Below are 71,551 nucleotides of genomic sequence, written 5' to 3' on the forward strand. Positions count from 1 at the left end.
AGCAATTCAAAAATCTTCCTTATTTGAATACATGGGTTGCCTCCCAATAAGCGCTTTCTTTAACGTCTTCCAGCCGGACGATACCTCCATTTAAGCTTGTACAGGGCCCATGGCATGGAGGGGTACATTCTCCACGACATGCTCCTCAAAGTGCTCACACATTGAATCCTTGAACGGAACGGGATAGTAGTCCTTCCTGATTTTGGTGTGTTGCTTCCAACAATCGATGTACCATTCCCTACTACCTTGCATTCGATTAGGTACCTGCACCATAGAAGGTAACAACCTATTAGTTGAAATGGGAATTGAAATTGGGTTAGGTGACGTACCAATGTGCTACAATGAAGTGGCAGCACTATCAACAAATGCACAAGGATTGCTCTCGGTCAGAATTGGAGTTTTGAGAGGTGTGGTCGTGCACTCCTTGTTGTTCACTCCAATTTCCTCCTCGATAATGGTTCGAGGTACTTTCTTTTTTATTAGTGTTGAACGTTTCTGCCCTATATTTTCAATCACATCAATGGCACAACAAAAACGAACATCATTAGTATTCTCAACAGATTCAGGAATATTAAAGCTAATCATATCACCACCAAATGCCATAGTTATTGATCCTTTGGCTACATCAATCTTGGTTTGAGCCGTTTTCATGAATGGTCGTCCAAGGAGGATGGGCAATGTAAGGGAGTGGTCTGACTCGTCCATTTCAAGCATGTAGAAATCCGCCGGAAAGATTAAGTGATTGACCTGCACTAAAACATCTTCCAAAACTTCCTTTGGATAGGCATTAGAACGATCGGCCAATTGTATAATCACACCATCATTTTTCAATTCGCCTAAGTGCATAGATGCATAGATTGAATAAGGCATGATATTTATAGATGCACCTAAGTCTAGCATGGCTGATTCAAAACGAGTATTACCAATTACACAAGGAATGGTAAAACTTCCTGGATCCTTGCATTTAGTGGGCAATTTACGTTGTAAAACAGCTGAGACATTTTCACTTACCTTGACAACCTCCTTGCCCAAAATTCTCTTCCTAGTTGTACAAAGTTCTTTTAAAAACTTGGCATACCTTGGAACTTACTTAATTGCATCCAAAAGTGGTATATTAACTTGAACTTTATGGATACAGCTGGAATTTATGATATTTGTTTTGCCAATGATGAATTTGACATTTTTTATGTTTGGTATCGCCAGTGATTGTGGCTAGAAATTTTGAGGAAGAATCGTGGTAACCGTTGTATATAGCCAATAATGGTAAGTGGTTTTACCAATGATTGTGATTATTATGCTAGCATTTATCTAGCCAATGGTAGATGTAGTTTGATAATCTGGTAGTTATTTAGCCAATGAGGAGTGTAGCTTGATGTTTGATATTTATTTTATCAATGTGTATGGTTAGAATTTCTGATATTTTTTTGCCAATAAATGTGGCTGGGAATTTGAGTATATGGGTGAGAATCATGATACTTGATTCGTTGAATTATTTATTTGGAGCTTGAATAAGATCGTAGACTAAGGTTATGATTTTATTCACTATAAATAGAACGGTGGGATTAGTTCTAAATCCCTTTTCGTTATTCGATGGTTGGAATCTCGAGGAATAGATTTATTTTAATGGGGCTTGAATGTAACACCCTGAATATTTTAGAAATGATGTGGATATTCATTTTATTGTTTATGTGAAGGAAAATAAAAAATAGATTGATTTATGGTTATGAAACTTGAATGGGGAAAATGTGAAATTCCGCTTCCAGATTTTTTTATTATTATTATTTATGTCGTATAATTTTTCGTTAAGTGGGTAATGATGAAAATGCCCCTATGTGGTTAACGTAATTATACGAGGATGTATTTTATCCTCATATATTTTATCGTATTTTTTGATATATTTGAATAGAGGACAACCTTACAAGCGCCTAGGTGCAAACGTCTTAATTTCGAGTTAAAACGAATAAGTTACGAGCATCGAAAGTAATGAGACCCTTTAAACATGTGGACTTACTATTGGTAGTAAGTTTCCAAAACCTAACTGCCTAAATTAGTAGGTTTCCATTTCGGGAAACCTGGTTCAGAGGCCCAAATAACCCAGAAAACCAACCCCATTTGACCCCTGTGACATCCCATTTTCCGAGGTTGATTCCGGCCAACTCCGGTGGAATTTTTCAACGCCACCACCACCATCTTGAAGTTCTCATTCCCCTCTACAAAACCCAACCAAGAGCCATCTTGATTAACCACTGTACGTGGTGATGTGAGGCCACAAAAATTGACGAAAATCAACAGTTCTTCAGCTACCCTTTTAATTTTTCCGGTGAATCAGCAAAGTGATGACCGATGCCACCACTTGAGTTTTGTAGCTCATCATCCCAGGAGTAAATCCCGACCATCTTTGACCTCGTTGGACCATTGTAGGCAACGAATTGACGCCAGGAAGCTTTAAGCACCTTTCGGCTTTATCGGAAAAATTGACCTTCTTTCGTCCACTTTTGGACGTCATGGCAAGTATAAAACTTGTTCCTCTTGTAGAGCTCTATCTTCCTATAAAATTTGGTAATTTTTGGAGTTCATTGAAAAACTGGGTTTCCGTTCGCCGAAAACCTCCACTTGCGACAGTGCGTGCGACGGCATGTGGCCAATGGGTTGATGCTACCATTTTATGCAAATTTTGATATTCTCAACACGTAGTTGGTATCCATGTATTTCAATTATTAAAACTAATGTTGGTTATTTCTATTATTTGAATGATTTAGAAAATGGATTAACATTGAATTGTGAATTACGAATGGCTTGATCCCCTTGTAGGGTACATAAGCAGTCTAACAAGATGGTTAGATGCAGCCATAAAATAACCCAAATTTATTATTATACTTGATTTCTTTAAGGAAAGAAATTTATTATGGTTCATAGCATAGAGATGACTTTGTTTTGGCCTATTACCGAATTTAGCTTCCAAATAAGAATTTTGGGTCGTTATAGGTATATTTATAGAAATAAAAGCTAAAAAATTGTTTGTCCGACGATCATTTCGTCGGGCAAGACTGCAAATAATATAACAAAAAAACACATAAAGTACATGCTCGACGAAATTATTCTTTGGGCAAACTGAGCTCTTTTGAACATGATGTATTGTCAGCACCTTTGCCAACTTCTTTGCCTTCACTGGCCAAAACAATACCAGATTTGGCGGTTGACGCCACCTTTTCAGTATGTAACGTGAAGGCAGGAGCTCTATTTTTTTCATTATGGTCACCAACCACCTCTTTCTAACGCTGTCTCCCAAGAGCTCGATTAAAACAAATGACAAATTCAATCAAAGAGTGATTTCTATGCACATACTGCTTCAAAAATGAATGACAATTCTCCGTCCGTTGACTGCTCGACATTCTGCAGAAAAAAGCCTTCTTACAAAATGTCGGAACCTAATTTTCATGCAAGACATAAATGTCATAGATTTATCAACCAATTCAAGTTGTTCCACCAATGCCTTCCACTTTGCCTCAAATTCTTCTTTACGTTCGATATCTCATCTACACTCATGCAAATCATTGAAAATGCCCTCAACCCAACCCTTGTTTTTGAATTTATTTATAATATCCATATGCAGTACCAAAGAGAGATTGTTGGTAGTTTACTGCCAATCATATTTGCCCTGACTCTATCTTGATCCATAATTATGACTTTCGATGAATCAACCGACATAGCTTTAAGGAATTCTTCAAATAACCACTCAAAGCTCTTGGTCTTTTCATTTATTAGGAAAATGCACAACTCAATATCGTGGTGTGGCTGATAGGGATTTTACTACTCATGTGAATACGATAAAAACTCCTATAATACTTGCAAGAATCACAAGGTTCTTGTAGTATAAACGGATCTCGCAAGGTCGTTCTCCACAGGGAATATTAAATAATTCAAAGCAAACCAAATTCCAATTAATTATTGTTTAGTAGAAATTGAGGTGTTTGATTTTATAGCCTACTTAAATTAAAAATGAAATTAATTAATAAAAATAAGACAATCTGCAATATTAAAAACTAGAAGGAAAAGAAAACAGTTTTGTGATAAATCAAATTAAGAAAATATTAGGGTTCCACCATCACCTAGCAATCCTATGAACTTTTACCAATTACTTATGATCTACACATGGCACTTTGAAGGTTAGATTTTCCTAATTCATATTCTACTTGGAACCTCCAACATAGAACGTATATCTAACATGCAACCCGTCCGGACGTTCGGATCAAATCTGAACATGAAAGACTCATTATGCTTTATGAAAACCCTTTGAAAAGCCATGCAACCCTTAAGACGTGGTATTCATCCGAAGTGAAATTACAATTATTAATCACAAGAAGCCAACGTCAATTTCAGGGAACCTTCCGACCAAAATTGCATCAAATTACTTTTCTAAAGATCCTAATGGTGATCAGGCATTAAGACAATTAGATAGTTTTTATCCCGGTGATTAACAATTCAAAGTATGCATGCAATCAATCATAAGCAATTAAATAAAAATCACATACTCATGCTAAGGCTCAAGGCTTCGCCCTAGCAATAGAAATTAGTTACGCATATTCATAATTGAAATCATATAAAATATTATTAAGAAAAGAATTGAAAACACCTTAGAGTAGAAAATCTCCAAACCCTAGCAATTCTCTCTGTCTCCAAAATTGCATAAAAGAAAATGTACTGAAATATGGTAGACGGCCAAGCAATATATCTGCTAAGCCCCCACACAAACCCTAAAAACAGGTCATTTATTCCCCCTAGGAAACTAAAATTAATAATCAAATAAAATAGGAAACATAACCCTAAATTAAATGGTAAAATTCATCTAAAATCTGAACAGACACGTTTTGGACCCATAAGCTGCTCCAAAACTGGCTCAATATAGCTGGATTTAATGTTTGGAATATTCTGAACACTTCTCCAAAAGGCTACGAACCCATCCGATGTCATCTTGGGCTCCAAAAACGCAATTTAAGCCCAAAAACGTCATTTTCCAGCACTGCGCATCGCTTCTTTATTTTAACGCCAGAAAATAACCGCTTGGTGGAAAAATCCCATATTTTGATAGGATCAAGCTAAGTGACTCATGAACGTTTTCCAACTAGAATTACTCCAAAATTCATCCATTTGATCTTGTTTTGCTCCAGAGGAAGTCAAAAGTCTTATATTGAAAATACAATTCAAAGCATCAAAATTCTTCCAAAATATTAACCAAAATGTACTAAGATTAGGGTAAAATATATAATATAAAATCTACTCATCAAAATACCCCCAAACTTAGCTTTTTGCTTGTTCTCAAGCAAAACAAAACTAGAAAACAAAAATAAAAACTAATAAACCAAACGACTAGCTAAAATTAACTAACAAAAATTTTCACCTTCAAAGTTGCAATCCATGGCAAATTTTAAAAACTAGAACATCTTTTTAAAAGATCCAACCAATCCCACCACATAGTCTAAACCATTTAGAATCAATTACAAAAGAATTCACAAACTTCCTTTGGTGTAAAGTGAACCAACATAGTTAAGGAGACTCGACTAAAACTCTTACCTCTCGTCCTTCTTTATTTCACACATGCTAACTTTATATATAACTATTTTTCTTTTTCTTTTTCTCTTTTTTTTTTTCCAGTAACAGTAGTGGTCATGCAATGTCGGTTCACTTAAGCTTTCGATCCAACCCATGTAGCGAGCTTTAGGTCAATGACTCCCAAACCACTAGGGTTTTAGGGCACTAGGTGTAGAACACCCCTAAGGACTTATTAACCCGAGCTGAAAAGGCTACGAAACCAACTAACCACCCTGCCCCATGCCAAAACTCTACCGTTTGACGCGAGAATCACTACTAATTAGGCAAGACTAGCCCGGTTACCAGGCAAAACCTCGGGTGAGACAATTATTACTTTATAACACAATAATAACTGACTTTACTTAAAACAAAAATTAAAAATAAACTTAGACTAAAAGTAAGTGTTTCAATCTCACTCCCCACAAACCATGTTGGTGTGATGTGCAAAGTTCAAAGTATAATTCATGAATTAGTGTCTAAGCAACGATAAATAGAAATGACTCTAATGTGGGATTAATCTTTACCGTGTCCATTTGTTCCAACGTTTAAAATAATTTATGGATATTAAATTAAAAAGAATAAAATTGCTTAACTGACACAAAAATTAAAATCCTAAAAGTTTACTTTCCCACCCCCAAACGTATATCACACTTTGTCCTCAAGGTGTGGAAAATAAATGGAAACTAAAAAAAAAAAAAGCAAAACTGGAAAAGATAAAACAAAAGCCTAGACTAAATAAATTAAAAGAAAAAGGAAAACAGAGAAGAAACAAAGAAATTAAAATAAACAAATAATAGAACAAACAGAAAAGAAGGAAAAGAAGCACCTGGATTCGAAATAAATGGAAACTAAAAAAAAAACAAAAAGCAAAACTGGAAAAGATAAAACTGTTGGAAGTATGCCCACAAAGCCACTCATTTGATGTAATAGCTTTTTGGAATACTTAATGTATTAAACTTTTATATGTTTAATGAAGGGCAAAGCTTATTGTTAATCACTATTTAATGTATCATGTGTTTAAGCAATAAGGGAATCCTAGGGATGTATTTGATCTAAGAGACAAGTGATCTAAGTGAGTTAGATTATCGAGACCATTCTCTTATGTTCATTCCTAAAACGTTCCTAGCCATAGGATTGCCGATTGAGCATTGACAATCCGCTAAGGCTAGTATGTGTTATGTTGACTCAAGCGTGAGTATGACTAGTCTCAAGTCATTTGGTGTTGGACACTAAGACAAACACATAGGTGCTCGAAAGAGTAATCGAGTACACTGAACAACGATCAAAAGAGAGTTCGAACATACATGTCATGTAAGAACTCGAAAGTTGCAATATGCAAAGTAGTCCTTTGACCTGAGGCATCATGGATGTCTAATGGTTAGGTCCTTGATCTTTGATCATGTCAACGGCATTCCATCGGAGTGTCCACGGCATTGTTGGGGTCAAGCTATCTAGTCGTGTAGGCATATGAATGCACAACAAGGGATCTCTAACCTTCCATGGTGGAAGGAGAATACTCTAAGATATGATTCTAAAGTCTTTGGCCAAAGCAAATGAATATGACTTAGGAAGTTTGTTCCAAATCATATTCAAGGGAATCATATAGAGAAGTATCGCATTGGATAGTAGACATGAAACAAACTATCATTCAAACAATGTGATTAAGAGTATTGTATTAGAGAATGACCGTATTGCATTGTAGTTGTAACTGGATAGGTTCTCCAACCAATTCTACTTAGCTTGGGTAACCATGACATACTGCTAGGTGTCACTCATGGTTTGTGGAAGCCCTAATGATTAGGCAACACTAATCATAAAAGGGAGAATTGAAATGTGGTTTCAATTCACAATCGATCGTTAAGAGTAACAATCGCTCACTACCTCGCTAATTGGAACCTAATGGATCGTACACCGAGTAAGGGTGATAGTGAAGAAATTAAATGAAATGGATATGCAATTAAATGGTTTAATTGAAGAATGGTCAAGATTAATTAATTAGTTAATTAATTTTACGAAAGGTTCGTATTAGGCTTATATGTTGGTTTTGGGTTTCGGGGCCCAAAAGCGTTTTGGTCCAAAAGGCCCATTATGTTTAAGTTGTATGACAACTAAAACAAAATGGGCAAACAGCCCAATAACATTAATATGGCCGGCCATTAGGGTGAATGGGCAAGCTTGGATTAATTACAAGTTTGCCACTCACTTGAAATGAAGTATAAAAGGAACTTTATAGCTTTATTTCTCATTAGGGTTTTTCTTGGTGAAATGAGGTGAAACACTTTCTCTCTATTTCTCTACAGAGGCCGGCCACTTAGGGAGATTAATCTAGCAATCTCTTCTTCCCTAAGTCATCCATTTCATCTTCACACTTAACCCTTGGTGTGGAGACTTAGAGACACCAAACTTTTGGTGTTTTGGAGATCCTTTCCTTACATCCACAAAGTCCAAAGGAGCACAAAAAGGAGAAGGAAATCACAAGCAATATTCAAGGAGCTAGGAGGTGACTTGAAGGCCCTCCACTTGGGTGAATCCCTTGTGTAAACAAGGATGAGCTTCAAGGGTAAAGAAACTCTAAATCTTAACTTCTCTTTAATGTTGTTAAAGAGTTTATTGGTTCACCATATACTAGGCTTTGAAAGTCATGGGTTTTATGAATTGTTTTTTAATGCATGCCTACTTTAAAGTGTTAATAGTTTGCATATGTATTCAATTGTTCTTACTTGTTCTTAACTAGGACAAAATTTTTCCTTCAAAAACAAAAGCCTAGACTAAAAAGGAAAAAACAGAAAAAAACAAATAATAGAACAAACAGAAAAAAAAAAAAGGAAAAAAAGCACCTGGATTCGAACTCAGAACCTGAGGCTGTGTGAAGATGCGCGGACCACCACGGACAATGCAACACTTGTGTCAACTTGCGTAACAGCTGGTATAGAAACAGGTGTAGCAGCTGCATGTGTCATTTAAAAAAAAACCTAGCTATTATTGAACACGCATAGGATTCCCCTTTCACTAGCCTCGATCCCTAAGCCACCCCACGGCTCCCTGTCTCCCATTTTGAAAATGTCCCTATCTTAACAAACATGACAGGCCACATGTCACGCATCCATATGATGCATTCCTTAGGATTCTAAAAGAAAGGCTCAGATGCACCCATTTCTCTCCCTTCTAATTTTTTTTTTTTCGTTTTAAGAAACTCCAGCCCTATCTCACTAAAAACCCAAACGTACATCCATATCAGAAATAAGTCTCCCATTTTCCTCAACCCACTCTCTCTTTTGCTCTCAGACCCCATATCTCTTTAAAATGAAAATTAGCTTTCATTCTTTCTCATTTTTCTCAATCCTTGCAGCCATCTCATCATTTCAAACCTCTCATTGTCTTCTCGGTTTGGCACCCCTCTTCATACAAAAAGCCAAACAATATACATACCCCGTGTCTCTCGACCCCATCCATGGTGGAGCAAAACATACATGTATGATTCCTCTATGAACTAGAAGCTGAACACAGTAAAGGAAAGGAGAAAACAATGAAGATTGTGCAGATCCGGGTATTTCGAAGGTAAAATCTTGTTCGCTGTCAGTGATGAACCCCAATATGTGAAACAGTGGCTGCATTACTGCTGCATGTAATTATAATGGTGTGGTCTTTGTGCAGAAACACTCGGATCCATGACAGATCCGAGAGAAAGAATGCTCAAACTGGAGATCCACTGGACGAAAGGCAGGACACATCACAAAGGCCATGATCTATCGATTTGGAAGGTATAAGCACTCATCCATGTAGAAATCATGATTTTCACAATATCGGGTGTTGTAAGTGATGCACAACGAAGGTAAAACTGAGCTGGGGTTGTATTTGGGTCTTGTTCTGTAAAGATGATGTTTTATGGCTCTGCATGGTCTCATGTTGGTGTGCTTTGTGCAATAAAGGTGGATCACTGATAGATCCGTGGGAAGGAAAGTGGATGGATAAACATCAGCTTCAATGGACAAAAACGGCACAAGCTTCCAAGAGCCCAGATCGGAGCATCTGGGAGGTAAAATTTCATATCCTTGCAATTTCCCACCCCCAAACTTGCATCGCTGAATGAGCTCATATTAATTGCTTTAAATTTTAGCATAGTGTAGATGTGGTTGATGTTAATGCAAACTTGCTGCTGGGTGCATGACTCCAGTATATGATAAGCTGTCTCTATTTTCCCTTGGTTTCCATGCGTGCAACCTGCAATTAACCAATATATGCAAATATTAAAAACGGAGCTAAAATCAACTGTGTAAATAAAGAAAGCAAAATATTTTTGGATTTTTCACGTTTTTATTTTTTTATTTTATAATCTGTATTTTATTTATTTATTTAAACTTAGGTATGTAAATGCATCTAGAAATTTAACTAATAAAAAAAAAAATCAAACGAAAAAAAAAATAAGGAAAGAGTTTAGAAAAATTGGGTTGCCTCCCAACAAGCGCTTTATTTTAAGTCTATAGCTAGACATTGTAGAAGTCTGGTGGCTAGATCACTGGTTCCTTCAGAGTCAAAAACTCGCTTGCACCAAATTTCCCTATGCATGGTTTAAGTTGATGTTTGGTAACCTTAAATGGGAAATCTTTACCCTCAACCGTGATGTCCACATTACCATTCTCAAAAGACGTTAGTAACTAGAAAATGACCTTTCCATCGAGACTCTTGTTTCCCTGGAGATGATTTGAAATAGGAACTTAACAACCACACTTTTTTACCAGGCTGTATTTTTGCACAACTTGGACTGCTTTGCAATTTTTTATTGCCCTTGACATTCAAATGTTTTTGGTCAATCTAGTGGCAAATCACATTTTGAGTCTTTATGGGCAGCTTGCCAATAGATGATCTTGTCACAAAATTGGCATAAGGTAAACCATTTAATACATCAACGCGCATGCATTCTTGCTTGTCACCTGAATGTATGCTTGCTTCAAACAACTTGAAAACAACCGTTTGATCTTCAACCCGAAATGTTAATGTTCCGGCTTCCACATCAATAAGAGTTCGGGTTGTTGCCAGGAATGGGCGGCCCAAAATGATAGGTGTTGTCAAATCCTCATCCATGTCCAACACCATAAAATCAGCCAGTAAATATAAATTGTCAACCTTCACAATAACATCTTCAATGACTCCTCTAGGATAGGTAATTGAACGGTCAGCCAATTGAATAATGTTGGAGGTCGACTTCGGCTCTCCTTCACCTAAACGATTAAAAACAGAATAAGGCATTAAGTTTACACTAGCACCTAAATCAATTAAAGCACTATTAAAATCACAATTTCCAATGGTGCAAGAGATAGTAAAACTCTCTGGATCTTTTTTCTTTAGAGGCAATTTATGCAATAAGACCGCGCTGCACTGTTCTGTCAGAATCACTTTTTCAAAATCAACGAGCTTCTTTTTCTTTGTGCAAACGTCCTTCAAAAACTTGGCAAACGTCCTTCAAAAACTTGGCATAATATGGAATGTTCTTGATTGCATCAATTAACGATAGATTAATCTGAACTTTAGACAAAGTCTTCATAAAATCTGTTAACTGTTGATCTTTAACTTTAGGCTTCAACATTTCAGGATAAGGCATAGGTGACTCATAAACACGCTCTGCAATTTTTGTGGTAGCTTCTGCAGTATTTTTGGATCTGTCTTGGGGCTGCCCAGAATCTTCATAAATTGCAGAATCTTCAAAAGTATAAGATTTAGTTTGGGGCAGTTCTGCTGCCTATGAATTTCTAGCAGAATTTTCAAGTCTGTTGTCATAATTTTTGCTAGACCGTAAAGTCTGTATAGCATTGCATTCTTCTCGTCCTCTTGGATTAGGTACTGTTTGACTAGGAAATGTACCTGGTGCTCTTTCTGAAACTTGCAACGCAATCTGCTCAATTTGTTTTTCCATATTTTTCATTGATGCATACAGATTTTGGATTTCTTGATTGGTAGTATTAGCTAATTTTTCAATTGCTATCTCCCAATAAGCCTTAGGTGCAGCAGGTTGTTGTACCTGTTGTTGAAATTGAGGCCTATAGTGTTGATCTTTGTCCCACTTTAAATTAGGATGATCTCTCCAACCTGGGTTATAGAAATTTGAATACGGGTCATATCTGGGACGCTGAAAATTGTTAAATGAATTAGCCTGCTCCGCTGTAAACTTCGAATAAGCATCTCTATGTGGACAGCTCAAAAAATCATGATTTGTCATGTTGCAAACGTTGCAGGCAGCTTGTAAAGGCTGCTGTACAGCAACCTGTGAACCTAGAATTCTTTGTAATAACATGTCAAATTTTTCATCAAGCATTTTCTCCATTTTTTTCAATTTGTGCTATAATATACGGAGAACCGTTAGACATCTCAAAAACGGATCTAGATTGTGGCTGCTCAACTGCCCATTGTTGTGTATCTGCTGCCATTTTTTCAAATAACAAACAAGCCTCTTGTGCAGTTTTATCTTTGTACAAACCTCCGCATGAAGCATTGACAAGAGTTTTTGTAGTCATATTTAACCCTCTGAAAAATATATGCATTTAATTTGTAGTGTTAATACCCGAATGTGGACATTTTCTAATCAACTCCTTGAACCGCTCTCATGCCTCATGAAACTCTTCATTAGGTTTTTGGGCAAAAGATAAAATCTGAGTTCTCATGTCAAAAGTCTTAGAAGCCGGATAATACTTGTTTAAAAAAATTTCACTGAGTTAGGCCCAAGTACTAATGCTTCCAGATGGGAGTGTGAGGAGTCATCTCCTTGCTTGATCTTTTAGAGTGTAAGGAAACAAACGGAGCTTAATAGATTAGGCTGAAAATCCCCTCACCAAAATATTTTTGCAACCCATTAAAAATTCTGCAATATGCATGTTTGGATCGTCAGTTGATAACCCATGAAATGTAGGTAGAATATTCAACATGTGCTGCTTTATTTCAAATGTAGACCCTTCCTCCACTGCTGGATAAGTAATGCAACTTGGTATATTAGTGGTATGAGCTGTTAAAGAATCACCCAAAGGCTGACCTGCCTCTGGAATAACGAATGCCATTTTTCCTTTACTGTGCAGATTCCCAGAAATTGAAGACTGCAGAAAAGTCCCCTACAGAGAAGGAACCCACCGCAAATTTTTCTCCCTGCGTCTCCTTAAAGTCTGCTCGAGTTCTGGATCAAAAGGAAGCAGTTTCTGTACTATTGAACGGGTGTTGACCATGCACATATTATCTTTGTAATCTGCACTGTATTGTTGTAATCTGTGAAAAATAAAATAAAAACGAAAATTAAATTTTTTTTTCTTTATATATATATAAACAGCAATAACTAATTGAAAATTTGATTAGTAGGAATTATTTTAAATAATCCCCGGCAACGGCATCATTTTCTTGATAGGGATTTTACTACTCATGTGAATATGATAAAACTCCTATAATACTTGCAAGAATCACAAGGTTGTTGTAGTATAAACGGATCTCGCAAGGTCGCTCTCCACATGGATTATTAAATAATTCAAAGCAAACCAAATTCCAATTAATTATTGTTTAGTAGAAATTGAGGTGATTGATTTTATAGCCTACTTAAATTAAAAACGAAATTTTGATTTTATAGCCTACTTAAATTAAAAACGAAATTAATTATTAAAAATAAGACAATCTGCAATATTAAAAACTAGAAGGAAAAGAAAACAGTTTTGGGATAAATCAAATTAAGAAAACACTAGGGTTCCACCATCACCTAGCAATCCTATGAACTTTTACCAATTACTTATGATCTACACATGCCACTTTGAAGGTTAGATTTTCCTAATTCATATTCTACTTGGAACCTCCAACATAGAACGTATATCTAACATGCAACCCGTCCGGACGTTCGGATCAAATCTGAACATGAAAAACTCATTATGCTTTATGAAAACCCTTTGAAAAACCATGCAACCCTTAAGATGTGGTATTCATCCTAAGTGAAATTACAATTATTAATCACAAGAAGCCAACGTCAATTTCAGGGAACCTTCCGACCAAAATTGCATCAAATTACTTTTCTAAAGATGCTAATGGTGATCAGGCATTAAGACAATTAGATTTTTATCCCGGTGATTAACAATTCAAAGTATGCATGCAATCAATCATAAGCAATTAAATAAAAATCACATACTCATGCTAAGGCTCAAGGTTTCGCCCTAGCAATAGAAATTAGTTACGCATATTCATAATTGAAATCATATAAAATATTATTAAGAAAAGGATTGAAAACACCTTAGAGTAGAAAATCTCCAAACCCTAACAATTCTCTCTGTCTCCAAAATTGCATAAAAGAAAGCGTAGTGAAATATGGTAGACGGCCAAGCAATATATCTGCTAAGCCCCCACACAAACCCTAAAAACAGGTCCTTTATTCCCCCTAGGAAATTAAAATTAATAATCCAATAAAATAGGAAATATAACCCTAAATTAAATGGTAAAATTCGTCTAAAATCTGAACAACCACGTTTTGGACCCATAAGCTGTTCCAAAACTGGCCCAATATAGCTGGATTTAATGTTTGGAATATTCTGAACACTTCTCCAGAAGGCCACGAACCCATCCAAGGTCATCTTGGGCTCCAAAAACGCAATTTAAACCCAAAAACGTCATTTTCCAGCACTGCGCATCGCTTCTTTATTTTATCGCCAAAAAATAACCGCTTGGTGGAAAAATCTCAGATTTTGCTACGATCAAGCTAAGTGACTTACGAACGTTCTCCAACTAGAATTACTCCAAAATTCGTCCATTTGATCCTGTTTTGCTCCAGAGAAAGTCAAAAGTCCTACATTGAAAATACAATTCAAAGCATCAAAATTCTTCCAAAATATTAACCAAAATGTACTAAGATTAGGATAAAATATATAATATAAATTCTACTCATCAATGACCATGGTTATTAACTTCTAGCAAAGGAGCAAACATCATCTCATACACATTGGTGTTGAACGTGGTGTCAAAAACAATCACATCACCAAAATGGCCATAACCACGTCGTAACTTAGCATCCGCTCAAAAGAAATTGTTAAGTGTTCTGGCTTCGTCAATCTCTATCTTGAAATAGAATGGCTCGTTTTTCTCTTTTTCATCCTCAAAATTTCCGCATCATGCTTGATTAGATGAGCTCACAATTGATGTTCAATATTATACATATTCTTAAGGGTATAATCAATATTTCCAATCCCTTCACTTTTCACCTCCAATAATCCCATTTGTTTAATTTTGAAAATATTCACCATAGCACATTGTTCAATCATCACCTCCTTTGCCTCCGAAACTCAATGATGAGATCTAAATAAGTGTGAGGCACTTTCTATAAGGTGGTTGTGTCCTTTGTTGAAAACTTTTACAACAAACTTATCACGACCGATTCTCTTATACAACCAATTTTTGCCTTGCAGTCACTTCTAGCATCTCCCCCCTCCTACCTCTCTGATTGGGTTTGAGATTGGCATCCACCATCTTTTTGCCTTGTTTGCAACAAACAAATTCTTTCCTTACCAAACAATTACCATCATTGCACTTTTAGCTACTCTGCTACTAAATCCCAAACCCAGATGCAAGTGCATAATTGTTGGAAAAAATATATCATTCATCCAATGAATAAAACTCCACTTTCAATTTGGGTTTCAACTCATCGTCTACATTTCGTATCACAAATACAACCCTTCTTGCACCAAATTGATCTCCTGCATCTACATCCTCTCCTTCCTTGATAATTTCATCTATTTTTAACTCATCCCCCATCAAATTACAATTCAATAACTACCTGCTACAAATCTTTGAATTTATCACAACTTAGCACAAGTTTTAAGCGTATACATCTAAAATCGAATTTCAAGATTTCAACGAAGTCTAGTGGTAACCCCCAAGCATTATGGATTCAAAAATCCAGAATTATAAATATCTTACACATGTACCCAAAGTTGGTTTCCAAAATAAAGAATGAAATGAAAATGTAAGGGAAACGTACATCCCGCAACACTTCAACCAAATGATTAAACCAACTGCCGCCACGACGAACGCAACGGTGACAACGCTCTAACCACATGGTTTCATAACACAACATCTTGTCAACTCCAGTCCAAACTGATCTTTAGTCCACCTAAAATCGAGCACTCACTCACTTCCCCAGCTTCCTCTCTGCCTCGATCCTCACAAATACAATCCTTAGCTATCCCGCACGCAAAGTGAGCACCATAGAAATGCCCAATAAGAGTATTGTTAAAAAAGGAGGCGAAGAGAAAGCATTAATATACTCTTCAATCAATCAAGAATACACAGATTCGTTGGGACTTTGGGAGAGCGAACAAGCGTGGGAAACCAGAAAAAGCAATCACAATGTTGTCGTCATCACATGCAAGAAAGGACAATTCAGCCTTTCATGGCCCCAATAATCAATGAGACTAATGCCAATGTTAGGGCACAAATAATTCATTAAAAGTCCAACTGCGCGTGGAAGCCCAACCAGCACATATTTGTAGCAAACTGAACTTAGGGTCAATTAAAAGAAATGAAAACTAATAAAAAGAATTTAAAAACTTTGAGTTTTAATGATAAGGACAAAATAAAGGGTAAAGTGAATAGTACCAAGATTGACTTTTTAGTGTAAAAATATGGTTTTTCGTTAAAGTGAACAGTATCGGGTGCTTTTCGTTAAAGTTCCCTTAAAAGAACTATGCAAATCCACAGTCATGCCACGCTAAAATATATAATAATTCATAACTCAAGCAATCGAAAAAAAAATCATGCTAAATTCGTGCCACGCTCACAAGCTGGTGAAACAAGCTTTTCTTCACCCGACATGTTTAAGTGGATCCAAACCTCATGAGATTAAAGTTGTGGGCTTACTCCCAAGCAGCCCAAAACCTTCACAAGCTTGAATTTCACATAGGCTTGGTGGACTTTTGTAGCCGTCCACACCATGAATTACTCAACCAAGTCATAGTTTTTTATGTTATTCATTTATCTATATTTGGTGCCATTATTTCACTAGAATATCTCTTTAAGGCACTTGTTTTCTTTCGAGGTATTTTAGGACCTGGTGCCAAAAACGTACTAAGGAAAATTAAGGTGTCTCAAACCCCAAAAAGTCTTGCCTAATGATGGTAAAATGATGTCACCTCTATGTATATTGCCAAGTACTATCCATTTGCTTTCCCTCTTTAATTATCTTGAACCTTAAGAAGTGCTTATTTCAACCACAATCTAGTCCGTGACTTGACTTATAAATAAAATCTTTGTACAAAGGTTGGGATGAGGATTTTCTCTGGATTTTCTTTGTGAGGATTATGGATATCACTTCATCGTGTCCATTCATCGTACATTGTGTAGTCATTTTTCATCAGGTGCTATTTGTGTTCAATTTTAAATAAAAAAATTCAAAATGATTTCTGACAGCAGAATGACGAATGAACGGACACGATAAAGTGATTCTAGAATCCTTACAAAGAGCATCCGGATAGAATACTAGGTTGTGGCACTTGATTCACTTTTCTGACTGTTTCGCACAATAATAATAATTATTTAAGACAAGTAAATATTTCTTCAAGAAAAACAAAAGCTACTTCAACCCAAACAAACAAAAAATGAAATAAAACAGACACTCGTAAATATTAGAAAAGACAAATACTTGGATAAGGGAGGGTTGATTAGAAAGAAACAAACTTATGCTCACAATTCTGATTAGAAGACTCCTATTTGACTCCTAATTGACGATAGGAAGAGAAAAGAACCAAGAATTAATATGTTAATTGATAATAATTCTTTTGTTAAGTTTATGCTTAAAAACCACGACAAGTGGCCCAATGGACAAGTGCGAACATCAGCTCCCTAAAGAAAAAACGGGAGGTCCTGAGTTCGATACTTTGTAAGCTATGAATCTACTTGATAGTGGCCACTTAGGGGGGAATTTCCAACAAGCCTTCTCCGAGCCTGGAATAGGTGGATAACCGTGGTTCGTCACCAGTTGTCTCCCTTTCAAAACAAGAAAAGAATGTTTGAAGATTAGTTTGGAAGATGGAAATCAATCCTTGTTTATAAATATAACCCAGTCAGTCAGGCTTTCCTTCAATTCGGGAGTGAAAATCTCTACACTCAATTCCAAATTAATCTCTCTCTCTCTCTCTCTCTCTCTCTCTGAAATTGAACGGAAATGGAAATCCCAGATGATTTCTGCTCCTATGTCAGTGCACCTGCTACCCCTGGAAGATATTGCGGCTCTGCCAATAACAACGTCTTCTTCTTTAGTGTCCCAACTAGTCCTAGGAAAAGGACCATATCATCAACTTATGATGACTACCCAACACCACCCATGACACCATATCATGATGCCAATTCCGAACTCGGGGACTTTGAATTCGACACCAGTAACAGTTTCAATCTTGGTTCGGTTGATAATGTGACTAGCCAGCAGGTGAAAGACTTGTTTGATCGCAAGCAGCGCGAAAAAAGGCAGACCATGGCATTTGCTGATGACCTTTTCTGCGAGGGAAAAGTTATGCCGCTTGCACCTCCACTCAAACTTCCACCCCGTCTTGGTCAGAAATATACCAACCAAAGCCCGACCCCATCTACCCCAAGGTCACCTAGTTCTGGGATCAAAATGCGGGTTTTGCATAGGAGGTTGTGGAATGATGATTTTGATCCGTTCATGGTGGCGCTGCAGCATGTCAGGGAGGAGGAAAAGAGAGGGAAAGCTGAGACAGAGGCTCGTGACATATCTGACCTGAATGACCAACAGAATAAAGAAACTGGCCTGCAAACACCAATTCACTCACCTTCTGTGAACTCCCCAAGTCTGCTACAAAGTCCAACCAGGCTGGCTCTGCCCAGAGGACTGGAGTTTGCAAGACAAGTTAGACTCGTCGGAATGGAATTGGATCATTCTGAGAGACGCAGTCGCCCCAAATTGGAGACGGAGACGCCTAAGAATAACATTGCTCAAGAAAGTGGGGGGCCTTGTAAAAAGCAAACCAAGGGGCAGAAAATCAGAAGGCTTTTATTGAGTGCGTTGTTTGGGAAACCAGATGATGAAGACAAAAAGAGGAAAAATCAAACTTCTGAAATATTGAAAAAGCCAACATTTCTAAGGAGACTAAGCCTTAAGTCAGGAAGATCAACCAGCTGCAAAGCTGAGAAGAGGATATCTAACCAACTCACCAAGACAACGCTAGTACAATTCAGGCCAAGGCTTTTGCTCTGTATGGGTTATAGGGCAAGGTATCCACGGTGAACCAGCCAGTGTCGTGGCAAAAAATATTTTCTACTTCAAGCTCCTGCACTCTATGTCTTCAACTCCCAAAAGGAGAAAAAAAGTTGTTATTGTCGTTTATATAGTGAAGTAAACTGTAGAACCATATTAATGAAACTAATTTTTCAACACATTAAACAGAAAAAATAAATAAAAAAAAAAAAAAAACTTACTTGTAAATGAAAAGTCGTTTGGAAGTGCTTTTAAAATGATTGAAAGTGCTTCTAGTGAAAATGTTTTTGAAACCAATCCTTAGTAAAAATCCAAGTGGATCCTGGAAAAGTACTTTTAAGTGCTTCTTGCAAGAAGCATATATCTGGTGCTTCTTCCAAAAAGCACTTAAAAGTGCTTGTGGAATTCAAAATCAATTTCACCAAAAACGCTTCCAGTCATTTTAAAAGCACTTCCGAACAAGCTAAATCTATTGACCAATCTTTAGAAGGAACTAAAGAAATTTTTGAGGTGAATTTCAGTTTGGCTTCTTTAATAATTATTTGATGTATCTTCACAGTCAATATTTACATTATTTCTTTTATACATACTTCTAAACTTTGCATCATCAAAGTAACTTCTATATATAGCTGAAGCTCTTTCATTTTTCAGATTCTTAATAACCTTATTCCAGGCCAAACCCTAAGCATTCGCAGTTAGTACCTCTCCCATCCCAAGCTTACCTGAAAAACACTACGGTCCATCCTTCATTACTATCACAAACGATACCAGCAGCACTGATATGACCTTCACCTCTTCTGCAGTCACCGACATTGAGTTTATTGTATGAGTCAGAGTGGGACTCCTGCACAAAGAAAATTTGAAATATTGAAGGCTTAGTAGTAAGAGAAGAATTAGTTATAACACCCATTCGATAGAATAAGCATAAAGCAGGTATAACATAACGAGGATCAGCAGGCATACTGAAATTAGGATAAAACATACCATGCTTTTTCATTTCCAACATTATCCGCATGCAAAACTGAGATAAACTCTTCATTATATAACAGTTCCAGACTTCAGAATAGATGTAATGTGTAACTGCAGCAAGTCCAATGTAACTATCCAAGGACACATCCAAAATTTCCAGCTAAAGTTAACTTCTGGATTCTTTAGCCTTACAATATCCTAGGTCTTTCCAGTGCATCACCAAATACAAGATTCGGGGCATCACATTTCTCCCCTCCTTGTGCAGAGAGGGCAGTGCCCTTTCATTCATTGTCAAGCAATCATCATCATGACCATGGGCAGTGAATCCGTATAGGCAATGGGGTGGGTTGGACTCGGATACCATCAGTAACGGCCCAAAGCCTCATCCAAAAGCATTACCTGAAGTTAACTTTTGGAGTTAAGAGTCCAGAAGTTGACAGTGCATTACTTATCTACCACATATCTTGGCAGCACATTACTGATGTAAAATTCAGAGTATGACAATTGGAGTTGCACAAAAGCAAATCTTCTTGAGCTCATTATATCTAACCAGGTACGATTTTTCTGGAAAACTTTAATACGTACACAATTGAAAAAAAAATTACTCAGGCTGACACTCCTGATCCTTGAAAATATTTCTCATTTCAAAACACTTCTTCCCATATAATTGTGCACATTAAATAAATTTCTTTGTAGAGAAAAGGTATTCAATTCATTACGTTATATGTTATATGGCCAGATTCATTTTATGTGCTCAAGGTAATTTTCCATTTTAGAATTTGGACTTGGGTATTTGAACTCAATCTAAAGAGTCCCAATGATATAATTACTTCGCGTGTTATTCATTCATCTTTCAGTGCAATTACCTCATAGCAGTTACCTTTTGTCCTTCTCTCTTCATGGAAAAACCAGTTTATGCTTCAATTCCCTTTGGTTTGCATTTCCAATGTACCAGCACAGACACTCCTCCAGAAAACCCCTCGGAAAACTGTAGGGAAAGAAACCACACTGTCCATTTTGCCACAACGGTGAGTACTTCTCGATCTTCAGGATCAAATGACCGTCCACCCTCTAAAAAGAAGCCAATGCAAGGCATGAGCCAACTTACTCTGAGTCAATTTGTTGCAGCATCCACAAGAACTCAAGTTAATGCAGATTGGTCACAAACTATTCGCCTTCAAAAGATTGAGAATAGCCTTCTTTGGTTTATGCAGCCATCTTTTTCTCCGGGTAATTTCTGTCGAATTGCAATTTTTCAGAGATGTCACTTTTCAACTTCTTTGTCAGTCAGATAATTTATTTATTATTATTATTTTTTGTAGATGAATTAAAAACCAAACAAATTCAGATTAAGTACCAATTTTGTTTTTGAAGTGAATTAAATACCGACTCTAATATAGGTGTTAAGGGGAAATACCGATTTTAAGGAAAACTATCAAGCCCAACCCATTCTACTTGGATTAATCCACAATTTGCTTAATACTCATTACTCACTAGTTTTAAAATATGATGAATGAAAGTAATACTCATTAGTTTCAAAACAAAAAATAGAATCCAAGAAGTACACCAAACAACCCCTTAAAAACTTGGAAACCAATTAACTTTATGTGTATGTATATTTTTTTAAATTTTTTAGAAAGCAAGATCCATGGGACTATGTTTAATAACGTTCAATGGCTTCGTTCATTTTGCAGCTTCTGAGGTTTCTCAGTATTGTTCTTATGGTCCCTCATCTCATAACCAGCTCAGAGATCCTATCAATCTCAATACAATTGAGTTTAGAGGCAATAAGGAATTTGCTCGTACACCAGTAAGCGTATCTTATCCTGACTCAAACTTCTCCTTCTTCACTTGGAATGAACCTCATCTTTATATGGAAAGATCAAACTTGTCTGAACTACAAAGCTACAAAGGGAGCAATCCTAGTGTAAATCTCCTAGCTGCTCAGCAAGATAAAAAAGTGGGTTCCAATCCAAGCCTAACTGACAGAATAGGGACAAAAAGGAATTTGAACAAGAGCAAATACACTCTCTACATATGTCCTAAATGCCCCTGTGAATTTGTATTTTCTGAAAACCTGGATGCTCATATGTCGGAGCACCAGAGGATAGAAGATCAAACTAATAGGATGAGAAGCTTGGACACTGCATTTAGGTTGATCGGCTCTGAATGCCCCTTGGTTCATTCACAATTCATCTGGAATCTAGAACATTTAGCTGGGCAGAAACCAGAAGCATCTTCTCCAAATTCAGATACAATGGCTTCGAGTGAGGATCGAGAAAAAGAAGATATGGCTCGTGAGCAAGAAATGCCGCTTAGTAGCAGTGCTGAAATAAAGGGCAGCCCTTCAACTAAGTTGGATATTAAGGCGGTGGCTATTTCTTCTATCATCAAAAGCATCAAGTAGGCATTTGACTTGGTAGTTGGTAGTTGCCCCTGCAAGTATCTAGAGAGATACCTGCCATTTTCGATGTGTTATTTTTGGAATTCTTAAACCATGTTTTAATTTTCCGTGAAGTTTGATGAATGGATTGTTTCTTTCTATTATGTTTTGAACTTTTTATTCTCATCCATCCTGAATTCGATTTCAGTACAAGATTTTCTCGGAGACATTTCATCAAACACATGGCGTGCCACACCAAAATCTGATTGGAACAACTACAACAAGAATACTGCTAAATTGTGATTACAAATTCAGAAGCTCATAACCACGAATCAATTAGTAATGATAATAGTATTAGTAGTATACCTCGGTGAAGATTACGTCCTCCATTGTTGCGTAGAAGAAGCTCCACTCCAAACACCTATTGAGAGCAAAAGTAAAGTTAAAAAGATGAGTACTGAAGAGAAAGAGATGACCATTAAAGGAAGCAACATGTATACCTTTTGATTGTCAAATATGAAATCCAAACACCAGATATCATGAGTTGCGCCAAGCAGTTCGATCAATCACCAAAACATTTCCATGCAGTACAAAATTGAAAATTTCATAAAGAGTTGTTAAAATACTGCAAGTGATACTTCTACATGATGGGGCACATTCGTCGTTTCAAGTGTACCGTGCCTTAACTTGCCAATTTCAGACACCGACCGCGAATCTGACATGAATCAACATGGAAATAATGGGTTTCAGGTCAAAGAATAAGTGGTTGGGTTTGCTGTCCGGTCAATGCCTTAAACATTCGTTAAATAACAGATTAATTCAGGATTAGCCGTGGGTAACCCGTTAAACTAAAAGTCACTATTCATTTTAACTCCAAATTCCGTTACTCCTTGCTCTAATGCATTCCTATCGACGAGCATTACAAGAATATGTTAAAAGAATAATTCATATGTGTCACAAGAATGAAAGTAAATGCAAATTCAACATTTACCCTTCTATGAGGATTTTGATCATTTTACATTTATGAGGACACAATTAAAGGGAAAATTAGGGACATGGGGCACATTCCTCGTTTCAAGTGTACTGTGCCTTAACTTGCCAATTTCAGACACGACCGTGAATCTGACACGAATCAACATGGAAATAATGAGTTTCAGGTCAAAGAATAAGTGGTTGGGTGTGCTGTCCGATTAATGACTCAGTTAAATAATATTTTTGATAGGTTTTGACTTGGGGATAATGTGTTAAATGAATAATTCACTATATTTTATAAAATTCTTATAGATCCCATGTAATATATAAAATAATAATTTTCTAATTTCTTTACACCTTTGAGATCAAATGCCAATGTTGTATGTATGATGTGTTGTGTTACCATGGCTTTTGATTATTTAAATAGAGTTTTTGCTTGGTTAAATGCTCATAAAATGAAATAATGTATTACGTTGAACAATGTACAATCTATTTATAGAATAATAGGTAGATTCATGAAGTGTTCTCTTTTTTTCCTACGGTAGATTCATGAAATTTACTTGGTTAAACAAACATATAGGATTATTAGTTTGTAAAACGAGAAACTAAATACAATATACAATATTTAAGAAATAAGGAATACTTTGGTAAATTAATAATTTATTAAATGACTATTAAATTATTACCCTATATTAATAGATTTTCCTTGGCCCCAAGGCTATTAGTTGCTAGAGGTTTGTTTTGAAAGTAACATCTATGCATGTAGATATAAACTTGTAGTGCTTAATGGAGTTATTATAGTCTTATTGTTGAATAAAACTGAACTTACGAATTCAGATGTTAATATTTAGTAATTTCGTATGAAATTTTTTATTTGATAAGAGATTTACTACTTGTTTGGAAGTGTTTTTAAAATGACCTAAATTGCTTTTGGTGAAAGTGAATTTGGATTCCAAAAGCACTTTAAGTGCTCTTTGCATGAAGCATTTTAAGTTCTTTTCCAGAATTCACTTGCATTTTTACTAAGAATTGGTTCCAAAACCACTTTCATAAAAAACGCTTTCAGATATTTTAAAATCACTTCCAAACGAGCCCTTATTTAGCAAAATAAGAAAAAACAAAACAAACTAGGGAGAAGGTCTAATAAAGCATATATTGTTCTTAATGGGTGTAAATGGGTTGGGTCGAGTCTGGTAACTTGTTAAGATAATTAGGGTGTGACAACAGATCCATTGATGTGAAAATTAACTTGACACACAAATTAAACTCTAGTAAACATGTAATTGTAGTATTAAGCAAGTAGGGATCGTTCTAGACCGGTGATTAACTAGGGTTGCTAATCAACACAAATAAGACTCAAAAACACTAAACTAGACTCTATAGACTCAAAACTGACTCAAAACAACAACAAACAATAAAAAAGAGACTCTATAGACTCAAAACTGACTCAACACTAAATGCTAGATGCAAAATGAGATCCCTTCTATCCTAAGGAGGATGACGATGAGATTTTAGAGCCTAAAATTCCTTATCTAAGTGCGATAGGCGCTTTATTGTACTTAGCTCACTAGACCCGACATCTCCTTCGCTATTAATCTTTTGGCAAGATACAGTAGTGCACCTACACTCAGACACTGGACTGACGTGAAAGACATCTTCTGTTACCTTAACGGGTACTACAAATTTGGGCTTGTTCTATCCCTACGGATCCTCGAGTAATGTCGTACCCCCTGTTTCTCAAGTCGATTCTCACCTTGTTGGTTATACCGACGCAGGATACTTGTCTGATCCGCACAAGACGCATTCTCAAACTGGTAATGTCTTTACCGTTGGAGGCACCGCAATCTCTTGGATGTCAACTAAACAGACCTTAGTTGCCACTTCATCTAACCATGCTTAAATTCTCGCCTTACTGGAAGCTAAAGGAAAAATTTTGTCCTAACTAAGAACATGTGAGAACATTTGAACACATAAGCAAACTAATAACACTTTAAAGTAGACATGCATTAAAAAACAATTTTAAAAACCCATGACTTTCAAAGGCTAATGAATGGTGAACCACAAGACTCCTTAATAACATTAAAGAGAAGAAAGGATTTTGAGATTCATTACCCTTGAAGCTCATCCTTGTTTACACAAGGGATTCACCCAAGTGGAGGGCCTTCAAGTCACCTCCTAGCTCCTTACATCTTCCTTGTGTTTTTCTTCCTTTTGATACTCCTTTGCTCCTTGAGGATGTGAGGAAAGGATCTCCAAGAACACCAAAGATTTAGTGTCTCTAAGTCTCCACACCAAGGATGAGGTGTGAAGATGAAATGGATGACTTAGGGGAAGAAAGATTGCTAGCTATCCTTCCCCTAAGTGGCCGGCCTCTATGGAGAAAATGAGAGAAAAAGTTTCTCTTCTTTGCCTCAAGAAAACCCTAGTGAGTAAAAGCGATAAAGATGACTTTATAGTACCTCGCATGTGAGTGGCAAACTTGCAATTAATCCAATTTTGCATCCACTCACCCTTATGGCCGGCCTTGACTTTGTTATTGGGCTAATTGCCCATTTTGTTTTAGTTGTCATACAACTTAAACATAATGGGCCTTGTGGACCAAAACACTTTTAGGCCCCCGAGACCCGAAACTAAATTGAAAGCCTAATACGAACCTTTCATATAAATAATTAACTAATTAATTAATCTTGACCATTCTCAATTAAACCATTTAATTTCTTACCCATCTCATTTATATTTCTTCACTTTCATCCTTACTCGGTGTACGATCCATTAGGTTCCAATTAACGAGGCAATTGGCAATTTTTACTCTTAACAATCGATTGTGAATTGAAACCACATTTCAATTCTCCCTTTGATGAAGATTAGTGTTTGCTAATCTTTAGGGCTTCCACAATCCATGAGTGACACCTAGCAGTATGTCATGGCTACCTAAGCTAAGTAGAAGTGGTTGGAGAACCTATCCAGTTACAATTACAATGCAATACAGTCCTTCTCTAATACAATACTCTTAATCACATTGTTTGAGTGATAGTTTGTTTCATGTCTACTATCCAATGTGATACTTCTCTATACGATTCATTTCAATATGATTTGGAACAAACTTCTTAAGTCATATTCATATGTTTTGGCCAAAGACTCCCGACTCGTATCTCAAAGTATTCTCCCTCCACCATGGAAGGTTAGAGATCCCTTGTTGTGCATTCATATGCCTACATGACTATAGCTTGACCCCCAATAATGTCGCAGACACTCTCAATGGACTGCCTTTAAAATGATCGAAGATCAAGGACCCAACCATTAGACATATATGATGTTTCAAGTCAAAGGACTACTTTGCATATTGCAACTTACGAGTTCTTACATGACATGTATGTTCGAACTCCTTTGTTATCATTGTTCAATGTACTCAATTACCTTTTGAGCGCCTATGTGTTTGTCTCAGTGTCCAACACTAAATGACATGAGACTAGTCATACTCATGCTTGAGTTAACATAACACATACTAATCTTAACGGATTGTCAATGCCCAACTGGCAATCCTATGGCTAGGAACATTTTAGGAATGAACATAAGAGAAAGGTCTCGTTAATCTTACTTAGATCACTTCTCTCTTAGATTAAATACATTCCTTGGATTCCCTTATTACTTAAACACATAATACAATAAATAGTGATTAACAATAAAATTTGCCCTTCATTAAACATATAATAAACACAATAAGCATTCCAAAAGTTATTACATCAAATGAGTGGCTTTGTGGGCATACTTCGAACATAAGCAACGGGAATGCTTTTGGTTAAAAGAAGATGTGGGCCATATTCGAAGCTCTTGCGATTTTTACCTCGACGTTGATGTCCTGACGACGATCTTTGAAGACAACATAGCATGCATTGAACAACTTAAGAAGGGTTATATCAAAGGAGACAACAACAAGAACATTGCGTCGAAGTTCTTCTTTTCACATCAACAACAAGAGCATTAGAAGATTGAAGTCACGCAAATCCGTTCATAAGACAATATGGCCGACCTCTTCACCAAATCACTGCCGAAGATGATGTTTCAGAAGCTTGTTCATGGAATTGGTATGTGTAAACTTTATGAGTTGTAACATTGCTATTTCTCTTAGGAATTGTGTCAAACTCATGGGGAGTATCCTGAAGAATACTTGTTTGATCTTAATGTACTTTTTTCCCCTACGATTAGGAGCATTTTTTCCCATTGGGTTTTTGCTACCTAACTAGGTTTTATTGAGGCACCCACATTAGGCTGGTCATATCCCTGATGATGTCCCGTAGACATATCTTTTGACTTTGCATTTCTCACACATTTTTTCTTAGTCTATGGATTTTGTCCCTACTCAGGTTTTTGCCATAGCCTTAGGGTTTTTTTTAGTGAGACTCACTTATGCAAATTCCTACCTTATTGAGAATAAGCATTGTTCCTTAGAATCAGTGCCGACGAGTTGACTTCCTCAACTTATGCATGATGCTAAATCTACCTTGCGTATTTACACACTCAAGGGGGAGTGTTGTAAACTTTTCTAGTTTAAGTGTGATTGTGCAAATCCTAGATTATATTTAATTCTAGTTATCATTTCCTATTACAACTTGTATTCCTTGGGGATGAAGGAATTTCTTTTCTCCTTTTACTACTATAAATAAAGGCACTATGTAGGAGGGATAACTCACACATTCCCCTAAAATTCTACAAACACATCTCTCAATCTCTCTACCCTTGCTGCCAACCCCCTTTAACCTTGTCAGATAAAATAGGCTACAATACAAATAAAATTTTCCTTCTTTTAACCTAAAAATATTTAGATTCCGATAAAAGTTTTTTTTTTTTTTTTTGGTCAAAAGATGGAATTTATTAAATTCTAATAGATAAATTTACATCTTCAACTAGAATATTAGAAAGGAAATTAGGACCTTTATAGTCCCAACGTTTGGGGACATGTCGTAAAAGTTGAAAATTCACTAAACCGACTTCTGAAGCATGTATTTATTGAGTTTTGAGCGAATTTTGATTTAAATAATTTTTTTAATTGTTTTAACCATTTGATTTAATTTTGTGTTGCTAGATCTATTTTACCGTTAGATTTAATCATATTTGATCTCAATTGTTGAATTTAATGTATTTAAAAATTAAAAATAGACGAATCATAACATATTAGTATAAAACACGCCATCCACAATAATTGAATTTAAGACCATTCACTTATAAGTGATAAAATACAATTAGACCATATTATCAAATCATAAAGTAAAGGGAGCTTGAATGAAAAGGTAGACATATTGAAAAGCAAAATGAGAAATTGCAATTGCATTACCAATTTCTACGACTTCCAATTGAAGATTTATCAACTAAACTTTTACAAATCGTGGGATAAGTTATCTTACATTAATTGCATGAATTCTGCCGTGTACAGAGATCAGAATCCCACAAAAAAAAAAAAAAAGGTAAATAAAATGTGATGCAAGTGGATTATATAATTGGAATTAAAGGTAAGAAATAGTTATTAGCATTCAAAAAATCTCATTTTACATTTTGCATAATTTCTTTTTAAATAGAAAGTTTGAGGTAGCTAATGCGAATTTTAGAGTGCCAATAACAATCTCTTAACGCTAATGCAAAACCAAATTTGCATATAATAATATTATATTATTCCAAAACTTGCGTAGGCCAAAGAAGCTTCCACATGGAAATTTCTTGTTTGGTTCTGAGCTTCCTGATTCCCCCATAAAACCCATCTGCCTCATTTCCCTCCTCTCGATGATCTCTTCTGCTGATGTTTGTGCATCTCCACCGTGAACCATGTGTGTACTGGTTGAACTCCAGAACCACCGTGTCTGTCCAAAACCATACATCATCAAACAAATATTCACGACTTTCAATGCCCTAATTTAGGATGACAGGAATAGAGATTTAACTTGAATGCAGAGAAACGGGCACGTTTCACTGACCAAATCTTTTGGTCATTGTAATTATTCGAATTACACGACTATACGATCATAATCATGATTATTCATTATCATATTTTAAGGTTATAGTCCAATTGTGGTGAGGAGAGGACACAAATCTTTTGCAAGATTGCTTGGCTGGTGGGTCGGTGGGTGTGATGGAGAGAGATTAAATAACAAATTGGAAAGCCAAGGATGACCATAGCATGCAGCCCCCACAAAGCCTTAAGATTCCAACTTTGCAAAATAAAATAAAAACCAAAAAAATGAGACTACTTCAACGTACTATTTAATGTGGTAAGTGATGAGCAAATGTCGAATTTTCATGAGTTTTTTTCATTGAATCATTAGCTGTATGCAGAATTTACCACATCATATAATACACCAACGAAATACGAATATGCAATCTCCCTAACAGACACTAGTCAAACAACAAAAAGGCAGAGAGTGTAGAGGGAACATTGAGTTCTTTAAATGTGGTTGGCCATAAATATTCTTGCGAGACAAAGCTAGCACAATGTTGGTGGAAATCATGACATCAAATAGTATAAAAGGTGGTCCACCTAGCCCTAGAGCCCTACATTATTCTATTCTATCTATTATATTCTGTGAAAGTGAGGATTGCATTCTTATTATCCACAGATTATTATTAGGAGCAGCATATCAATGACTTGTTACTCAAAAGATTATATATTATCCTAAAATGCTATTTCCAATTAATTGTTAGATTCCTCTAACAACAGCAACAACAACAAAATCTTATCTTACTAAATAATTAGTCGGCCGTATGAATCTTAGAACGTCACTCCCCTAACAGCAACAGAAAAATCAATTTTAGATCACATGCTTGCCAATCCTTTTGAGGGGAGGGGGTGAGATAGAAGAATGAAATCTACTCACCACTATTATGACAAAGGCAGTAATTTTCATTTCCATCACACGATTCCAGGTGACCTACTACACCATACCACCAACCTGCAATACAACCAAATGAATTATAACAATTTAATGATTCATTTAACATACTATCTTCGGGTTGTCCGCTATCCAAAAACCAACATACTTTACACCGCGATGAATGTAAATAAATTACTTAATTGGTTATGACAAAAAAAAATAAAAAATTGGTAAAAACAAAAATTAGAAACAAACCATAAGGAAACTCTTTGTTTCTTCTCCACTGAATCTCTATATGGTCACCGGGCCGCAACTCATTCAAACAGTCGGAGACGTGAAGATCATGAGCCGGAGTGTCAACAGGCGGCGCTCTAAGCCTTTCCCATGGCACAGCGTCCTCAATCGCAACTGCTCTCCTTCCATGCGGCGGATACCTGAAGAAATCAACAACCCTCCTCAATTTATTATCTCAGATCACCCTCATCAACTCACCGCAACCAAAACGCTAACAACAAAACAATACATAAGGAATAAGAAAAGGCAATCAAGGGTGTAAATCGAATTACCTGGCTTGGAAGGTGTCAGTGCGGGGATCATAGCTAAGCTCAGCATCGTAGCATGACAACATAAAACCAACATGCCCATTCTGTAACACAAAACAAACATGAAGCCAAATTAATGAACACAACAAATCCCAGCATGTTTTATTTCTTGTTTCTCTTGTAATCGAAACATATTGGCAAATCGTAGTTGATAGATTACATACCTCGCGGTTATAGACCTGCGCGGGGAACCAGAACCTGCCAGTCTCAAGAGCAAGGTACCAAGACATGATTGAATCAGCTGGCAAACAAGACCTCTGCTTGCTTCCGAGATCATCAACCTTGGATCTGATCCATGAGAAAGGCCAACCAAGAGAGAGAATTCTCATGAGGCCTTTCTGCTTTCCCTGCTTCAAGTCAATCACATCAGTCTTGGAAGCAATATGCCACCGCCACTCCCTGTAAGCAGCAGGGCCAATCACTCTGCCCCATTTCTGCTTCATGTGCTTCTCCCAAAGGTGATCGCTCCTGCATCTCTCCCTCAAAGAAGAACAAACACCCGCCATTCGAAAAAGCGCGTCGGGAGGAAGCTTCTCGAGAATGCATTCCAACACCAATTCCGGCAAGTCCAACACAGACGTCTCCAGTGAGTCGTCAACATTCTCAACTTTGGAAGAAGAAAGGGATAGAGTTTTCCTCACGAGGGACATTCTGGAAGGAATTCGAGGGCGGAAGAGAATCGAAATGCCTTGCTTCGCGAAGTTGGAGAGGGTAAAGAAGGACAAGTCTTTCCAGAAAAAGACAAGGGAGAGGCAAGTTATGAACAAGTAAAGTAGCATCACAAATTTATAAGCGGCCTCAAATTCAAGGTCGGCATAAATGGTGATCTTGAATGGATGGTTTTTAACTGGTTCCCACGAAGCCCACCAAAACCCAACGGTGGGCCTCCGAAAACAACAAACCAACTAACGTATAACTCGCCTTAAGCCAATCCAATCCAAGAAGAGATTTTTCGTGTATGACATGCAACGAATGAATGAAAAAAACGATGGCACTGCAACAAGGAAAAGGAAAGGAAGCCAAATATTGCAAATGGTTTGCTCAGTGGAAAAGAAAGAAAATGGTAAGGACCCCAGCCGTACAGACAGCTAAAACAGATGGCGTTCAAGGATAGGAGCAAGGAGGAAGGAGGAGAGATAGCTAATGGAGATGGGGTCCTCAGATGGCCTTCAGGGATAAGAAAAGTTAAATGTTAAGATAAGTCTAGATGCAGAGACCCATATCTCCAAAATCCTCAGATTCTCTTTTGGAACAAAGAAAAGAAAATAATGCAACAAACAGATCTGGATTGTTGTTGTTGTGGAGATTGTACCGAAAATTAGGTGAAACCCCACCACCCAAAAGAAATGAAAGATAAGGACGGAAGGAGATGAGGAGGCCCAGGAGGGGGTGGAAGTGAAAGATGGAAGATAATAGGGGGGGTTTCTGATGAAGAACTGAACTTGGTGAGGAGGATCAGTTCAACATATTCTTCATCAGAAACTCTTTAGAATCTTCCCCCACCCTCTCAAGCGCCCTTTCTCTCTCTCTCTCTCTTTCACAAATTAACGAACAGGTAGTTGACAAGAAGAAAAGAGGAAGAAATGCAAAAAAAAGTCTTATATAATTGACTATTGGAGGTTTTCCTTAAATAGCTTTCTGGTGCCTTTTTCATTTGTGTGGATATTGAACAAACTCTCTCTCTCTCTCTCTCTCTCTCTCTCTCTCTCAAGTTGGGAGATGGAGGAAAATCCGTATAACCAGAAAAGGTAGCCGTTAGGGTGACGTTCATTGGTGGTTAACAGATTGAGGGTTCTGTTATCAAAGCAGCCTCCACCACTCAGCAGCCATTTTTCAAACCAATCGCTCACCAACACGTACAAATTCCATGGTCTACTACTTGACTAGTCTAGTATCCATAATTGGAGGTGTGAGGGTTACTCCTTGTGGTAAAACGAGGCTTTAGCTATGCATCAGAAACCCGACTTGATCTTATTTTATACCTGTAATTTTAAAGTCATCACTTTAATTCTTAAAACTCAAAATTCGTTTTATGGTGTTATGACAAATTGTCTTCTTTAAGCACTCATGCCAGTTCGACTCGACTTGACCGCTTTTCCATACACACCCCCTTGGATGGTAATGATTGTTGACCGTCCATTAATAAATACGCCAAAGTAGTAGTCGTCAAGTATCCTCTTTCTGACAGTCTTTAGTCCAAAGGGTAAAAATATTGGATTCGAAAATCTAATGGCTCACACAGTAGTGAAGAACGGATTTATTCATTACTCCTACTATTTTAGTTTCTGACTCTAGTCTCCAACATGTATGATATGACATATTCTCATACTTCAAATATGAGCATGTCACTTTGTTTGAAACAGACACTAGTACACTATACGAGTCTTAGTCTCATGGCATGCCAACACCTGAACTGCATCTCTAGCATAAATGCCCTCTCGGCACCCACCTGAGACAACTCACATTCGGCTATAATTAGGCTATTTGGAGTCATGGAAACTTAATACACAAATTACTTCAGATTGACCTTGTCCACCATAAGGTCTCATCTTAGTTATCTCTCTAAGGCGACATATCAGATAATATTTGTGCATTATTTGTTGTACCAAGTAATGCACGTGTTCAGATGCATTCCCTGGGCCAGGACATGTTTGTGCACTCTATGCGTTCATAACATGAATGTCACAACTTGCTTGCCATCTCAAAGTGCCAATGGGAATCGTTCATGTGAGTGAACCAATTCAAAGCCCGATGACATATAATAAAGATTTTCCTGCATCATTTCGATTCATGTATGAAATGAGCCACTAAACGTCAATCATAATGTTAGAAGCAACTCTAATTATAGTTTTAACCATGCTAGTTGCTTAAGACGTGTCTCTAGGCTGCACCTTCTTGTGCAATTCTGATTGGAACAATCATTTACGATTGGAGAAACGACATGTTTAGATCTTCCCATATTAAACTCTCACCTCTCTCTAAAAGCCTTCCCTCTTCTCTCTCAAAACAACCTAATTTTTGAAAGCCTTCTGGCCATCGACCCCTTGCTTCAACTTGGGGTTGGCGGCAACCTAGTGTCCCCCCCCCCCCCCTCCTCACCCTTTTCCCTCTTCCCCTTTCTTCTTCCCTACCCCCCATATCTCATTGTTTTTTGGTTCTTACCTTTTCCTCCAACTCCCTCCCCCCCCCCCCCCCCCCCCGTTTTTCCATTCTCCAAATCACCATGGTTGGTGATTTGGTTTTTCTTTTAATGCATTTAGATTTCAGTTGTTTTCATTCTAAGCATTTTGTGTCTCAGGTTGCCCTAAGCTTGGTCTCAGTTCCCCCCCCACCCAGTTTTTCCGTTCTCATGGTGATTTGGTTTTTCTTTTAATGCATTTAGATTTCAGTTGTTTTCGTTCCAAGCATTTTGTGTCTCAGGTTGCCCTAAGCTTGGTCTCAGTTTTCCTTGAGTTTATCTCAAATATGCTTTCTATGCCTTCTTCCTTTCCACACATCGCTTGCTGCTCGTTTCGTCATGTGTCTCCTCCTAGGATCTCCTTTGGAGGCGCACTTTGCTAGTTTGTAGCATTTAAAGTGCATTTTGCACTATTTGGTAGGATTATGGGAGCACTCTCAGCGTGGATAGCTTGCTTGTCCCCATTTTCGATTCATCTTTTTAGTTATTTGGCCATTCTTTCAGGCGGTGGCAATGCATCTGCGATGCTGGTACGGCTGTTTTGGTGAAGGTGGCTGCTTTACATTTTCTTGTCTAGATTTTTCTATTTGTTAGTTGTTATGGGCTGCTTACTTTGGGCCTATTTCATTGTAATTTTTTGTAATGGAATTGCGCTTTTGCTTGGCCTTTTTAGACTCTTTTTTTTTGAGGTGCTCTTACCTTGTTATAGCTTTCTCTTTCTATGAAATTTACTTTGATTGACCAGAAAAAAAAGACCTTCTTATATTAGGGACCATCAACATAGACTAGGGGCAATATCATTTCTGCACTGGAGTATAGCTCCTCATTTTTTGGGCTATCTAGTATTTGTAAGATCTTCCGAGCTTCGTCTTTGAATTCAAGCTACACCACCTAGCCTCTAAGTCTATGGCTAGCTTGAATTCTACAGTGAGTTAGGCAATATAGGTTTGTTTCTCTTCTAGGAGCATCACCTTATACTATGGTGTCTTTCTCTCTCTTTCCATTGCTTATCCTTAAGGGATTGTTAATGTAGGGTCCCTTTAGACCCTAAAATAATATATAGTTGTAAGTTCGGCCCTTTATCATGGGCTTAGAAAGGCCTACGAGAGAAGAAGATCAAAGCCTTGGGCCTGTGAACTAGCTGAATGGTACCAGACAACATAGCACCATCGCAAAGATTAGAATAACGAGCGCTTTTAAACGAGCACTTGCATGTCTAGTCTAACTATCGACAAAGAAGATGAGCACCTATCCAAAAAATACTTTCCAACCACTTGAAACAAGTTGGCAAAATTGAGAACTTTACTACACAGCCCTAGAGACAGGCCTACTGGAACATCAGCTTCAATCCACGCGTTGGCCATCAACAAGAATAGAGGCCTACAAAATGACATAAAGGTTGTCAGATCAAGTGCTCGGGATGATGCTTCCTCAGCCACTCAGGGCGAGCGATGCCTCAGTACATGTTGGCACAGGGAACCTTGCAATCAGTCCTGAACAAATGTCACTTCACTTTCACATGTCGATTGTACGGTGGAGGAATAGGCAATAGGTTAGTTTTGTATGTCCAGTTCATTTAATGCAAAGGCAGTGGAGCACTTGAGGGCCAATTCTTTTGGTCCCACTGACGGCCTATATAAAGAGGGACAAGCACCTCCTATGGGGGGCGGACACAAAGAAAGAGAAACATTTCTCTGTTGTAAAGAATCTTTGTAATCTGTATCCAACATATATACAAATCATTACATTAGATGTAGCCCAATTTTGAAGATGGACCACGTAAACCATGTTGTCAATCATCTAAATCTTTAGCTTGAGCCTATCAATGTTAACCATACTAGTCTTTGTTGACCTCCCGGTTTGGAGTGCTAACAGGGATATCGGTGACTAGTAGAGAAGGGGGCAATGGTCCAACAGTGATATTAAAGAACTCTCTTCATTTAATCACATGAGTATGTTCAGAAGTTTGCTTAATGAACATAATTAACTCTAAGTTATTTTATGATCGCTCATATTAATATCAAGTGCGTTGTAGAATCTTTTTCAACTCACGTAAGACAAAAATTTATGGTCGCATATCATGATATAGTGCTTCACAAAAGTCTTGTTAATTGTAATGAGACGACAATATAGGAAAATTTCTTGTTTCTCTCATCAAATGCCATAGCATTTCATAGTCTTCACAAAAGTCTTGTCAATTAATGAGACAACAATATAGGAAAATTTATTGTTTCTCTCATTATACTTGAAATGTATATCCTAGTCTGAAGTTATTTCTTTCGCTTCCAAGATGTCCTTGAGTTCAGGAGTGGCCCATATGGTGACATCCAAGGACTTCTATATGCAAGTCCCATTAGGATAAACTAAGAAGTTTCTAAGAACACGATCAAACTCCATAGCATCTCATGTGTAATGTATCAATTGATCGACACCTATAGTCGAACAAAATTTTCACGTCTCTTCAATCTACAAAAGGATGAATGAGAAGTTTTACTCCAATACGTTTTAATCAAACTTGCTATTAGTAGTACACTTTCTTTAGTCGTACTCCCACTAATAAGGACTTAGCACACATGAGATAGCATGGCTAGACAACACAATTCAATATGTGCATTGAAGAATGCGAAGAAAATATTTTTAACCACTTGAGTTACAAACTCATTGCATGCTAATCTTATTAATTTGAAGATTTGCATTTTGAACTTTTTGGGTCACCATATTTTATGTCTTAGTCAAAGGATCAAACCTTCCAAGTAAATTGAAATCAAACTTTCATAAATAGAATATCGTTTCTTGTAACCATCCATTGCCTGTTTCTGTTTAATAGATTTTCTGGTTACCATGTTTTGTGGCCTAACATCTCTCTCTCTCTCTCTCTTCCTGTCTTTCTTACTAGTTTACCTTTACCATATGTTTCTAACTGAAAAAACAAGGATGGTAAATGGTCAGACTAATAACTTGTTTGTCATCATCCAATCATGTGTCGCCAAGTAATTCAAATAATTATCAACTTGTTAAGTTAGAGAGATATATAATGTAAGAAGTTGTGAAAATTTACCAAGCATTTTTTTTAGCAGAAGTCTCTACCTCTCCTTCAAGGATTACATGGGTCACCGGGAGGAGGTAAGCCAACAACTCCAATTGCTGAAATCATCATATTCCTCTTTGTTTAGGGTTCATACATTGTTTTCTTCTTTTCTTTTCCATTTTTCAATATTTACTTTTTATTTTTATTGAAATTTACGAAGAACATTGATCTATTAATTGCAAGTTCTGTACAAATTCCCCATTGAAGTCAAAGCTGTTTTTTTTTTTTTAATGTTCATTTGACCGTTTTTCTAAAGAACAAGAGGATGATAATCTAATGTGTAAACGAGAGGATGATATAAGCTCAATCATCTTTCTTTTACTATAGATGCATATGTCGTTACATGTAAACATGGAGAAACGAAAATGGTGGGTTATGAATCCTGCACTATATGCGGTCTATGAGACGCATAACTTAAAAGAAAAAAAAAGAAATGTATTAGTGCTCCAAAACAATCATTTTGCGACGCTCCCTCTTACTAACTTTTTCGTTCATCGTGCAATATATTCTAATTGATGTCTTTTGATGAATAAATTCAAGCTTGTTACCCTCGAGCAATATTTTGAAGAAAGCTCAATTGTGTTTTTCTTGTGCAGATGGTATTCTTTCAGTTGTAGCCAGTGACATAAGAGAAGTGTGATTTTTATTTTGTTCCCTTGTGCGGGGGGCTTCCATGTCCTTGAGCTTGTATTGGTAAATGGTTAACGTGTGTTTTTACCAAGGGGATGTTAACTATTTACCAATGCAAGGTCAAGGAGCCATCTTACCTATTTATGTAATTTCGCCTGCATTTACTACTCTAGCTACATTATAAGAATTCCATTTGCTAAAAACATGTATGCATTTGCAGAAAAATGGTCGGAAGTCTGTACCTCAATTCGGAGGATGGGATCAGAACAGCCCAGATACAAACTACACCGTTGTGTTCTCTCAGGCTCGTGCTAACCGGAAGCAAAACAAGACCAACTTGACCGAGTTCAAGCGTAACAGCCTTGGGAATGAACAGGAATTCATGGCTGCTCACCCTCATCATCCTCATCATCATCACCAAGATGACTCTGTTACGGTAAGACGCTCGTTTTTCAGTACTTGGCTATTTTTTTGTTTTAACTGAAGTGAGTGTTCTTCACAATTCCATGCTCACCTTGTTTTGATCCATATCCCCTATAAACGCACATGGATCATCACAAGGTAGAGCATTCCATTCTAGTCCATGATTTACATAACACATTATTCAGTTCAGAAGGAAAAGAAAACAAAAGAGGCGACATTCACACATCCTGTTTAACTCTTCACGCATCCTTTCTAATTTTTGGCAATTGAATAAAATAAATCAAACGATATACACAAATAGAAATTAACAGGGGTGTGTGAGAAGCTAAAAATAAAATGATAAAAAAATTATATACCTTTTTTCTTCTAATTGTATTTATATTTATATTTTTATGCAGAGGAAAAAGACGATTCTGACTTACATAAATTGCTGTATTAGGCCTTGATTTCCTAAGAAGGCAAGCAAATCATCAATTCCTGCCTGCCATTTGTAATCATTAATTTATTCACATCATCATGATGTAGTCTTATAGACGATAAGACCCGTTTGTCAAATGAAAACCTAATCAACAGCTTTATTCATCTCCCAGTACAGTGTGATATTAATATTAATAATATTATTATACATTCTATTTACTGTTTACCATGTATTGTTGCATCTTGCTACTAGTTATCCATCGTCTGAACCAAGAAAAATAAATAAAAGGATGTAATAATCTCCCAAACCTAAAGCATCATCTTTTAGTGGAGTCAAATATAGTCTCTAACTTTATAAAATCATCATATTTCAACATTAAAACAAAAATAATAAAAAACAGAAGAAACACAAAAAAACCCAAAGACAACCTAAACCAACGGACACAACATCTCAAGTACAAAGCAAAAGTTGTTCAAATGTTGTGACAACAACTCAAACAAGCATGTAATCTGACTCTACCAACTTGCGAGCATTGCCTCCTTGTTGGGACCTAAGAAATTGGTTAGGTGATGAAGATAGTACATATTTGTCATCTAGCTCAATTAGAGATATGATTGTGAGTCGGCAATGTACCACAACTCTCACAATCGGTCTCATACATAAAATCAATCAAACGGTAAAATACACAAAAATCATAAACATTATCATGGCCTCGTTGCTAAGTTCCTGATCATTATTCTATTTGGGTGTTGCTGTGAACATTTAGGAACCTTCTGGCAGTGCTTGAAACCCTTGAAAACACCTCAAATCCAAAAATGAAATGATCAAATAGCAATGAGCTAAAAGCTCCAACGTTTGATGGGGAAAACCATGATTTTTGAAGGATAAGGATGACCACTATTTTCAACTGCTATGAGCTCTGGGATATGGTCTAGTATGGTTATGAGTTACTGGCAGTAGAAGTTGATGCCATTGAGAAGGGATCTCACAACAACACAGAAGGCTGCATTGCAAGAGGACGAGATGAATGATGCTAGAACTTTGGGAATCATATAAAGGTTGTCTCAGATTTGATGTTTCCCATAATAGCCAATGAAGAAACTGCAAAAGATGTTTGGGATGTCTTCAACATGAATATAAAGGTGATAAGAAACTTAGAAAGGAAAAACTTCAATTTCTTAGATGTGACTTTGAATACATATGCATGAGAGAAAATGAACTGCTGAAGGACTACTTTTGTAGACTGTTTGATGTTGTTAATCAAATGAAAACCCATGGAGAAGATGTTCCTAATGAAGAATTGTCTAGAAACTACTAATTAGTTTGACTAAACCATATGATTCAATAGTGAGTATGATTGAAGAAACCAAAGACACTGATGATCTCAATATATAAGATGTGATGGTATCTTTGAGGGCCTTTGATCAAAGGCTTGAAGGGTATGTTGATGCAACCACTGAAATGACATTTTAATGACTTAATGTAGGATTTAGGAGTCCCTCTAATATGACAAACATAAGCAACAATGGAAGGGCAAGAACAAAAAGTGGGAAGGAAAAAGCAATGTAAATGCAAAGCCCAACAATAGTAGTAGTACCAATGGAAATGCAAAGAAAAAACATGTGTACAAGTTTTGTGACAAACTCCATTTTGGAGAATGTTGGTTCAAAGGTAAGTCTAAGTGTCATCAGTGCAACAAATTTGGTCATGTAATGAAGGATTGCAAGTCAAATAACATTCGACAAGTGAACTGCGCAAATTAAGTAGAGGAAAAGGCAAATGTGTTTTGTGCCAGAGTAGAGAACAATAGCTACCACAATCTACACAAGTATGAAATAGTTTAAGGGCTATCACAATTGGATGAAATCAGTAAAACCTGTGAAGGGTGTGTTTAGGAAGCATCACATAGATCCATTTGAAGCTGGAAAAGCATGGGGAGCAATAAAACCACTGGAATTGATTCATACTGATGTGTGTGGTCCTATGCATACTACTATCAGTGGAAACAATACTTCTTGATTTTCACTGATGATTACTAAAGAATGTGTTGAGTCTTCATGAGATTCAGATCATAAGTGTTCAAAATTTTCAAAAAGCTCAAAGCCATAGTAAAATTGCAAAGTGGACATCAAATCAAGAAGATAATGAGTGATAAGAGAAGTGAATATACCTTGTTGATGCATAAAACCGAAGATCTTGGTACAACGTAAATCCGACCGTGAATCTGCAGAAATGTAAATAACACAAGATGTATCGTGGTTCACCCCAAGGTTTGGGCTACGTCCACACTGATTGTATTGTATTTCTCTGAGAAGTGAGGGAGAGAGAGCTCTAAGAGTGAGAGCTTTGAGAGGGGGTGAGTGGGGTGAGAAGGCTCCAGAAATGGCCTCTTCTAATTGTAAGGGTGAGGAGTTTTTTTATAGAATAAGGGCTTCTCACTTATTACATATTTGCCCCTTCCTTTATCACATGATTACATTTAAGTCCCCTGAGTATTTGTACGAGATCTAAATACGGAGGCCCTAAATATGGTATAAACAGTAGTCCCCCAAGTCTTTAGTTAAGAGAGTCTTTTGGCTAGAGACTTGAAATTCAGTCCATGTGTGGGCCGAAGTAACTAGATGTTGTCTTGAGCTGATGCTCGATATGAGGCGGTGCTCAATCTGAAATGATGCTCAACTAGAAGTAGTACATATTGCGAGGCTGCTCGGCTCGTGGCTTATGTTGCCTTCATTGGCTCGGCTTGTGGCTTTGAAGGTGAGGGAGTCCCTTTTATAGAATAAGGGTTCGCTCTTCACTACATAAGTGATGGGTTATGAATGATGCTGGCGGTGAGGCGGTTGCTCAGCTGGCGGCGATGCTCTTTAATGGAGGTGAGGTAGTCCCTTTTATAGAATAAGGGCTCGCTCCTCAATACTTAAGTGATGGGCTATGAGTGATGCTCGCGGCGAGGTGGTTGCTCAGTTGGCGGCGTTGCTCTCTAATGAAGGTGAGGGAGTCCCCTTTATAAAATAAGGGCTCGCTCCTCAATACATGAATAATGTGTGCTCTCTAATGAAAGTGAGGGAGTCCCTTTTATAAAATAAGGGCTCGTTCCTTAATACATAAATAATAGGCTAAGTCCCCCAAGTGTTTTTCATGAAGCCCAGTTGAGGCCCAATATATGGTACATAATGTAGTCCCCTAAGTCTTTGGTCAATAAAGTCTGTTGGCTGGAGACTTCAAATTGAGTCCATGTATGGGCCGAAGTGGCGGTTGTTCGAAGACGATATTTGTATACCCTGCACTGAAGCTTTGTAGGTGAAGCTTTGCAAGTGAAGCTTTGTAGGTGAAGCTCTGTAAATGAAGCTTTAGAAGCTAGAGTTTTTGTAAATGAAGCTTTTGAAGCTGATTGACATGAGTAATGCTCATGAATGTTTATGTTGATTGACATGAGTGATGCTCATGGATGTTGACATGAGTGATGCTTATGAATGTTAACATGAGTGATGCTCATGAATGTTTATGTATAATTGATATGAGTGATGCTCATGAGTGTTTATGTATGATTGACATGAGTAATGCTCATGTATGATTTGAAGTACTGGGCGTACTTTTGATCACCTGGTTGGTGGCACGAAGGAGAGTACAGGTTGTGCATTTCATCACCTGGTTGGTGGCATGAATGGCTAGTTGCCAAATGATATTAGAGTACGGGTTGTACATTTCATCACCTGGTTGGTGGCATGAATGGCTAGTTGCCAAATGATATTTAGAGTACAGGTTGTACACTTCATCACCTGGTTGGTGGTAATAGCAGCGGGTTGCAAAATAATTTTGGAGTACTGGCGTACTCTTGATCGCCTGGTTGGAGCTATTTTGGGCTTATGGGTCTTCGCTCTCTACACAACATTCCAGCCCATTTATTTTGGGCTTTGCCGTTTTTTTTAATTACCTTCTGATGGGGTTTATACAGATGTCTCCAAAAGATACGAAAAATAAATTACATCATTAAAAAATAAGGAAAGTAAACCACATCATTCTGGTGGGGTGTTTATTCCTTGCTTTTGCTTGTGTTTTTCTGCTGCACTCTCTCTGTCTCTTCACCTGGCAGACAGAAGGCATCATAATAATAAGAATATCTTTTGCTTTTCTTCTTTTCTCTTTTCCTTTTTCTTTTCTTCTTTTGTTTTGTTTCCTACTGCATCTCTGTCTTTCCACCTCCATCCTTTCTGGCAAACTTGCTTTACTTTTTCTTTTCATTTCCGTGGATCAGCTTCCAAGGCGATGTAGAGCGCTTGGCTGATGGCAGGGTATAGGTTCAACAACTTGCTGCTAGTGCCATGAACAATCATTTCCTCCTGCCAACTCCGACCCGTTCAAGCTAGATTTTCCGTAGGATTCTCAATGGGAACTGGCAAGGCAGCTGGACCTACAGTCATTGGACAATTTGGCACCACTGGAAATCCACTGGCGTTACGAGGGTTGGATAGTGGCGGAGGAGGCAATGGATGCGACTAGATGCGTCATCTTAAAGATGTACTTGCTCTTCGCCCATTGAAGATGGAGAGACCGTATTGGTGGTGATGTCAAAGAATAGATTGGATCAATGTACCTGCAATCTATAATTTTAAGTGTGTCGTCTACGGCTATAGCAGAAAAACAATAACCATTTCTTTTATCCAGCTTCTGAATCAAATAAACCCTATCGGCAGCCTCCTGCCACAATCGACCAGCAACGTAGATGGCGGCCATGGTGGAGACCATGGCGAGCAAGAGAGCTGCAATCCGATAGTGAAAAGCCGAGCCGGATAGCCGGTTGTGCGACGGCCGGCTATGCATGTTTTTTTCCGGTGCAGCAGAAAACAAAAGGGCGCAGGGCTCGAGCGAATTTCAGTGAGTGGCGGCGTCGTTTTGGGGATCTTGGAAGCGCTTCTGGAGCCAGTAGTCTTGGAACCCAGGGGAGGACGTCCATGGCCAGTTTGCTTTTTTCTTTCCTTGCTGTCAATCTCGAAACGACTTCGCTGAGAGAGAGAGAGAGAGAGAGAGAGAGAGAGAGAGAGAGAGAGAAATTGATACGTTTAAGAAGATGAACCAGCGGATCATTTCTGGTTCTAGGTCTTGTGATTTTGCAGATTCACGGTAGAGGTGAAAAAATAAAAAAGAACCGACATAGTTTTTTGTGTCGATTCCCACAGACGGCGCCAAATGTTGAATGCACAAAACCGAAGGTCTTGGTACAACGTAAATCCGATCGTGAATCTGCAGAAATGTAAATAACACAAGATGTATCATGGTTTACCCCAAGGTTTAGGCTACATCCACACTGATTGTATTGTATTTCTCTGAGAAGTGAGGGAGAGAGAGCTCTAAGAGTGAGAGCTCTGTGAGGGGGTGAGAGAGGTGAGAAGGCTCTAGAAATGGCCTCTTCTAATTGTGAGGGTGATGAGTCCTTTTATAGAATAAGGGCTCCTCACTTATTACATATTTGCCCCTTCCTTTATCACATGATTACATTTAAGTCCCCTAAGTATTTGTACGAGATCTAAATACGGAGGCACTAAATATGGTATAAACATACCTCACTGGAATTCAACTCATTCATTTAGATTTGGGCCTAGAAAAGCAACTCATAATTGCATATTCACCATAGCAAAATGTCTTACAGAAAGGAAGAACATGACTATAGTTGAAATGGCTAAGTATATGCTACATAAGAAGAAATTGTCTTATTTATTTTGGGAGAGGTAGTAAACACTATTCTGTATCTTTTAACTAGGTACCCTACCAAAACTTTGACAAACAAACTCCATTTGGAATGTTTAGTGGAAAAAAAACAACAATCAACCAGCTAATAGTACTTGACTCAATATGCTTTGCTTATGTACTTTCATAGTGAATGCACAAATTAGAAAAGTCCAGCAACAAGAGCATTTTGCTGGATTCGGAACAAGTGAGAAAGGTTAGACTTTTCAATCTGATGACAAAAAAAAAAAAAAAAAAAATCTCTCAAGATATGTGATATTTGATGAAGAAGCACTATGGAATTGGGAAACAAGTATAGAGGAGAAAGAAAATTTCCATTTATAATTTGATCTGAATGGAATGGAATCCAATCAAAATGGATAAATTGAACAAGAAGTCCTGGAATATGTTCATCACCAACGACACCTCAACCAGCAAGTGTAAGTCCACAACAAAGTCAACCGCAGAGTGAGAGCCAAGCTTAACTCCAGTAAGAATGAGAAATTTGGAGGAGATATAATCTATTAGTAACTACTATGTAGTTGAACTCAAGACTTATGAGGAAGTTGAGAAAGATAAATATTGGTAAAAGGTAATGAGAGAGGAACTATCAATGGTAGAAAAGAATGAGACATGGGAATTGGTTAATAGGCCAAGTGACAAGCTAGTGATTGGAGTAAAGTAGGTCTACAAGAACAAGCTAAATTAATGCAAAAGAACAAGGCCAAACTAGTAGTTAAAGGCTGCTCATAAAAGCCTGGTGTGGATTTCAATGAAACCTTTGCTCTGGTAGCAAGGTTGGATACCATAAGGACATTGATTGCCTTGGCAACTCAAAAAGGATAGAAGCTACATCAACTCAATATGAAGTCAGCTTTCTTAGATGGAGTGCTAGAAGAGGTGTTTGTGGAACAATCACAATGTCTCACAATTGAAGAGAATCCTAACAAAGTTTACAAATTGAAGAAGGCTCTCTATGACCTAAAACAAACTCCAAGGGCTTGGTACAGTGAAATTGGTTTCTATTCCATTGAGAAAAGATTCCAAAAGAGTCCAAATGAAGCCACTTTCCACACCAAATCTGGAAGTGACTCAAGAACCCTCATTGTGTCAATCTATGTTGATATGTGGATAACGTAGTCTACATTGAAAATGATGAAACGATGAAGCAATGATTGCAGAATTCAAGGTAAAAATGATGAAGAGGTATGAGATGAGATGAATGACCTAAGCTTCTTGCATCATTTTCTTGGCATTGGGGTAATACAACAGTCAAATGGCATCTTTATTCATTAGAAAAATTATGCCCACATGCTACTTAAAAGTTTGGATTGAAGGAATGTAAACCTATGTCCACTCCTCTATTTGCAAATTAGAAGCTCATGAAGGATGATGGGAGTGAACCTTTTGATTCAAATATATATGGAAGCATTGTTGGCAGTCTTTTGTATTTAACTGCAACAAGACCAAGCTTGATGTTTGCAACTAGCATACTCTCAAGATTTATGCAAAATCCTACCAAAATTCACATGGGAACTGCTAAGAGGGTGCTAAGATATGTTCAAGGATCCAGTGGAATCAAACATGAAATGGGAAAGTCAACGATCCTAATTGGATTTTGTGACAGTAATTGGAAAGGTAGTGAAGATGATTGCAAAAGCATATCTGGGTATGCTTTTACATTTGGCTCAGGTGTATTTTCATGGACCTCAGCTAAGCAACAAAGTTTTTCACTATCTACTATAGAGGCTGAGTATGCGAGTGCCTTAGAAGCAACATCTCAGACCATTTGACGAGATTCATACTCAAGGATTTTGGTGAATTGCATATTGATGCCACACCTCTTCCATGTGATAACACTTCTGCGATTACTATGACAAAAAATCCAATGTTTCATCAAAAGACAAAGCACATCAAGAGAAGATATTATTTCATCAAGGAAACATTACAAGAAAACATCATTGAGCTTCATTACTGCAAGACAGAAGAACATATTCATCAAGCCACTTCCAAAGGACATATTCACTTACCTCAAGCGATTGCTCATGTGACAACCATAACCAATTTAGAGGGGAGTGTTGGAACCTAAATTGCTTCTGGTTCCTCGAATTGAAGGTTCGATGATGAAGGAAGCTTCTAGTTTTTGTTTTAAATGTAACAACTAGTTTTTCAGCTTCTAGTTTTAAGCTTTTAATCAAGTGTAAGTGTACAGTCCAGATTAGATCCCTTAAAACCTTAATATAAGGCTAGGATCAAATATGGAAACTGGTTAGGTGATGAAGATAGTACACGTTCGCCGTCTAGCTCAATTAGAGATAAGATTGTGAGTTGGCAATATAACAAAACCCTAATCAGTCTCATATACAAATGGAATCAAGTTGCTGTATTTTGCACAGCCTTGCAGCCATCACATACTGAAAATTCTTTCATTCCTCATACACAAAATCAATCAAACAGTAAAATACACAAACTGCAAACTGCAGTGAGAATCTTATTGATTGACCTTAAAGCGAATTCATATACATGACATACAATGAAGATACAGAAAACTTTGATCTTATTATTCAAACACGATGCGATATATACAGGAGCATCTTCTCCATTTCTAATCAAGTTTAAGAAAATAATACAAGAAAAGGAAAATAGTCAAAGTACCTGCAATTTTTAAACAGTTGCTCTAGAACGCTTTACAGGGGCTTTCATAGAAGATAGGTACTTAGCATCTGCCTTGTCAATTCCATTAAAAAGATATCCGAAAGGCGGCATTTCTATGTACTTTCCAGAACTAGGAACAACCTTCAATTCATCATTTTCCCAAACAACCCTTCCACCAGAAATGGTCACTTCAACCTTGCCCTGAGAAAGTGGAACATGATCACTTCAAGGATTTGTTCAAGCAAAATTGCCACATCAGCTATCAAAGTACAAATTTGCCTAAAAATTTTGTCTGGCTCTTGCAGATGCTTGAATCGTAAATGCAGGTAGATTATGATATGTAAGTAAATGGAGAGGCTTGAGAGGAAAATACTACATTGAAAAACTGAACCCACACACAAGGAAACAAGGAGTTGGAAGTGTGATGCAGGGAAACATATAACTACGAAAGAAAAATAACAATCCATAACCTTCCTTGGAACCTCTTCGAGTAGGAAGTTGTAATTTCATAAAGAAAAATAACAGAGCTGCTATTTTAACTCCTAAAACGTCATCATGCATTCCTTAAGAATAAAAAAATAAAGTGAAGAGGAGTGCAGTATGACATTTTTGGAGCTCTAATAATAATTTAAAGACTCTTCCTATGACGAAAGAATGCTGCAGTTGAGAAACTAAAGTACTTAACATGCAATATCTTCACAGAAATGGATGCTGTTTGTAGGGATAGAATAAGTAAAAGATAAACAGGAAAGTAGGATGTCAAGGGCGTACAATCACATCTATGCATTAAAAGGCAAATAAAAATACATATACCATAGGTATGCTGCTATGCCTAAGGACTGAGTAAGCAAAGAACACAGAGCAATTGAAAGCTCAAGTAAACCAACTTTCTTGTCCTTATTTTTTTCCATATGAATCTTATTACTTAAGGAAAATTCTCTCTCCGAACCGTGCGGGAAGGTTTACCATCACACGGCTCACCAACTTGATTTTCAGTATAGGTTAAACGTCAAAATTCTTTGTATCACATATTGGTTTTGGCATCAAACAAATTGGTAAAATTGCATTTGACAGTATCCATTACCTGGACACGCAAATAATGTATATGTATATAGTATATCCACACACATATAACATTATGTAAAGTCAGAAACCTCAGAACAATTTTGCTTTTGCTAGTATTAGACACCTGAAATATGTATCCATGCCTGTAGATCATAGAACCAATGTGTCCCATAGAGGGATCACTAGCTTTATAATTCTAAAATAATATTCTAGAAAAAGCATATCCCTCCCTCGTGTGAAGTGAAAATGATTACCTTCCCTTTCCATCCCTCGTAGACATTGGTATCTGTTCTAGAGTGGTGGGACTTTGCATGTATCTCAAAGCTTGAGTTTGGATTTAGTATAATTATATCTGCATCAGAACCTGCGCGAATTGCTCCCTTCCTAGGATATATATTGAAAAGCCTAGCACTGAAATACCATTGACACTGAAATCACTTTGACATACTTTAAACAGCATAATGGAAATCATGTAGTAAAATATACTTTATCTCAAAAGTTCACAACTCGAATAATAAACAAGAAAACCACAGCAAGCATACCATTCAGTACTCGTCAACCGGACGTAGTCAGTAACAGAAATTTGACCAGATTCCTGGGATTTAGAAAAATATATATATATTATCCAAAAGTTTGATTCTAATTTAAGCTGCTTATTAGAAGGAATGAGATTTTGTGGCAGCTTACCACCATTGTATTCCATACAAGATGCATCCTCTCCTCAATACCTAATTTCCAGTAACCATGTTAAGCATTAGAAAGTACAATTATGGTAGAAAACAAGCATATATCTTAGTTAAACAACATCAAAGATCATTTGATGACTACCATTGACACCATTTGGAATTTTCCGGAAATCATCTATTCCAAGAGCTTTCTGTGTTGAATTGAAGGTACAATGATCCGTTCCTACAAGCTGCACATTGCTAAATCTACTTTTAGAAAACATTCATATTTTCATAAAACAAATTTGTACACTATTAAACTTAGGCAACTGAAAATTATATGTACTCTTAGAGTTAGAAATTAGGTCAAAATCTGGTTCTGAGTACAATGTTAAGGGATAACCACAAACTTGTCTTCTTATTTACAGTAATAAATCACTACAGTACCAAGAGGCCCTGTGGATCAAATCAGACAGTTCTCAAATAAGGTTGCAATAAGAAATAAACCTGCAGAACTCCCATTGAAAGAGCAGCTTGAAGGGCTTTGTCATGTCCAGCTACCCTTATAGGGGGACTCATGACATACCTGAAACATCAGAAGACAATTGTTCTTAACGTAGAACCTTTGACTACCTGAACATAACATAAATTAAATAGAGAGAACTCTTACTTAGCAGCAGTGATAAAGTCAGGATCCCAAAGCCAAGAATCATTAAGCACTAACCCAGAAAGTACTGTCTCGCCAATCACCTTCTGCCCTGCCATTTAATAATCATTTGGAGCACGCGTTCAGTACTTAACTCAAAACTAACAGTTTGAGGGTGCATAATGACCTATTCAAAATAACCAATGGAATTTTTTTTTTATTTTTTAGAAAATACAATAATCAATTTTAATGAGCTTCTTCTCTATTTATTAGGCATGTGTTTCCGAATTGTTTCTTAGTTTGTTCACTGTACTCTTTCGATTAAGCCATCTTTTTGGCTTTTTGATCTAGGAAACGATGAAGAAGAAGATATCAAAATTGACGAGTATAATGATGGTCACTTGTTGGAATTTTCCAAAAACCACACCAACTTAGATAAGAAATCTTTTCACTTGCTAAATTGCACTCTGGCTTGATACATAAACTCTGCAACATACTATTTATGGAACCCTTTCAACAACTTGGTCCAAATCACATCATGGAACTTTGGTAAAGGATGATCGAACATGATTTAGACTTGAAACAGTCATGTTAGACGATGAACTTGGTTCAGACAAAATTAAAAGAGAGATGAATTTGGTTGAATACCATGAGCCATTATAGAGTTACATAGGCAACCAATGTAAGAATTTTGAGGAAAATAGGAGAGCGTTTATCTTATTTAATTATATAAACCCAACAATTGGTAGAACTTCTAGTTACCAAGAACAAGATATAGTTGCAAAACAAAAGAAAAACGCTAAAGCTAATGAAAGATAAATTTAACGCAACAAAAAAATTTTAGATACTATGAACCTGATTTGCGAGCTTTAGAAATTTCTTCCATAGCATCAATGCTCATCACATGAACTACATAGAGGGGAGTATTCACAAAACCTGCTAGTCGAATTGCTCGAGCAGTTGCCTCTCCTTCCAGCTACATGGGCAATTATATTGAATCAAACACATACCATGTGCTATTAATTTACTTGGAAATAACTATTAGATAACTAAAAGAACCACATAAATAGGAAGAACAAATTTACCAAATGAATTGCAATTAATATGACATCAGCATAAAAGGATACAATTTCATATTCATTACCTAGAAGAACCAGTATTTAGACAATAACTACTACGCGTGCAGCTGAAAAGGGATTATATAGAAGTACATATCTTGTTATAGTCTTTCAAAGATAGAAAGACCCTCAAACAAAATCCTTTACACAAAAGTTAAACCCGATAGCATGAAAACAGCAGGAATGTATGGCAGGCAGATTGTTGAACTATAAGCTTAATAAAATTGTACGTTTATGTTGCCACAAGGCCATGCAGAAGCGGCACTAACTCTTAAAGCATGACTAATGTTCCATGTGAAAAGAGATGATGCAAAACTAACTAATATTTAAATTTGATAGAGCAAATTTCGTCTTATCCAAATTATGTTTGCATGAATAATTTATTTCTCTAATTACCACTGGGGGCCTTGAAAGAGCATGTCCCTCTGGACCAGTAATCCCAAGTTCTATCATTCTTCTCTGTCCTTCATATACAGCATCTCCATTTTCTGCATGCACCATGGCTAACGCACCAAGAGACTTACATTTTTTGAATCCTTCTAGCAGAAGCTCATCATTGACCATGAAGGACCCCTTGTAGGCCATGAAAAACTTGAAAGAGTTTATACCTGAGTATAGGATACGAATAATTATAGAAATACAGATAGATGTATTACATAAATAGCACAGTCGATAAATAAGCCCACTTAATAAAACCTGGAACTATAAGAACCTAACCTTTCTTCTTGACCATTATTTCCATTTCTTTTGAAGTATGTTCATCCCATTTTGTAATTGCCATATGGAAACCATAATCCATGCAGGACTCCCTAGATTTTTTTTCATAAGCTTCCAACCCTGACAATAAACTTCCATTCACTGGTAAAACAAAGTCGATGTGCATAGTTGTTCCACCTGCTAATGCTGCCGCCTGACCACTGAAGAAATCATCAATAGTTTCTGTACCCATGAATTCCATGCCTAGGTGGGTATGAGGATCAATGCCTCCTGTCAATATTAATCAACAAATAATTATATTTAACATTCATGATTGGAGATGCTTTAATCTTATTACATAGGTGTAGTATGAAAACTGACCTGGCATGACAAACTTTCCAGTGGCATCAAGCACAGTAACATCATCACCAACCTGCCAATGGCATTTGAAAAGCAAAAACAGAGCAAAACAATGGCATCAAATCAAGTACAGCATAAAGAAAAGGAAAGAAAAAAATAATCTGAAGAGTAAACAAAAGGACATAAAACACTCGGAGGCTTGGAGCATATGAAAAGTTATATACATACATAAGTTCTCCACGTGAGTCTGAGTACTATGTAGATCACGTAATTACAGGCTGTTCATTTTAATTTGCAATCAATACGTCATTTTCTAGAATTGTAAGTGGAACAACTATATCTTGGATAATTTATAATAACAACTACTTTCAGGATTTAATCTAAATTCTAGAGTTACTGAGGTCTGAGGTTGTTCTAGGAACAATTTCACAATTTATGATTTTTTTTTCTAGATGTTATCAATTCTTTAGAGTTATGACATTGTATCTGAAAATAAGTTAAAATCAGCATTTATAATGTTCTCTCACACGCTACAGAAGAATGATTTGCATACAGCTCACATTTTTCACAAAAACGTCTATAGTATACATGGGAATGATTTAGTGCTTGCCCCTTATATGCACTCCTACACTAACAGTTCCTCCTATAATCACACTAACTTATCCTACTTTATCGGCACGAAAATAAAACGGGAGCAAAGGATTCTATTGGTTCAGTAGTCCAGAACTAATAAAGGAACTAGCTGGAAACATGTTCAAAGGAATTGGTAAACCAACAGCCCATCCAAATTACAAAGCATCTCCACCAAACCTGAAAAATCCCAATATCCCAACTAAAAACAAAAAGATTTGAAAAAAAAAGAGATATTGGTGAAGATTGTTTTAGATTCAAGTTCAACCCTCAAAAAATGAAGTTCACAAAGTCAACGGGCTGCCAGCATAATTAACAACCAATGAAGTTCTTTCAATTTTGAAAAAAAATAACACTACAAATAAAGAAACAAAAAAAGACTGAAATATTATTATACCTTAATATTAGGCCTAACAGAAACAATGATTCCACCCTCCACATAAACATCAGCAGCCTCCATCTCATGAGCGTTCACCACAATCCCGCCTTTGATCAACAGCTTCGTAGAAGACGATGAAGAAACCCCACAGGTCGACGCACCATGTCCAATTCCAGCATCACAGAACTGAAACACGTTAAAATAACAAAGTAATCAAAACGACTGAGATTTTTCTTTTTAATTTTCTCGGGAACCAAACGGAAAGTGAATACCTGGTGGCTCGATTCGGAAATCGGAGAGAAGGAGAAAAGAAGGAGGATCAAAGACAACAGAGGGAAGATGCGTTGAGGACTGGAGCTGGAAGCCATGGATCGAATACTACTCCTTCCTGGGAGAAGTCTGAAAATGCGGGACTGTGATCTCTTAAGTCTCTTTTTGGCTTTTTAGCGCCGTTTATACTTTTCACAGTGGAAAATGTCAACTAACTGCCCTTTGAATTATTATTACTCACCTTGAATTATTTCTCAACATGAAATTGACCCCTAAATTAATTAATATTTTTGATAAATTTAACCCCAGAAGTATTTGAAATTAGACAATTAACCTCTTATGGTCGACAGAATTTCATCCACTTTTTTTACTTGGGTAATAGTGCAGAGGGTCATTTCAAGTGGGGTAATAGTTCCTTCTCAATTCTTTTATGGTTAGGATCCGAACACATCAATTTTATACACATTTTGACAGCTATTTTTTAGGGTTCATTTTGTAACGTTTTTCAATGGTCTGAACCGTTTATATTTTAGGTATTCCCTCAAAGATCATGTGTACCAAAAATCACATCAATCTGAAACCATATGACCGTTGGATTAAATTATACTCATTTTAGAGTTTCTTTGCAGAACCGTATTTGTGAATTTTCTTCCCTACAAATGAATATCATAATGGTTATGAATTTGTCTAATATTTTCTAAGGATGATCTATGAATTATGTGAATTATAAATGGTTTGGATTGTTGAATAAAGTTACGAAGTAGGCCTTACAAGGTGGGTGTCACAATGTTTATCAAAAAGAGAGTGTTCCCGATCTTTTAACTCTTTATCTTATTAGATGTTGATTGTAAACATTATTTAGCTCATCATATGAGACACAAATATAGTAAAATCATGTGATCTTCCTAACATTACTTTCATATATGGCAAGTTCTATAACAACCCGACCCCACTTATATTTTGAGTAAAAATATCATATATTTCATTGAAAACGTTGATAAATAACTTTAATTAGTACATGTTTACTTATAGGAAAAAGAATTGGAATCGTACTTGAGTTTCATGCATTTATTAAAATATAAATACAAAAATCAATTTACATTCTAGCTGTACATACAGTAAAATGTTAGCTTTCCTTTAAAATTCATAATCTAATACCTAAAAATTAGGAATTAAATTAAACTAAAGGCCAGTCCATTTGATTTTCTTTCCTTATTTTTTTTTTCTTCCTATGTTCCTCATTTCTATTAGGTAAACATATTGTTTTTGACATTTTTCTACACATATGAATGCAAGGTCATATGTTTAAACTAAAAGTCATATGTTCCTCATTTCTATTAGGCAAGATGGTGTCTAAGCTTGAAATGTACGAAGGTGATGCTCGCTAGAGGATGGGTTTTGCAAATCCATGCAAACATAAAGGTCACTATAGTTTTTAGTTTGATTTTAGTGTGGATTTTAGGGTATGTCGTTATGTAGTCGATTTGTTTTGGTGACTCAAGTACATATGCATTTAGATCGGGTGATGGTGTGATTAGTCATTTGATTCATGGAATAGATGTATTTTTTTTAATTAAACACTATAACATAATGCAAGATAACATACCCCAAATTAACAAGAGGTGTGTAAAAAGTAAAAAAGAATACGTAGATAACATAGCCCAATACAAAATCCAAATATGACTATAAAAAACTAAAGTTGCGTCTTTAAAATACACGTTGCCTAAATATTATCTTGAAGCATACCCAAAAAAATAAAAGATACACAAAAAATCAATCCTATCTGCAAATACATCTTCCAATGCCAAAACAAGAAGCTAGGCATTTACCATGAGCAATGTAGGTCTCAGTAAAAAATCTTTCCGAAGAAAACCACTTAAAACAAATCAATCTGATAGGAAAAAAAAAATGAGAGCCGCATTACTATCTACTAAAACTCAGTTCCCGTCCACTGTTCATCATGTGAGAGGGGTTACTTGTCATCAGCAGTGAACTCCTCAAGCTGCCCTCTCATTCCTTCCTTCCTGCTTCTTTTCTCCCTTGCTGCAAGAAAATGACCTTCCTACCCTCGAAGCCAGCGTTTTTTTTTTTCCAGTCGAATTGTCTCCAATCATCGCTTCGACTTCTCCTTTGGGCAGGTGTTTGGCCTTTTTGTTGCTTTTTCATTTTTGTCTCTCCCATTTCTCTTTGTGGTCATTTTCTACTGTTTCTTTCTTTCATAAACTGCCGTTGCTTTCTTTGGTTTGAGACTACGTTTTCTTTCCATTCACGCCCTTTTATCTTCGTGCAGTTGGAGATTAAGAGGTTGTGTGTTGCTAAGAAACCATGGTTCGGTCGTGCTAGATCTTTTTGCTCCTGGGACGCATCGCGTTCGGTTTGGGAGGATCTCTTTTGCTGGGGGACATATCGTTGCCTGCAAAATTTTGGGTGTTTTTTAACGTAACTCTTTGTATTTTTCTGTTTTCATTTTAGATGCATGTATAGATTTTGTATTTGAATTTTTTTCCACATTTTTAACATTTTTTTAAAGGTTTGTGGGTTTCGATTTTGTTTTTTATTTTGGGGGATTCAAGTTTTAAATTTTTTTTTGTAGCTTTGGAAAACATTTGTGTTTAGCGTTGGAGAGACTATTTGCAGCTCGAGTGTTTCTGCGGTTAAGTGAAGATCATCTGTTGGGTGAGATCTGGATTTGAATTTTTTTTTAAATTTTTTTTTATGCAGAAGTTTATCTGCTCAACCATGGAAACCATTGGCCACAAACTACGTTTTATGTATTTTTTTTCATCGTTTCGTCTATAGTTAAGACTGTTGTTTTATTCATAACTTATTAGTTAAGGTTTGATTAAAGGGAAAGGGTGTGTGTGTTGTCTCCTCTGTTTTCAATCTGCTTATACCGTTCAGATTTATTCTTTGATTTTATTCTTAAAATGGAAGTTCTATTTCGTCTGTGTATGTGTATTTATAGCCAGCTTTTGTTAGTATTGTCTGTCGATCTTTAAATTTTGGTTTTCTTTTTTCATTTTTTGATTCCTTTTTTAGATGGTATGTTACGGTTTTGAAAAGAACATGATAAGTGTTTTTAGTTCATGAAAAAAAGGTGGTATAAATTAGCTGGGTAATTTGTCAATGTTTAAATTTTGGTTTTGTTTTTTTAATCTTTGGTTGTTTTTTTTAGAGATTTTGTTATGTGTTTCAAAAGAAGATGAAGGGTGTCTTTGATTCTTCAGAAAAGGGGTAATGCAGTGAAGTCAGTCAATTATTTGGATAAATAAACTTCATGCATTGCAGTGGGATAATTCAATTTTATGTTTATGTGTCTATGTATTTAAACTCAATGTTTATTACAATTATATTAAAATGGTTCAATGTTCTCAAGTTTTCCTAATATTAAAATTGCTTCCTATTTTTTTGTGGCAAGTTTTTCTAAATGATGAACATGAACATGTTGCCTGTGATAATTTCTGTGGTAAAAAAAAGTATGGTCTTCGTTATATTTTTTATGTTCATTGTTTTGTTCTTTTTAATTGTGAGTGCAATACATTTTCATAATTTAAGACTAAATTAACAAAGTTTATTCGATCAATGTTCATATAGCTTGTGAAGTAATTAAAGGACCTTAGTAGTTTAATTTGCTATCTGAATGTTTTTAATTGCTGAGAAAAAAATATTGCACTACAAATCATGTTATTATGCAATTCCTGTGTGAAAATTTGTTCTTTGTTTAACTATTCGTTTTAACATTTTAATAATAATTATTGCTAAATTTGTATTTTATCTCATGAAGTTAAATGGATACCACATTTCTAACTCCCATTCAAGAATTGCAGCCATATAGAAGAGCGGCAAAGATCAAAGTTCGAATTTGTAGAATATGGAAACCAGACATTCCAGGAATGGATGGAAAAAGTATGGGACTTCATTGTATATTAGTTCACAACAGGGTAAGAAATTTTTTTGCAATGGTTTTTATTATAGATGATAAAAGTAATAAGCAATTGAACAAATTATTGTTTTCTTTGGTATGTTTATTTGGATATTTAGTTTTAATTTTTACTGTGTAATGCCGCGCTTAATGTTTGGTATTTACATGCGCAATCATGTGAGCCAAAATGTAATCTGCACTATCATTCGTTTGTTGATCACATTTGTGACCCATCTTTTTCTTTTTCCTTTTTTATATGATGAATTGCAAATCAAGATGCAATTGAAGCCTGCTCAACAGAAATGAACCATGAAGTCTTAGCGTCAAAAGTCCAGGCTGGGAATTGCTATGAGATTACAAATTTTCGCATCAATAGAATTAAAGGCGAATACATAGTGGTGCCAAATGATAGCCAAACTGTGTTCACGCACAAAACAGTTTTCAAGAGAATTACAAATGAGTTTCCACGCATTCTTCACCACAGATTTTTCTTACAAGACTACAATATGCTTTATCCTCGGTTGGATCGTGTTGATATACTGACAGGTAATACTATATATTGACACACACATATATATATATATATATATATATATATATATATATATATATATATATATATAATTGTAAAAACATTAGTGTTTGTGTCATTCAACAGTTTCTAATCATCTTATCACATTTGTTTGTTAAATTACAAGATGTGGTGGGTCATGTGAAAGGAATGCAACACTTAGAACCAAAATAGGTCAATGAAAGAGTTGTGCAAAAATGTGACATCATGCTTGAAAATCTGAGGTAATTTTTTTCATTTAGTTTTCATTCTACCCACTTCGTAAAAAATTAAAATATCATCTAATAATTTTATGTCCTTTGATAATTATATAATTGTTTAACTATGACTGCATATTTTGTCAGTCAATTTTTTTAAAAAAATCTTTTAATTGAGTGGTAAAATTCTTTTTCAAATTGGACTTTGATGAAGAAAAGAAGAGGCAAAACTTACACTGTGGGGAGATGTTGGAAAGAAATTTTCTTCTCTGTCACTAGAAGCTTTGTTCCCGCCAATTATCACTGCTTTTACAAGTTTAAAAGTGAAGTTGTACTAGGGTATTTAATTTAACAAAATAATGATCAATTTTACATCCTTCTCTAATAAATTTATTATACAATTTGTCTTAAATGTTGTCATTTTATTTAATTTGAATATTGCTATTCTTTCATTACATAGATACACATGCATTGTTAATTACAACATTTGCTTATACTTGCATATGTTATCATATGAGTTAATAAATTATCATTCCCTTTTGGTACTACTTTTTGAAAATTTGTAAAAACTAACTCAATTTGTATTACATTGAGGTATTTAAATTATATTGGTAGATTTTTTATTTTTGTTAATTGTTTGTTTTCACTTTGATTGTTGTTTTCTTTGTATGCAGCAGTGTTATCCTAAACAGCACTGGACATTACAGAAATAAACTCATACAAATCAGTGTGAGCATATTTAATGATGTTAAAACATACTGAATATGTGTTAAATATTTTTGGAATGCAAAATTTTTTGTTTCTGCAATATCATCGAGATAAAATTACATATTAAATGTTGCAGGTTTTCGAGTTCAGCATATTCTCTAAGAATATTGCCCTCCTCTTCAAACGAAGTAAATGATGTTGAAATCTTGCAAGCTGCAAAAAAAATGATAATTGATCAGTTGGGTTTTTTGGATCCAAATTTACACAAGGTATACAAATTGATCACATGTTATTTTCTTTGGCTAAAATTTTGTCATTGGATTCTCACATTTTTAACAAAACATATTTATTATGAACATCACTGATGCAAATGTTGGTTAAAATATTTTCTAGGATGATACATTTTTGTGTGAAGCATCTGTCAAACGCTTTGACACACATCACAACTGGTGGTATAGTGCTTGCCCAACCTGTGTCAAGCAAATGCATAAGGATCCAAGTGGATAGTTAACTTGCCACAAACACCCAAATCAAATTCCAACTCCTTGGTATTTTCTTCTTTGTCTTAAAGTAGTGAGTTTGATTATTAATAGTTTCACCAATCCCTCACCTCTAAACTATATGTCCAGCAAATTTAGCACTTCACTTACTATGTAAAAAACATATATTTCCATTTAGCTCTAATTGTAATATCTTTCTAATTAAATAAATCTATTATGAATAACAGTTTTTATGACAACTCGTCCCAAATTTTACATTTTTATTAATTTTAAAAGCGTGATTTTACGAAAATACCCTTAGAGGCGAGGGTATTGACTTTCGTGGATCAGCATACAGTAAGGTGTATGAATTAATCCTTTGGCGTTTTCCTGAAGTACTCGACATTACGGACTCATAGGCGCAAGCAGAAAAGGGTTTGGGGTTGCGGTTAAAGTTTTACGGAACTGTAAACTCGAGAAGTATTTTTGTTTTAGTCACTATTTATATATTTTCACATATTTTATAATGTTTATAATTATTTTTCATTTTAGTTATCTAAACAGAGGAAGAAGAAAAGAAAGAAGAAGTGGGGGAACGGGGAGAAGAGAAGAAAGAGGGCCACTGACCAATCAGAAAGAAGAGAGAGAGGGTGGACAAATGGGGAGAGGAGAGAGGAGAAGATGACCAACCAGAGAAGGGGGAAAGGAGAGAAAGGAGAGAAGAAGAGGAGGAGAACCACCGGGTTCACCATGACCTCTGCCCAACTCGGCGGAAATGCATGAAATTCGATGCTTTATCCGGTCAAATTCCGACGAATTCCAACAACCTATTACTTGGGAACTCCTCATCAATCATTCCTTTTCAATTTCCTATACAAATTGGACAAGATTTGGTCTTGATTTCGTGGCAAAAACACCGGTGGCACCATGGTGTTCTTGGTGGCAATCTGCCATTTCTGCAATGATTTCTCTCAATTGCCACCACCAATATACTTCCCTTCAGCCAAGAAACAATGCCAATCATTGATTGGAGCAGCGGAGTTGATTTGAGAACGAATCAAAGCACCCCCAAACCTAGGGTTCCGGCGGGTTTTCATGAAATTGAGGCTTTTCCAAGCCAAATTGGCCTTGGTCATAGATATGAAAGTTACTCTACTCATTCAGACCTTCATTGTTGTAAATTTTGGTAATTTTTGAAAATAGTTGAATTTTCGGCGAGTCGTGGCGGCGCGTGGCCAAGGGACCGTCGATGTTATCCTTAGGCTAAATTAGATATCTTGAGTTCAATTTTGGCAATTTTATATCGTAGGTTGATCGTTTGGACCTAAACTCATTTGGGTACGTTACTTGGTAAAGATATGAATCGATGATCCGATCGTTGGATCGTCACCAAACTTTAATATGTTATAGTACATAATATTTAAGGACCATAGAAACTTACGGATAAGAAATCCGACGTACGGATTTTCCCGAATTGGATTTGTAAGTTTATAAATTAAAATGTTGACCGCCATTTGGTTTTGGCAGTTGGCGGAGATCCGACCGTTGGATCATAATGAAACCTTAGGATGTTGTTCTATAAGCATAATGTGGATCTTTGGAGGCAACGGATCAAAAACCCGTGATGCAGATCTTTCGAATTTAATTACGTAGTGATGCGTTTTATGTAAATTATGTATTTTATCGGTCAGAACTCTGAGATGTGATTTGATAATTGATCATAGGCGAAGATGGTTCGTTATATCTTGATATGCATGCTAGGGAATCGTAGCGCAGACCTCAGGTGAGTGGGTCTTTTCCTTTCTATCGTGTGTGTCTATATATATATATATTTGACAATTCCATAGACGTTTATAAATTGAATTGTTGCATAATTATTGTGAACTACAAATGGCTTGATCCTTGTTTAGGGTACATGTGCAGTCTAACGAGACGTTAGACACAGCCATACAAGAAGTGAGACTAAACAATTGAGGCAATAGTCTTGTGTAGGGAATTGAGTAATGTGAGGGACATTGGTAGAAAATGTAAGAGTCAACCTTACGACTTGGTGATTAATTGTTGGTCATAAACCAATGTGTGAAGAATAAAAAATTTAAAGCAAGGAAACCTAAGTAATGATAGTTATTTAAACTAGTGTCTAGTTGGGCTTATCACCGGTAATTATTCTTGAAAATAAATAGTTCGAGAATAGGGAGTTACAGCTTATGCATTTTTATGCCATATTATATATATACACATATATATTTATATATATAAGTATATATGTATATAATTGATGATGCTATGGTTTATCTATATGTATATTACCCGCACATAATTATTGTAAACGCTTGAAGTGCAAAGGTAAACGCAGGACATCCAGGTAAGTTCAGGTTAGTTTATGGTATTAGTTGAAATGATGGAGTTATGGCATGACTACATGCATGTTTTAAGCAACTCCGACACTGTCGTACGGGTTGCCCATGAATCGTACATGTTATGTTGAGATACATTGAGAGCTCATAAATTTGCACCCTAGTGTTAGTGCTCCCGCTTGTGGCCAGGGCACAGTCCTTCATGTGATGTTCACCTCCCGCACCTTACGCTCACCTTGGATCTAAGGTAGGTGCACAGTCCTGTCGTACAGACCACTATAAGTGATTTCGACTCGTAGGTGACCCGCAATTATTCGCACAGCCTTCACGTGATCGTAGCACTTGAGTGTATTTATTTACACCAGTCTTGTCGTACAGACCACTTTAGGTGGTTCCGACTCGTGTGCAGACATACTTATTGAGCTATGGATAAGTCGTACAAGTCACTAGAGGTGACTCCGACTTATGAGCTAGCATATGTGATGAAATATGTGATGAGCTAGTATATGTGATGAGATATGTGATAAGCTAGCATATGTGATTAGATATGTGATGAGCTAGCTTATGTGATGAGATATGGGATGAGCTAGCATATGTGATGAGATATGTGATGAGCTATGTGATGAGCTAGCATATGTGATGAGCTATGTGATGAGCTAGCATATGTGATGAACTAGCATATGTGATGAGATATGTGATGAGCTAGCATATGTGATGAGATACGTGATGAGCTAGCATATGTGATGATATACGTGATGAGCTAGCATATGTGATGAGATATGTGATAAGATAGCATATGTGATGAAATACGTGATGAGCTAGCATATGTGTTGAAATACGTGATGAGCTAACATATGTAATGAAATATGTGATGAGCTAGCATATGTGATGAGATATGGATAAGTCGTATAGGTCACAAAAGGTGACTTTGACATATATGCTAGTGTTGATTGATGAGATATGGGTGCAGTCGTACAGGTCACAATATGTGACTCCGACTTGCGTGCTAGTGTGCGTTATTAATCACTTGATTATTGATATTGCTGATGAGATGTTGTGTTGTAACATAATTATGGATTTACAGTTGATACACTCATGATTTCACATTGATACGTGGTATAATTTTTCTGGAAATTGTACAAGTGTTGTAGCAAGGGGTCATAATGTTTATATGGTTTCTATTAAAATTTTATATCCAAGGCCACTCACTCTTGTTTTATTTTCACCCTCTAGATTTTATTAGCTATGCTTTCTTATCGTCGAAGATTCGTGGCGATTCCTAGTTGGAGATTCTTTCGAGGGTATGATTCTTAATCCTCTACTGTACTTACTTATGCTCTAACGTCACATGTGAAGTGGATTCCTTCTTGCTCACTAGTGTACTCTGGTACTTAGTCACTCTTAGGTTTAAATTTATTCACATTTTTCACATCATCACACTTTATGGCTTCGTCACCTTCCAGGTGTTGGCCAGCGTAGATCGATTCGGAGTCCTAGTGGACATTCCAAGTTGAGGTGTGTTAGTTTGGTATTAGAGCATAAGTTGGGTAGTATTGCGCTCATCACACATGTGATGCGAGCATTCTTGGTTCTCGAGTCTAATGTTTGAATCTTGCAACCTCGTCGAATACGAAAAATATGTTAGTTGTTCCAAAGTTTTGGGCAAAATTGATGATTTATCGATCTTTAGAAGATCATTTTGGCGAGTGTCTCTATATTATAATCAAAGAACGTTTATGTCAAGGAAAGGTGTGGAATTGAGACTAGTTGATGGCCCTAACATGGGGTTAATGTATCATTATTGGTGTATCGCTAAGAACTTGCAGGTCAATCTCATCATTATTGTTAACCATCATTATTAAACCTTTTGAGAGTAGAAATAAAAAATAGTTTGATTCCTTGGCGATATTCGGGAGGATACCACCATTCCACTTCTTCGTACTACATTAGTTTTCATGCGTCTTTTCGCACAAATCCTATTTCAAATTGGTGGTCTATGTAACAAACTTTTGAAAATTAGAGTTTCTCGTGAAACTTGTTGAATTCATAGTAGTCTTACCAAGGTATATAACCAATTGGAATGAACTATTTTATCCATGATTTAAAGTCGATAATTATCATCTTTGCTCGGAAATCAAATGATTTCTCTGAGGAGAACGTGTCTGAAATCTTTATCAACCTTGGAACTTCGTATATATACTTATTTTTGGAAAGGACTAAGTTTTTGACAGTGGCAGTAAAAGAATTTAATTAGCAGCTATGAGTGTACTATCATGTATCTTTCCAGTTGTACAAGGACATATTTATTCTTGAATACTTTCAGTTGTCCTATTCTATTTCAGTTGGAAGATATGGGTGTTGATATGGAGTTACCGTTAACCATCAAGAAATAATCTGAATGATTATAGTCATATTGTTATATGAATGGAGTTGAGAAATATCATTATACCCTTTCAGTTCGAGGCATTTTGTATGTGTAGAAAATGTGAAAATCAATAATCGTGATGCTGAACCAATGTTACACTCATATGGTGTTCCAATTGGTGGTAGTTTTACTTAAGTATAAAGCAGTATTCTTCTAGCCTCAAAACTTAAAGTATTGGCGATGATTTATTTTCTTAAAATGGGTGTTGAAATTTCAACAACAAGACACTTGTGAAGGTAACTACGATAGAAGTGGGATGTTGTTAACGTGTCCGTGCGACGTGATCTAAAAGTCCTCGTTCGTGACATGTTTAAATGTGGGATAAAACTGAAATTAAAATTGAGACTCCATTTGGTGTGTTGGAAGAGAATTTTCAATTTGGGCGTTTTGCCTTTGGTTAGAGCAGGAAAGATGTTTGAAGAAATAAAATTCATAGTTTCTATACAACCATAGTTTCTTCTCTGTTGCTTTCGGAGGATGATGACATTATGAGAAAATTGCTCCTAGGCTTTTATATGAGTTCTGGCAATCAAAAACCCAATAAGATTATCATCTTGGTGTATTTATAATTCACCATGTTACGTGTTTCACTTCCAAGCCTTTGGAAGTCTTTTTAAAGGCTATTAGTATTAGATGTTTAGTATCACATTTCCACCCCTAAACTAACGATTAGATTGAAGCGAGTTACTCAGACTTTAGTGGACGTGTTGCATTTTGCTCGCCTCAAGAGTTGTATGGGTGTAACATACCATTATCTCTATTTTAGTTGCTTGTAACTATGGTTGGCTATGATACCATTAGAGTTGATATACATGGACCTTATGCACAATACATGATTGTTAGACACTTAGCCTTACTAGAGTTATGTATAACTGAGGTTACATTCCTGGTTATGGGTATGGCACCATTTGAGATGTGGTAGCAATTGTGAGTTGCATTAGAGAGTTGTGGGTAGGTATTAGAATGATGGAGATTGTGACATGGAAATCTTATGGTATGGACGATGTTATTTGAGAAAGTAGTGCGTGAGCACGTTTGAGACTTATTTAGACGCTGTTTGTGTATTTCCCAATGGGGGGCACGCTTTTTATATTGCACCTCCGGGAATTCGTTACTTATTTAGCATGACAACAGGGAGTTGTCGATATCACGGACTGCGGACCGTATAATCAAAGACTTATTTGTTGGATTAGTGGAGCAAATAAATATGCAGGTCTTTTTTACGTTAGTACATATATTTTATTCTTCCCTATCTTTGAACCTTGTGTAACTATGATTTTAAAATTATGGGGATGAAATTTCCTTAAGAGGGGTAGATTGTGATAACCTATCCCAAATTTTACATTTTATTAATTTTAAAAACATGATTTTACGAAAATACCCTTAGAGGTGAGGGTATTGACTTTCGTGGATCAACATATAGTGAGGTGTATGAATTAATCCTTTAGCATTTTCCTGAAGTACTCGACATTACGGACTCGTAGGCGTAATCAGAAGAGGATTTAGGGTTGCGGTTAAAGTTTTACGGAACTGTAAACTCGAGAAGTATTTTTGTTTTAGTCACTATTTATATATTTTCATATATTTTATAATGTTGATAATTATTTTTTGTTTTAGTTATTTGAAAAAAGGAAGAAGAATAGAAGGAGGAAGTGGGGGAATGAGGAGAAGAGAAGAAAAAGGGGCACTGCCCAATCAGAAAGAAGAGAGAGAGGGTGGACGAATAGGGAAAGGAGAGAGGAGATGATGACCAACCAGAGAAGGGAGAGAGGAGAGAAAGGAGAGAAGAAAAGGAAGAGGAAAATCGCCGGGTTCACCATGACCTGTGCCCAACCCGGCGGAAATGCATGAAATCCGATGCTTTCTTTAGTCAAATTCTGGCGAATTGCACCGGCCTACTACTTGGGAACTCCTCATCAATCATTCCTCTTTGATTTCCTGCACAAATTGGACAAGATTTGGTCTTGGTTTTGTGGCAAGAGCACCGGTGGCACCATGGTGTTCTTGGTGGCAATCCGCCATTTCTGCAATGATTTCTCTCAATTGCCACCACCAATATATTTCCCTTGAGCCTAAAAATAATGCCCAATCATTGATTGGAGCGACGTAGTTGAGTTTAGGACGAATCAAAGCACCCCAAGGTTCCAGCGCGGTTTCCATGAAATTAAGGCTTTTCCAGGCCAAATTGGCCTTGGTCATAGGTATGAAAGTTACTCTACTCATTGAGACCTTCATTGCTGTAAATTTTGGTAATTTTTGGAAATAGTTAGATTTTTCGGCAAGTCGGGGCGGCCGACTGCCACCCACGGCGGCGTGTGGCCAAGGGACCGTCGATGTTATCCTTAGGCTAAATTAGATGTCTTGAGTTCAGTTTTGGCAATTGTATATCGTCGGTTGATCGTTTGGACCTAAACTCATTAGGGGTACGTTACTTGGTAAAGATATGAATCGACGATTCGATCGTTGGATTGTCACCAAACTTTAATATGTTATAATACATAATATTTGAGGACCATAGAAACTTACGGATTTTCCCGAATTGGGTTTGTAAGTTTATAAATTAAAATGTTGACCGTTATTTGTTTTGGCAATTGGCGGAGATCCGACCGTTGGATCATAATGAAACCTTAGGATGTTGTTCTATAAGCATAATGTGGATCTTTGGAAGAAACGGATCAAAAATCTGTGACGCAGATCTTCCGAATTTAATTATGTAGGGATGCGTTTTATGTAAATTATGTATTTTATCGATCAGAACTTTGAGATGTGATTTGATAATTGGTCATAGGCGACGATGGTTTGTGATATCTTGATATGCATGCTAGGGAATCGTAGCGCGGACCTCAGGTGAGTGGGTCTTTTTCTTTCGATTGTGTGTATATATATAAAATTCCATAGACGTTTATAAATTGAATTATTGCATAGTTATTGTGAACTACGAATGGCTATATCCCTGTTTAGGGTACGTAGGCAGTCTAATGAGACGTTAGATGCAGCCATACAAGAAGTGAGACTAAACAATTGAGGCAATAGTCTTGTGTAGGGAATTGAGTAATGTGAGGGACATTGGTAGAAAATGTGAGAGTCAACCTTACGACTAGGTGATTAATTGTTGGTTATAAAACAATGTGTGAAGAATCAAGAATTTAAAGCAAGGAAACGTAAGTAATGATAGTTAATTAAACTAGTGTCTAGTTGGGCTTATCATTGGTAATTATTCCCGAAAATAAATAGTTCGAGAATTGGGAGTTACAGCTTATGCATTTTTATGCCATATATATATATATATAAGTATATATGTATATAATTGATGATGCTATGTCATGGGTGAGTATTAGATTGCATCATGGTATATCTATATGTATATTACCCGCACATAATTATTGTGAACGTTTGAAATGCAAAGGTGAACGCAGGAAACCCAGGTAAATTCAGGTAAGTTTATGGTATTAGTTGAAATGATGGAGTTATGGCATGACTACATGCATGTATTAAGCAACTCAAACATTGTCGTACGGGTTGCCCATGAATCGTACATGTTATGTTGAGATACATTGAGAGCTCATAAACCTGCACCCTGGTGTTAGTGCTCTTGCCCGTGGCCAGGGCACAGTCCTTCATGTGATGTTCACCTCCTGCACCTTACGCTCACCTTGGATCCAAGGTAGGTGCACAGTCCTGTCGTACAAACTACTATAGGTGGTTCCGACTTGTAGGTGACCCGCGATTATTCGCACAGCCTTCACATGATCGTAGCACTTGAGCGTATTTATTTACACCCAGTCCTGTCGTACAGACCACTTTAGGTGGTTTCAACTCATGTGCAGGTATATTTATTGAGCTATGGATAAGTCGTACAGGTCACTAGAGGTGACGTCGACTTATGAGCTAGCATATGTGATAAAATATGTGATGAGATATGTGATGAGCTAGCAATGTGATGAGATATATGATGAGCTAGCATATGTGATGAGATATGTGATGAGCTAGCATAAGTGATGAGATATATGGTGAGCTAGCATATGTTATGAGATACGTGATGAGCTAGCATATGTGATGAAATACTTGATGAGCTAGCATATATGATGAAATACGTGATGAGCATGCGTATGTGATTAGATATGGATAAGTCGTATAGGTCACAAGAGGTGACTCCGACTTATATGCTAGCATTGATTGATGAGATATGGGTGCAGTCGTATAGGTAACCATATGTGACTCCGACTTGCATGCTAGTGTGGGTTATTAATCACATGATTATTGATATTGCCGATGAGATACTGTGTTGTAGCATAATTATGGATGTGCAATTGATATACTCTTGATTTCACATTGATACGTGGTATGATTTTTCTGGAAATTGTACAAGTGTTTCAGCGAGGGGTTATAATGTTTATATGGTTTCTATTAAAATTTTATCTCCAGGGCCACTCACACTTGTTTTGTTTTCACCCTCCGGGTTTTATTAGCTGTGCTTTCTTATCATCGAAGATTCGTGGCGATTCCTAGTTGGAGATTCTTTCGAGGGTACGATTCTTAATCCTCTACTGTACTTACTTATGCTCTAACGTCAATTGTGAAGTGGGTTCCTTTCCGCTCACCAGTGTACTCTGGTACTTAGGCACTCTTAGGTTTAAATTTATTCACATTTTCCCACATCATCACACTTTATGGCTTCATCACCTTCGAGGTGTCGGCCAGCGTAGCTTGATTCCTAGTCTTAGTGGACATTCCGGGTCGGGGTGTGTCAGTTTTTGTTCATCAACTGCATTATCTATTTTTCTTGCCGCTATAAACTGAATTACAACATCTAACTTTCATTTTCAAACATAGGTACAAGTTAACCTTGGTTTTTCAAGATGAAACTAATGAAATCAGTGCTTTAATAACTAATTCCTCACTTGTGAACCATATATATAGCAAATTTACCACTTCACTTACTATGTACAAAACATATATTTCCATTTACTTTGATCAATGAAATCTTTCTGATCAAATAAATCAATCATGAATAATGTTTATGTTCATCAACTGCATTATCAATTTGTCTTGCTATTGTAAATTGAATTACAACAACTAACTTTCATTTATTCTTCAGGATGAAATTGATGAAATCAGTGCTTTGATCATTGGTAAATGAGGGGAAAAATTATTTGGTACAAGCTGCAAAAATTTGGTCTTCAATTTGACACTAGGGGATCAACAGCAGTTGCCAAATGAATTTTTAGACTGATAGGCCAGAAAAAAACTTTCCACCTTCGATTTAGCAAGCTCAAAAATTACATGAACTCCAATGATCTTCTCATCCACAATGTCTTGGAAGATGTGTCCATGCAACCAACAACACCGCTACCTCTTTTCAGACAAGTGGCAATGTCTTCCACTACAGTATCATCATCTACCTCAACCTCAAATGCAAGTGCCCAATCATATAAAAGAAAGAGGGAATTAGTCAGTAGATCATTTTTTATCGATGCCAAGAAAAGGTAATACATTGGTGAACAACTATCTTTGCCGTCTTTAATTATTATTTTTTTTCTATTATGCATCCCTATTTTTCAATGTTTGCCTTGCTTTTATAACAATGATATGGAAGAAATTTCAGAAGCTAGTGTCCAAGATTTTGATGAAATTCCTATCAAGTTATTGAAAAGGTCTTCTCCAACTGGTTCAGAAAAAAACATCTCTCCACCAAAAAAATATTAGGTGACCATTTGTCTTTATTATATTTTCCAGATTTTAATTTTATTCTTGCATAATTCTAACATTTGTTTTGATGTTTTACTTTTTTTTTTTCCTTTCCTTGGATTGCTTCCTCAACAGTCAAGAAGGTTTGACGCAAATGCTTCATGTTTTGCTGAAGAAAAACAAGGCATAATATGCATGCTTCATGTTCTGCTCAAGAGAAGCATGACATAGTTATTATGGATTTTAATAAATCCAGACAATGTTTCTCTATATCTTTTGCCAACTGAATAGCACAACATGGTCTAAATGCCTTAATATTTTTTGCATGTGAATAGCACAATGTTGCTAATGTTTTTGGCATGTAAATAGCACAATGTTGCCAATATATTTTGAGTGTAAATAGCACATAACTTTGTAATATTTTTTGAGCAACTATTGCAGCCAATGTAAAGCTACAAACCACTAAATTCAAATGTCTGCCTGAATCATTTTTTGCATGTAAATAGCAGTATACCAGGAGCTATTAACCCAGAGTCCGTATCCTATGTTGCACTCCTGTTTTACAAGAAATTTTTCACACATTTTATTTGTTGAACAATTTTTCAAACATTTCCAATTTAAACAGTTTTAGTGTTTTTCTCAAATCATTTTTACATTGTTTGAACAAAACATTTGACACAATTTTAAAACCCACAGCAATGCGCGGGCAATATAATCTAGTGTTTTACTGTAACCCAAATTTAATCCGCATTCATAATCTTCAAAACCTTATCTCCAAAATCGTGTAGATAATTATGAACCAGAACACGTCAAACTGTTCAACCACCTTTTGTCACAAACTTTGCCATGGTCCTTCTATACAACTTCTCTGCTTTTAGTCGTTAGATCAAATTTTAAAGGCTGTGATTATTTGATCCTTGGACTCTGGATGTATAGGCTCGGAGAGGATCTCTTCCCATCTTTCCATAATCCAGACAGATTTCGAGATTTGTATGTATCTACTACACAAATTTCGAAATGTAAATTCATTCAATAGTAAAAAAATAAAGTAGTAAACATTTCCCCAAAATTTAAACCCAACACTTAATTTTGTCGTGAGAGTAAGCCAACTTGTGTTGAAATAAACAAAGAGAACTAAAAATGAGATTGAAAAGGATACAAGTCTTAAAAACTCACGACACTGAATTAAAGATATAAATGGAAAACAAAATTAGATGCCAAAGGAAAAAACAAAATGATCCACAATCCTTCTCATTCATCCATTTCCTTCAAACGTGACTATACATAATTTCCAAAGATCTCGAGTAAACGTGATTGACTATGGATGAGGAGATATGCTACGTGGGCTTCATGGGTCATGACTACACCTAACAATTTTTTACACAATCTATTAACCTGACCCGAAAAAACATGAAATTAGCAGGTTTGGAGTCGACACGATAATGAATTGGGTCATTATCGAGTAATCTCATAAGCACTTGTTAAGATAACGGATCGGTCTATGTATACATGCAAGTAACCTGAAACACGGTAAGAAAAACATTAATTTTATAATTTTATACCACTAAAAATTATAAACAAAGCTTCATGGTTAATTGGAGGTCCTTATTCCACCAGCAATTTGTGAATTGGACTTGCACAAAGCTTCATGGTGTGGATTCAGTCGAATTTACACAGTGACATATTGAATGTTCCATTTTATGAGTACTTGGAAAACTTTTCTCATCTTGATAGTTCAAATACTTCAGTGAATTCGGTGCCTAATCATCAACCAGAAGGTGGAAACCTTTTAAAAGTTTGAGACTTGAGAAGAGAAGATAAATCAAGTTTAAAGATTTTCTTTGAGACAATCTTGTAGTCTTATTTCATTAGTAAACGAAAATACATTGTACAAAATTACAATTCTATATCATTAAGCTCGCTATTATAAACAAATAAGTTTCAAAATTAATAAGATTGTCAGTTTGTACAATGTATTATATATCTCTATATACAAAAGGAGTACGCCAAAATAGTGAAACATTTGAATATCCCTAAAATGCTATCACTTGATAAGGATGAACAACCCATAACTACCCAAATAAAATGCGGTCAAAATCGTAATATAGAAATATAGCTCTGATGTTATCACAAATTAAAATACCAAATTCAGAATCACAGCAAACCGTTACTAACAAAAAAAAATCAGTTTCACGGTTTCACCCCACACTGCAGGTTGTTTGAGTCAAACACCACTCCTCCCGTTCAACCTTTGGCCAGGAAGTACTCTTCCATTTCTCCACACGTTTCATTTTTTTTTTTTTAAGTTGTCCACTAGATTCTTCTATTGGTACTCAATTCTGCGATTAGATGCGGCTCTCATTCCATTTCATTTCAAGAGAAGGCATGCAAGTTCAAGAAAACCTAACTTTCCTTTTCCTTCTGCCATTGTTTCGATTACTTTGTTCTCCATTCTGTTTTTAGGAGTTTGATTACTTTCAAATTTCAATTAGTTTTAATTTGGTCTATTTGATAGACCGACTAACCGCCGTATGACATTGCAACGAATTTCTAAGTTGATGTATGACATCCCAATTTTCAAAAGACAAGGTATGAGTTTGTTCTCTGACCCAAATTGAGGTGGTTTTGTGTAACTTACCCTTTTTTTAAGCTGAAGTTCATTATAATG

General features: G+C 36.4%; 5 protein-coding genes, 2 long non-coding RNA genes and 1 other non-coding gene across 9 annotated transcripts; 5 read left to right on the top strand and 3 right to left on the bottom strand.

Moving 5' to 3' along the window:
* The first annotated feature begins 8,750 nt into the window (after positions 1-8,750).
* LOC126614679 (uncharacterized) lies at positions 8,751-12,945 on the top strand. Its single transcript, XR_007620482.1, has 4 exons — positions 8,751-9,147; positions 9,244-9,350; positions 9,519-9,625; positions 12,654-12,945. It is a non-coding gene; the product is annotated as an uncharacterized LOC126614679 (long non-coding RNA).
* LOC126617517 (small nucleolar RNA R71) lies at positions 12,144-12,248 on the top strand. Its single transcript, XR_007621394.1, has one exon. It is a non-coding gene; the product is annotated as a small nucleolar RNA R71 (small nucleolar RNA).
* Positions 12,946-17,713: 4,768 nt separating the features above from the next.
* LOC126614385 (uncharacterized) lies at positions 17,714-18,948 on the top strand. The gene has a single exon (XM_050282041.1). The coding sequence runs from the start codon at positions 17,756-17,758 to the stop codon at positions 18,833-18,835; it is 1,080 nt and encodes a 359-aa protein (XP_050137998.1). The 5' UTR covers positions 17,714-17,755; the 3' UTR covers positions 18,836-18,948.
* A 359-nt stretch (positions 18,949-19,307) lies between these two features.
* Positions 19,308-23,029, bottom strand: LOC126614386 (uncharacterized). 2 transcript variants are annotated; one of them, XR_007620370.1, is made up of 5 exons: positions 22,658-23,029; positions 22,524-22,578; positions 20,641-21,011; positions 19,790-20,173; positions 19,308-19,649 (listed from the first exon to the last, which is right to left on the bottom strand). It is a non-coding gene; the product is annotated as an uncharacterized LOC126614386 (long non-coding RNA). The 2 variants fall into 2 exon arrangements; XR_007620369.1 differs by having other exon boundaries at positions 20,655-21,011; positions 22,658-23,028.
* A 5,601-nt stretch (positions 23,030-28,630) lies between these two features.
* Positions 28,631-32,278, bottom strand: LOC126616688 (F-box protein At2g26850-like). The gene is made up of 5 exons (XM_050284774.1): positions 30,756-32,278; positions 30,556-30,635; positions 30,245-30,423; positions 29,993-30,067; positions 28,631-28,981 (listed from the first exon to the last, which is right to left on the bottom strand). Exons 1-5 carry the CDS (start codon positions 31,368-31,370, stop codon positions 28,794-28,796), a joined length of 1,137 nt encoding a protein of 378 aa, XP_050140731.1. The 5' UTR covers positions 31,371-32,278; the 3' UTR covers positions 28,631-28,793.
* A 1,916-nt stretch (positions 32,279-34,194) lies between these two features.
* On the top strand, positions 34,195-38,546 carry LOC126617053 (uncharacterized). Its single transcript, XM_050285124.1, has 5 exons — positions 34,195-34,299; positions 36,844-36,892; positions 37,454-37,491; positions 37,708-37,923; positions 38,309-38,546. The coding sequence occupies exons 1-5, from the start codon at positions 34,195-34,197 to the stop codon at positions 38,354-38,356; spliced, it is 456 nt and encodes a 151-aa protein (XP_050141081.1). The 3' UTR covers positions 38,357-38,546.
* Positions 38,547-46,514: 7,968 nt separating this feature from the next.
* LOC126615841 (dihydropyrimidinase) lies at positions 46,515-52,713 on the bottom strand. The gene is made up of 13 exons (XM_050283751.1): positions 52,539-52,713; positions 52,285-52,452; positions 51,279-51,330; positions 50,919-51,188; positions 50,598-50,809; positions 49,939-50,059; positions 49,108-49,195; positions 48,945-49,023; positions 48,601-48,688; positions 48,460-48,500; positions 48,315-48,367; positions 48,027-48,183; positions 46,515-46,908 (listed from the first exon to the last, which is right to left on the bottom strand). The coding sequence occupies exons 1-13, from the start codon at positions 52,632-52,634 to the stop codon at positions 46,717-46,719; spliced, it is 1,617 nt and encodes a 538-aa protein (XP_050139708.1). The 5' UTR covers positions 52,635-52,713; the 3' UTR covers positions 46,515-46,716.
* Positions 52,714-54,556: 1,843 nt separating this feature from the next.
* Positions 54,557-69,368, top strand: LOC126614377 (uncharacterized). Its single transcript, XM_050282035.1, has 11 exons — positions 54,557-54,975; positions 55,130-55,212; positions 56,356-56,477; positions 56,731-57,004; positions 57,157-57,253; positions 57,901-57,955; positions 58,071-58,203; positions 58,328-58,482; positions 62,004-62,071; positions 68,294-68,901; positions 69,019-69,368. Exons 1-5 carry the CDS (start codon positions 54,590-54,592, stop codon positions 57,201-57,203), a joined length of 912 nt encoding a protein of 303 aa, XP_050137992.1. The 5' UTR covers positions 54,557-54,589; the 3' UTR covers positions 57,204-57,253; positions 57,901-57,955; positions 58,071-58,203; positions 58,328-58,482; positions 62,004-62,071; positions 68,294-68,901; positions 69,019-69,368.
* The last annotated feature ends 2,183 nt before the right edge of the window (positions 69,369-71,551 follow it).

Source organism: Malus sylvestris, chromosome 3, assembly GCF_916048215.2.
Source record: "Malus sylvestris chromosome 3, drMalSylv7.2, whole genome shotgun sequence".
Classification (NCBI taxonomy): domain Eukaryota; kingdom Viridiplantae; phylum Streptophyta; class Magnoliopsida; order Rosales; family Rosaceae; genus Malus; species Malus sylvestris.

What these genes read in the sequence shown, in the direction of transcription:
- LOC126614385 (XM_050282041.1), top strand. Translation starts at nt 17,756, where the DNA reads ATGGAAATCCCAGATGATTTCTGCTCCTATGTCAGTGCACCTGCTACC.
- LOC126616688 (XM_050284774.1), bottom strand. Translation starts at nt 31,370, where the DNA reads ATGCTACTTTACTTGTTCATAACTTGCCTCTCCCTTGTCTTTTTCTGG. An exon ending in ACTGACACCTTCCAAGCCAG is followed by an intron (nt 30,424 to 30,555) that starts GTAATTCGATTT and finishes TGATTTCTTCAG; the next exon opens with GTATCCGCCGCATGGAAGGA. An exon ending in CTGCCTTTGTCATAATAGTG is followed by an intron (nt 28,982 to 29,992) that starts GTGAGTAGATTT and finishes GGTTTTGGACAG; the next exon opens with ACACGGTGGTTCTGGAGTTC.
- LOC126617053 (XM_050285124.1), top strand. Translation starts at nt 34,195, where the DNA reads ATGGGAGCACTCTCAGCGTGGATAGCTTGCTTGTCCCCATTTTCGATT. An exon ending in ACATGGGTCACCGGGAGGAG is followed by an intron (nt 36,893 to 37,453) that starts GTAAGCCAACAA and finishes TTTCTTGTGCAG; the next exon opens with ATGGTATTCTTTCAGTTGTA. An exon ending in ACCAAGATGACTCTGTTACG is followed by an intron (nt 37,924 to 38,308) that starts GTAAGACGCTCG and finishes ATTTTTATGCAG; the next exon opens with AGGAAAAAGACGATTCTGAC.
- LOC126615841 (XM_050283751.1), bottom strand. Translation starts at nt 52,634, where the DNA reads ATGGCTTCCAGCTCCAGTCCTCAACGCATCTTCCCTCTGTTGTCTTTG. An exon ending in AATTCCAAATGGTGTCAATG is followed by an intron (nt 48,501 to 48,600) that starts GTAGTCATCAAA and finishes ACTGGAAATTAG; the next exon opens with GTATTGAGGAGAGGATGCAT. An exon ending in CGGTTGACGAGTACTGAATG is followed by an intron (nt 48,184 to 48,314) that starts GTATGCTTGCTG and finishes ATGGTATTTCAG; the next exon opens with TGCTAGGCTTTTCAATATAT.
- LOC126614377 (XM_050282035.1), top strand. Translation starts at nt 54,590, where the DNA reads ATGACCTTCCTACCCTCGAAGCCAGCGTTTTTTTTTTTCCAGTCGAAT. An exon ending in AAGTGAAGATCATCTGTTGG is followed by an intron (nt 55,213 to 56,355) that starts GTGAGATCTGGA and finishes CTCCCATTCAAG; the next exon opens with AATTGCAGCCATATAGAAGA. An exon ending in TCGTGTTGATATACTGACAG is followed by an intron (nt 57,005 to 57,156) that starts GTAATACTATAT and finishes TTAAATTACAAG; the next exon opens with ATGTGGTGGGTCATGTGAAA.